This window comes from Trichomycterus rosablanca, chromosome 14, assembly GCF_030014385.1.
Source record: "Trichomycterus rosablanca isolate fTriRos1 chromosome 14, fTriRos1.hap1, whole genome shotgun sequence".
Classification (NCBI taxonomy): domain Eukaryota; kingdom Metazoa; phylum Chordata; class Actinopteri; order Siluriformes; family Trichomycteridae; genus Trichomycterus; species Trichomycterus rosablanca.
The window spans coordinates 32,522,223-32,594,311 of NC_086001.1; the positions used below are offsets into that span (position 1 = coordinate 32,522,223).

Here is a 72,089-nt window from a genome sequence, read left to right on the forward strand (position 1 = left end):
GCACCACTACTCAGGTGCGCCGCCATCCCCACCCCACCCGGGGATCAGCAGCTCTTACTCCAAACAAACAGGTAAAGTTTGAAATCAAACGGGAGGAATTGCGTTTGTTTATTAAATAATTGTTTTATTTATTATGTGCTTAAAAGAAGAAGTTCAAAGGATCTGAAAAAAAACAAAAAATAGATTTTAGAAAATTTTTGACAATCGCTCTCACACCACGCTCAAACAAGCACTCTACCCTGCGCCACACCGAAAAACTCCCAGCATGCAACACAAAGAGAGAGAGAGAGAGAGAGAGAGAGAGAGAACAGAACAGGATCAGATCAGTTTCACTTCTGACTTCTGCTGAACTAAAGGAGAAAGAGAGAGAGAGAGAGAGAGAGAGAGAGAGAGAGAGAGAGAGAGAGAGATGGAAAGGACAGCATACAGTTTTTTTCTTTTTATCACCTGGTCAGGGTCACGGTGGGTCCGTCTTTAATAGGTAAGACTGAATGTAATTCAGAAATACACGCTGGACAGAACGCTGATTTATTGGAGGAAATAATTTATCATTCAGTTTGATTTTAAATAAAACACAAACACATATTATTGTCATGCCTTATCCTGCAATTGTTTTCAATGCATTTTAATTTAAATCAATATTTGTTCATGCTACACTTCTGGAGAACTGGACATTTCAAAACTTTTAAGCCAAATTCTGGACTTTTATATAGTTTTGAAAGTTGATTAGCTCATTACATTATATCTTTTTTGTTAAGTTATACATGTAAATGTTACAGTAAAAGTCTAATATAGCCACATTTAGTAGTTTAGACCATTAGGTTTATAGTAGACGTACATAAAATTGACGTTATACACAGAATATTAAAAACAAAATGATGAAAAAGACAGATTACTGCAATAATTATTATTAAAGAAATTGTAAGTTGTAGCAATCAGCTATTGTGAAAATGAACATCCATGCACCTTCATATATTCAGTGAGTTTATTTATTTATTATTTAATGTTATAAGATTTTGAGGCTTGTTGATCCTGGTCATCCGTGTTCTACACTTCTCATACAGCTGTGTGGATCAACAAGGGCGGCACCTCAGTGGAGTTCCTCTAACCAGTCACACACAGATATCCACAATTCATCATTCTGGTAACAAAAAAAGGGATGGTGGAGAAAAACAGCTGCAATAATCATTAAAATTTGAGTACTACACTGAAACACAAATTCTTTCCAAGTGTATGTAAACTTTGAGATGGAACGTTTCCTGATTGGATGGCGCCACCATCGTCCCTCCTTGTCGAGCCGAAACTGCGTTCTAGCCTCCACTTCGAAATGCTCAGTCAAATCAGCCCCCATGTTGTTTGTGAAGATGTGCTTATACTAAACATTACTACGGTAAAAGCGTCTCGCTTATATATAAATATATCAGTTAAAAAATAAATACATAAATAAACTGTAATAAATTTCTTGCTACAAATTGTATTTGGAATACCATTTCAGGCTTTGAAAAAAAGGGTTGGTAATAACTGGACATTATGATTTAACTTTAAATTTAAAGTCAACTTAAATGTCATCTAAGCTCATTTCCATTTGAATTTAGATTGTTATTTAATGGAATAATCTTGATTACATAAATTGTTATTAATATTAAAAGGAATCTACTTGTTTTTACAATGAATTAAAAATATGACCGCTTACCTCTTGATGAGGTGACATGAAATGAAATAATGACATGAACTTTTCATGATATTCTGATTACCTGAAGTGCACTAGTGTACTGCACATCTTGTCTTATTTGTATCTTAATGTATGTTTCTAATATATATATATATATATATAATATATGTATATAATAAGACCTTTTCTCGTCCAGACAGCTATTAAGAAGGACTAGACATTTATGACTCGGGTAATGTTTGTAAATCCAATTTCCAACGACAGCAACACGAGTTCCTTAAGTTTTCCACAAACAGAATTTATTTTAACTTTCTTCTTACATTGACTTATCCGTTAATCCAAGTTTCTTATAAAAACTCACTATGTTCGCAATTGGCGTATAACAAACAAAACTACGATCATAAATCTGTTGCTCCACGTCCTCTTTCTTTCCGTATATTTGATAAATATCGTCGGTATATAGAGTCAGTACAATTCTGCCCCCCGCAGGCTCCACCGAAGAGGACTAATGAATACACTGATTACCAGGAAAAATCATCAATAGCTGAAATACCAAGTCACCTCAAATAAGTATTCTTTAACCAAACAGAAAATATTTATGACAATAAACATAGATCATTACAATTAGTGCAATATGGATCTTACAATATATATATAAAAAGGTTCACAGGTTTAGCCATAGTTGTTTGCGTTTGCGATAAGGTTCGTTTGGCCCCGGAAATGACGCGTGAGGAAAAACATTATTCTGGCAAAAGTTATAGAGGACCTGAAGAAGAGTAAAGCCCAATGTTCCCTTCCTTCTGGACCTGAAGATGTGGAGTGTGATTACTGTACAGAGAGAAAATCCAAAGCAGTAAAATCCTGTCTGATGTGTTTGGCCTCTTTCTGTGAAACTCACCTTCAGCCTCATTATCAAATTCCTGCTTATAAGAATCACAAGCTGGTGACAAGCTGGTGACAAACTAATAATGCGTTGGACAGTTCTTAATCCGATTTAAGTAGTTTCAGCTTCTCCTTAGATGTTTTCTCTGCTTAATGCATGCCAATAATTTGACCCTTCTGAAACAGATAAACATCTTTTCACATTCTGGTGGTTCTAGCCTATAATTTTGGATTGGAAGGGGCGGCAACAAATATCAGAACAACCAAAAGCCAATGCATACTGGAGCAGGTTGTACCCGGATTTAGATGTTAAAAGCATTTGGAAAAACACATACCAAAACTATAAAAACTTACAGCTGCAAAATTTAGATTTTTTACTAAAACACAATAAAATTTTTAACGAATTAAGATTATATAAAATAAACTTGTCAGAAACCCCAACATGCAAAATATGTTTTAAAGAGGATGAAGGTCTAAAGCATATGTTTTTTTATTGTGACGAACTAAAATGTTTCATTACAAAGTTAAAAATAATAACAACAAATTTTTTAGAGGACATAAAAGAGGAACAACCTGCATGGGAAACCCTAGTACTGTTTGGATATGAGACTAAATCAGATAAAAAATTTGTTTTAAACCTTATTTTGTCAGTGGCAAGATACTCAATATATGTACGTAAAATAATAACTAAACAAAGAGGAGCTGTTGTACCAATGTGTCAGATATTTAAGCAAAAACTTCAAAACACTTTTAAAGACTTATACTATTATTTTTATAATGAATCAAAATTAATTGATTTTGAAGAATTGGTATTGGTTAATCCCTTTATTATTTTCAATGGTAAAGAATGTAATGTGGTTTTACCGGATTGTCATGAAGAACACGATATACTGTAAAATATGAATATGTAAGGAAATGAATTTTTTTTAGAATTTTTTTTTTTTTCATGGTTATTGTAACAAAGCCCTTTTAAATGTATTAATATTTAATGTATTGAAATGTAATGATGAAAATGTAATAAAAAAAAAAAAAAAAAAAAAAAAAAAAAAGGTTGGGCTCAGTCAGTACCTAGATGGGAGACCGCCTGGGAATACTGAGTGCTGTAAGCTTTTCATTTTTTCTTAAGCCCCAAGAAAAAAAAAAAAAAAAACACCCGATCTCGGAAGCTAAGCAGGGTTGGGCCTGGTTAGTACTTGGATGGGAGACCGCCTGGGGGTACCAGGTGCTGTAAACTTTTATCCACACACACCCACCTTCACTCCAAACCTCCTGTTACACACTGACCCAGCGGCTTTTTCTTCATCAAAGCTACACAATGAGACAAAAATCAGCTGATACTTTCATTCTTACTACAGTAAAACACTTATTTTGTTCAACAGAAAATATGATGCTGATGTAATGACAAAACCTGCAACAAAGGTGAAGTTACAAAAGTTTAGAGTATTTTTAGTTTAGAGTATTTTTGGAATGTTACATGTTGAAATATGTGATGCATGTAACATGAGAGCAAGTTGGGGGTGTTAACGTGCGTGCTAGTTTAGAATTAGTTCACTTAAGGTGTGTTTTCAAGTTATATTGGGACGGTACCCGTCATGTGACTGTTATGTAAAGTACATAAGTATAACCTGTTCTGTTCGAGTGCGGATCTGTTCCGTGTCTGTGTTTGTAGTTTTGTTGATAATTGAAGTTGATGAACGCAGGTGAGTTTATACATTTCCACACTTCTGTACATTACTGTGTATTGTTACTTTATGTAGTTCAGATTGTTGATTTGATTTAAATACACTTGTTTTGAACATGACACTCACAAACTAAACCAGGGAGTCTGAGCTGCTCTAAATAACTTGCTGTGTTTACTGGTGTTTCTGTGTAGAAAAATGGCCGATTCAAAAAATTCAGTAACTCGGGGTGAGTTCAGCTGTTCAGTCTGTCTGGAAACACTGAAGGTTCCAGTAACTATTCTATGTGGACACACACACGCGAGACAGATTATTAATAACTGCTGGGATCAGGAGGATGATAAGGGAACATACAGCTGTCCACAGTGTAGACAAACTTTCACTCCAAGACCTGTTGTAAGGAAAAACATTATTCTGGCAAACGTTGTAGAGAACCTGAAGAAGAGAGAATTGCAGGGTTCCCTTCCTTTTGGACCTGACAATGTGGATTGTGATTACTGTAAAGAGAGAAATTCTAAAGCTGTTAAATCCTTTCTGGTGTGTTTGGCCTCTTTCTGTGAAAGTCACCTTCAGCCTCACTATGAATCTCCTGCTTTTAAAAATCCAAAAAGACGACTCCAAGATCAGATCTGCTCTCAACATAATAAACTGCTGGAGGTTTATTGTCATACTGATCAGCAGTGTATCTGCACTTTGTGTATGCTAGACAATCATAAAGGACATGATACAATATCAGCTGCAGCAGAAAGAACTGAGAAACAGGTAAAAATATTATGCAGTAACAACTCATTAGCATTTACACTGATGTTGTTTATGTGGTGCTCATACACAGTACAAGTAAATCCTGAATTATTTTACTTTGTTATTGTTTTACTCCAGAGAAAATTTAAGAAGCAAATCCAGAACAGAGAGAAAGAACTTTGTGAGCTGATAAACGCTGTGAAGTCTCACAAGGTAAGTTTTATAAACAAAAAGCTCTCAGGATAAGTCCGACTCTCCTCCATAAAACCAATCTCCATTAAAAATTAGATATTTTATATCTCAGGTAACTTTGTAAATGATGGAGCATTTTTGTTCATGAATTAAAAAAAATCTTCAAATTCTCCCTGGTTAGTTGGCGATAGATGCTGTACAACAATTTTGAGGTTGTGCTTATAATTATAAGGTTAATAACATCAGATTTGGATCAAGATGCTTAAACATAAAATACTGTATAAGATTTCTGGTAAAGACTTGAGAAGATCACTAAATTGAATTTCCCAGTCCTGTCCAGGTTGCTGTTTTCTGATACTCAAAAGAATTTCTGTAACAGTATGCTACCACCAGCACATTTTACAGTATATATGGTGTTTTAGGGTTTATTAGGTTTAATCCACACATATCATTTTGAATTAAGGACATACAGGATCAGGTGTGTTGTATCAAAAATATGTGAGGAAATAAAACATGCTGATAAATGAAGTAAAAACTAAAATGATGATGAACACTGAAGAAGTGCTGAAGTTTAAGGTATAAGGTAGAACACTGGAACTTTTTCTTATATTTGGGAAGTAGAGTATCAAATACTGCATCATGTGGACAAATCAAGCCATTTAGCACCATCACCAAGCTATGAGTGATGAAAGTCTTAGTCTGGCCAGTGGCTACATATGAATGTGAAGGATGTACAAATATCTGAGAGAGAAACATTTCCTCTTTCTGAATCTTTTAACAGTGTTCTGCACAGACAGCAGTGAAAAACATTGAGAGGATCTGTACTAAACTAATCAACTCAATTAACAGAAGATGCTGTGAGCTAAAAGATCTGATCAGAGATCGAGAGACAGCAGAAGTAAGTCGAGCTGAAAATATCCTGAAACAGGTGAAGCAGCAGATTGTAGAGCTGAAGAGGAAAGGTGCTGAACTGGAACAGCTTTCACACACAGCGGATCCCGTCCATTTCCTCCAGGTAACAGCACTAAACATAATTATATTATTGCTGCACCAGTCCAAGTAATAAATTACAGCGGTACCTTGTAACTTGACGTCCCCTAAACTCAAAATCTTTGAAACTTGATGCTTCATGTCTGTCGTCCATCATTTGTGATTCATCATCATCTTGTTGTTTCTCTGTGAACATTATCTGTCTGGATGTAGAATTTTCAGTCTCTCTCGGCTCCTGCTGGATCTGCAGAATCAGCCGCTATCACAATCAGTCCTTTCCTCTCATTTGATGATGTTACAAAGTCTGTATCTCAGCTGATAGAGAAAGTAGAAGAATTCTGGAAAGAGCAGTGTGAGAAGATACCAGATGAAGGTGAGTTCAAGCCCTCAGTGTAACATTGTCTCCAAAATGCTTTGGTACTCAAACATCAAACAAAACAATCAAATCCACCAACATGAACATTTTACATCTAACATCATCATTCATTTACTCATTAACCCAGTACTTGTCATGGTCACAGTGAGTCCAGGGCTGAATGAAATACACTCACACTTGGTCATTTACTCAGATTTAAGGTCACTTTAGACAAACACTTGAAGAACATGCCAAACATCTTACTGGCTATACATGTGACCGTTTCTGGTGTAACTATGTATTTACTGTGATTAGTGATTGTACTGTTATTCTTTCTGCAGTGAAGAAAGTCCGGATTACTTCACCTCCTGAACCTGAAATCAGAGAAGATTTTCTACAATGTAAGTTTCTCACAAGCACACAAACATACACAGTGCAGTAAAAAAGTATTTGCACCCCCCCCCCCCAGTTATCTGTATTTTTACATATTTGTCACACTTCAGAGGTCATGAAGTTAAAACAAGTAAAACAATCATTTAAACTGCTGTCTGTATATTTTTGATCCAGGAAATTTTCTCAATCATTTAGTCACAGAAACCACTGAAACACACACACACGCTAACATATACCAACACTCATTTACACAGACACACAAATACTCACACACATACTTACACACTCTTACACACATTCACACATTAACAGACACACACACAATTCAAAGAGCTTCATTGGTTTGTTTGTTGTTAGATTGTTTGTTGCTGGTGTGTGTCTGTGTACTGTATGTGAATGAGTCGTGTTTGTGAGATGTCTCTGTATGTACATGTAGTGTTTGTTGAGTGTTGATGTATGTTTGTGTAGTGTTCAGTTTAGTGTGTTTGAGTAGATTTTGTGTGTATGTGTAGTGTCTGTGTGTATTTGTGCAGTGTTTGTGTAATGTACTGGTGCTGGTCATGAAATTAGAATATCATGAAAAAGTTGATTTATTTCAGTAATTCCATTCAAAAAGTGAAACTTGTATATTATATTCATTCATTACACACAGACTGATATATTTCAAATGTTTATTTCTTTTAATGTTGATGATTATAACTGACAACTAATGAAAACCCCAAATTCAGTATCTCAGAAAATTAGAATATTACTTAAGACCAATACAAAAAAAGGATTTTTAGAAATGTTGGCCAACTGAAAAGTATGAACATGAAAAGTATGAGCATGTACAGCACTCAATACTTAGTTGGGGCTCCTTTTGCCTGGATTACTGCAGCAATGCGGCGTGGCATGGAGTCCATCAGTCTGTGGCACTGCTCAGGTGTTATGAGAGCCCAGTTTGCTCTGATAGTGGCCTTCAGCTCTTCTGAATTGCTGGGTCTGGCGTATCGCATCTTCCTCTTCACAATACCCCATAGATTTTCTATGGGGTTAAGGTCAGGCGAGTTTGCTGGCCAATTAAGAACAGGGATACCATGGTCCTTAAACCAGGTACTGGTAGCTTTGGCACTGTGTGCAGGTGCCAAGTCCTGTTGGAAAATGAAATCTGCATTTCCATAAAATTGGTCAGCAGCAGGAAGCATGAAGTGCTCTAAAACTTCCTGGTAGACGGCTGCGTTGACCTTGGACCTCAGAAAACACAGTGGACCAACACCAGCAGATGACATGGCACTCCAAACCATCACTGACTGTGGAAACTTTACGCTGGACCTCAAGCAACGTGGATTCTGTGCCTCTCCTCTCTTCCTCCAGACTCTGGGACCTTGATTTCCAAAGGTAATGCAAAATTTACTTTCATCAGAGAACATAACTTTGGACCACTCAGCAGTCCTTTTTGTCTTTAGCCCAGGCGAGACGCTTCTGACACTGTCTCTTGTTCAAGAGTGGCTTGACACAAGGAATGCGACAGCTGAAACCCTTGTCTGTGCGTGGTGGTTCTTGAAGCACTGACTCCAGCTGCAGTCCACTCTTTGTGAATCTCCCACACATTTTTGAATGGGTTTTGTTTCACAATCCTCTCCAGGGTGCAGTTATCCCTATTGCTTGTACACTTTTTTCTACCACATCTTTTCCTTCCCTTCGCCTCTCTATTAATGTGCTTGGACACAGAGCTCTGTGAACAGCCAGCCTCTTTAGCAATGACCTTTTGTGTCTTGCCCTCCTTGTGCAAGGTGTCAATGGTCGTCTTTTGAACAACTGTCAAGTCAGCAGTCTTCCCCATGATTGTGTAGCCTACAGAACTAGACTGAGAGACCATTTAAAGGCCTTTGCAGGTGTTTTGAGTTAATTAGCTGATTAGAGTGTGGCACCAGGTGTCTTCAATATTGTACCTTGTCACAATATTCTAATTTTCTGAGATACTGAATTTCGGGTTTTCATTAGTTGTCAGTTATAATCATCAACATTAAAAGAAATAAACATTTGAAATATATCAGTCTGTGCGTAATGTAGCGGAAACGTGATAGAAAGGATTATTACTGGATTAAAACTGGACGTTTATCTCGTTTCTCTGCATATTGAGATCTCCAGCGACAGTTTATCTTCAAAGACTGTTTATGACGTTCCCCTGTTGGAATGTCTCCAAGTTTACAACCCCACAGAGGGAACCCTAAAACCTTTCGGCATGGACATGTTAATCCCCCAAGGGACATTTATGATTGGTCAGAGCTCTAAAGTTGCCAAGGTAATTTGTGGGCTTCACCAGATCTGGACATTAAGTTGAGCTTTTGGTGCCGGCAAGACCAGCCAGATGCCACCATTAAACTCCAATTGTTTACATTTAAGGATGGTAAAGACTTGAAAAATGTGTATTCCATTCAGGGACAGGCATTGTAAAGGATAGAAACCTGGTTTTTAACCCCCACACTGGCTGCACCTAATCCACTTTTACGACCCCAGAGACAGTATGTGTCCTGACACACACCCACACACCTACTCTGGAATTCAGGGACTAGGACAATATGGAAAATGAACTAAAACAAGTTAATTCTAACCAAAGGACCTTTAACAATTACCTTGTGTAGTTTTGTTTATGTTTCTATTTACTCTTTATCCCCTAGAAGTGCTAAGGACTGCTATCATATATGAAGATGTGAACATCTGTTTTGTATCTGTTTTAATTTCCATATGTATTGCTCTCTGTATGTTGTACTTGTGTGATCCATGAATGACTGTTTAGATTTTCTTTTATAATCTTAGTTACTATTAAGAGTTGATTTGGAAGAACTTCCACAAAGATTTAACTCTTACAAAACTTAATTTGTGAACGAACTTAATCAACTCATGTATTGTTGTATCTTAGCGCCACCTGCTGGTTGTCAGTAGTTAAAAGTACATGGTGGGAGGAGACCTGTCGCCACATGACCTCAAAAGAGAAGTTTAAACTGATTGGCTGTGCCTTAGATAACTCCGCCCTTCGTCGAGTGGTTTAAAAAACCCAAGGTGGGCTTTCAGTTCAGAGTTTGGAGGTGGCAGAACTGCAGTTGAAGAGCAAGATGGAGTGAGTTCCAGTTTGTTCTAGAAGGCCACAAGGCCTTTGAACAAAAGGGAACACATGGTAGCAAGCCTGCTAACCATTAGCATTCGCAAGTTTGGGTTAAACAAAAGTTCGCGTTTGGACAAACAAAGTCCTTATTTGACTGCGTGTAGGAATCCAACTTTTTAAGGGAATAGCACAACACGTGGTGACCGGAGAATCCGGACCTGTTGAGAGACAAAGCGAGGAAAGGTGCATCAGTTGGCCAGAAAGAACACCCCCTGTACGCGTGTGTGTTTGAGATTCTTTGGTGAAGAGACGGACATCATTCTACATCAGAGACGGCCATCATTCTACGGACCAAAAAGCCCGAAATAGAGTCAACAAGGACCACAGCTAGGTGATCTAAAACCTGGGCCTCTCTCGCTTCTACCTCCTACTGCTGACGTCTCCAGGTAACACGGTTTATGTGCTCTTGTTAAAAGGTTGGTTTCACTGCAAATATTTTATTCGTTTCACTATTTTCGTATATTCTTTAATTAGATCTTAGAAGGGTTTCCTTCCATCATTCCATCGTAAATCTCAACCTGATTTCACATAATAGTCCATCTAACAATGTATGCATGAATCTTAGACCATTTAAGTAATAAGCATTGTATTCGTAGTGTTCTTGTTCGATTAATAAACCTTATAATTGTATGTAACTTGGCACGGTGTTTTTAATTACTTGATGCGAGAAATAGTCCCTTTTAAGTACTTACATTAGAGAAAAAAAGACTGATTCGTCCAAAACTGAGGTTTCCCAGGGATCAACCTTTAAATCCAAAATCGCTGGTGGTGCTCCGTTCTAAAGGCTATTAATTATATAATTAATTAATCGATTATTATTTTATCCCAAATAACAATATAGTAATGAATGAATATAATATACAAGTTTCACTTTTTGAATGGAATTACTGAAATAAATCAACTTTTTCATGATATTCTAATTTTATGACCAGTACCAGTATGTGTGTGTTTGTGTGTATGTGTAGGGTTTGTATGTGTTTGTGAAGCGTTTGTGTGTTTGTGTAATGTATGTGTGTGATTGTAGTGTCTGTGTGTACGTGTAGGGTTTGTGTACTGTTTGTGTAGTATTCATGTGTGCTTGAGTAGTGTCTGTGTGTTTGTGCAGTATTTGTGTAATGTATGTGTGTGTTTGTGTAGTGTTTGTAGTGTTTATGTATGTTTGTGTAGTGTTCATGTGTTTGTGTAGCACTCGTGTGTGTATGTGTAGTGTTTGTATGATTGTGTAGTGTCTGTGTATGTGTTGTGTCTTTATATGTCTCTGCAGTGTCTGTGTGTTTGGTGTTGAATAATGTTGTACTGTATTTGTGGTTGTGCTGTGTTTTTGTGTATTTGTGTTTTGTCACACTCACACTCTCACATGCACACAATTAAACACACACACACACTCTCTCTCTCTCTTCTATGTTAATTGGTTTATTTTGTGTTTCCTCTTCAGATTTTTGTCAGTTCACACTGGATCCAAACACAGTAAATAAAAACCTCCGTCTGTCTGAGGAGAACAAAGTGGTCACCTGGAGTAAAACATTACAGTCGTATCCTGATCATCCAGATAGATTTAATATTTGGCCTCAGGTTCTGTGTAGAGAGAGTGTGAGTGGACGCTGTTACTGGGAGGTTGAGTGGAGTGCGGATGAGTGGGTTGATATAGCAGTGTCATATAAAAGCATCAGCAGGAAGGGAGGTGGTGATGAGTGTGTGTTTGGATGGAATGTTCAGTCCTGGAGTTTGTTCTGTTCTCCATCCAGCTTTTCATTCTGGCACAATAACAAAAAGACTGTAATTCCCATAATGCTGAGTTCCTCTAGAATAGGAGTGTATGTGGATTATGAAGCAGGAACTCTGTCCTTCTACAGCATCTCTGATACAATGAAGCTCCTCCACAGAGTTCAGACCACGTTCACTCGGCTCCTCTACCCGGGGTTTTATCTTAATATAGGATCAATGAAACTGTCAGATTTAACAAATTAAATGTAAAATTTACATGAAAGTGTAACATTAAACTGTTTGAGTGATTTTAGAATCTGTGAGGCAGTGATACATTTATGAAGATTTTCTTTTTCAATTTATTAACCACCATTTATTCAGTGCTGTGAAAAAGTATTTACCCCCTTTCCTGATTTCTTCTTTTCTTAAATATTTATCATATAAATGGATTCAGATATTAAAACTAAATTAAATAAAAGACAAACTGAATATTTTAAAACATAAAAGAGAACATTTGTATGCATTACAAAATGGTAAATGTGATCATTTCCACCTTAAACTTCTTTCTTCCCAAGTCTATTTTAGGAAAAATCTTATTATAAAAATGAGCATTTTCCTTTTGAACCACAGGTTGGTCATTTCAGCAGTAGCGAGCGCTTATGAGCAGTAATAACTGAGAGACGTTTGGTGTTCCTAGGCTGTTTAGTACATTAAGAGACATTAGGTGTTTTAGAGTCTCCTGAAGAAGCTGATTCTCACCTGATTTCTCCTGAGCTGTAAAACACAAGTTTAAAAGTGAAACCAGCACATGGTGAGGAATAATACAGCAGAACTTAGATATGTGTGGATGGTTTCAGAGGGGATTTGATTCTGTCACAGAAATAGTTATTTGTATTGTGGTACGTTTGTTCAGCCTTCATCAGTTTATTTCTGTTTATTCAGCCTACAGCAGTTTAGACCCGCCCACTTATCCACCAATTTGCCTCCAGGATGAGCCTGTATAGAGAGAGAGATTAGATTTTTTTAAATTACATTTTATTACAATGTGCAAATTTACAAATTACTTTTTAACAAACAATTTTTGTACAGTAAACAAATATAACAGTAACATTCAAAATTAAAGTGCATAATGCTTTTCTACAACACCATGTTTTGGTCTTGCTCAAGGGCCCAACAGTGGCAACCTGGCTGATGCAGGGCTTGAACCAGCAACCTTCTGATTACTAGTCCTGTACCTTAACCACTGTGCTACCACTGCCCTCAGTTTATAAAAACGATAATGTATCAATATTTTACACTTAACCAGAACATAAAATAAAACTACTGCATCATGTCCAGGTTGTTTTTCTATCTTGTTCTTCCTGCTGCTATAAATGTTCATGTTGGCTTGATCTAGAATAAAATTCAGTGGAATCAGTAAAATCTGTATGATGTGGTAATATGTAGAGATGGGACGATCGATCGGCTATGAATCGGTATCGGCCGATTTTTAATCAAAATATGCTATCGGCGATCGGCGATATTTCCTAAAAGTAGCCGATTCGATCGTGTGATATATAAAGACAATGTTAAGTTAACAGCTCAGTGGATTGATCCAGACTTTGAGCTACGACGCGCCAACCATCACATCACCATTCATCAACCATCGTACAGAAACCACAGTGAAAGCTCTTCATGACCTAAAAAAAACATCATTAACGTTGTGCATCGTACATACGATGTAATTTTGCTGATTGTAATATTTACTTTAAAAAGATAATTCAACCCGGTCACATCTGAGTCGATTCTATCAGCACGTTATATAAACTCCTGGTTCACTTTGGTAAATCGTAAGTGGTTCTTACTTGTGATGTAGATGAGAACAGAAAACGTTACAGAGCCAATCAGAGGCAAAAGTTTATTCATTACCAAATTCGTTAGTTCAGGATCATCTGCTAAACTTTTAGGGTAATCAGAACTTGTAGCTCCACAGACGGAACGAGTCTGACTCGGTGACCGCTCTGTGGTAATAGCGGTTTAATTAAGCTTTTTAATGAAGCTTTTTAATGTAAGAAAGTCACACAAAATGTTCTGTAGTAGCTGGTGTTTATTTAAAACCACAGCATTTATTAATAACAGTAAAAACGGAGAGAGAAACTTACGCGTCACATTCGACTCCTGAATCAGAATCATTTAAAGCGACACTGTGAACAAAGCGTTTTTTTTTAAAGAAACACACACACGCTGTTGCTTTCGGTTTATCTTCACTGTGAGGCTCTTTTTAAGGTTTTTTTAGACTAAACTGGATAACATTAAACCTGTGTGTGTGTGTGTGTGGTCAGTTAGACTAATAAGATATGTCTCCTGTGGGTGAAAAAAATAATTGTTTGGTTACTTTATTATTTACTGCTGATTTTGCGCTAAAAATTGCATGTCAACGCCCCTCGAAATCGACTATCGTCCGATTGCCCTGAAAGGAGATCGGAGATCGCAATCGGTGCCAAAAACCCCGATCGTCCCATCTCTAGTAATATGAGATCTTCTAACCTTGTTGGAAAAAAAGTATTATTATTTTATATTACTTTTTTGCAATTCTCCAAAAGTACCACATGAGGGCGACATGTGCAGTACAGTATAAATGAGCCTCATAAAGTCAGTAGAAAAGTAAGTATTCTTCAAGTGTCTGGTGGGGTGATTTAAAAATAAATTAATTTGCTTATTTTATTAGAGATCTAAAATTGGTCTATAACACTTCCTTTAGTTTTTTAATGGAATTTTAAAATGTGCATAATTTTACCATGTTATGTCCTTATGTTGTCAAAATATAAACAAAAGTATTTATAACAAGTAGATAAGAAAATGGTTTTTAAAAATACAGAGATTTTATTGAAATTTGTGTTTTAATAACAGAGAAGGTCTGAATGTCCACATTTTTAGATCTACATATAGGTTGTATGCATAGGTTTCTATGCATCAGAATAATGCTTGTATATTAAACTGTAAAGAGATTATTTACCTTCTTCAACGCTTCACAACTGTATTACCGTAAAACAGGGTTTAGACGTGCAGTAAAAGTGACAATAATGTGACCGCGGTAGGACCCGGGTTGTTAGCTCTGGGTGGGATTTTTCATCTTTAGACCTAAATATACTACAAAATAACAAAAACACCACAGTCCTTCTAAATTTTGTATCTGGGACAGCAAAACTGGCAATATGGAAAACCAGAAAGAACAAAATGCTAGAACAAGGGTTTTAGCACTTAATTAAAAAAAAAACTGTGGGTGGATAGAATATGTAATCGTTTTTAAACAGATCATGGGCATTACAATTGCCCATCACCCAACGCTTACTTCAGAACACCTACATGACCATGTACATGTGGACAAAAACAACATCTGGATGTTAGCATACGATCTGGGAGGAGCCGTACAAAGCCCCGGGTTAATGACACCTTATCCTTAAGACATAAACCATAGGCCTAGGAGTACAGTGCAACCCAAGAGAGGCAGATCAAATAGAGCCACTCCCAGTAATGCAGGACACAGTAGAGCCACATCCAGCAACTCAGCGTCCACCAAACCCCAGCGTCCCACTGCAGCATCGACCAGATCCCAGCATCTCACTGCAGCACCGACCAGATCCGACCCAATGAAGTGCTGATGCATTTTTAAATAAATTATAAGATAAGATATACTTTATTTGTCACATATACAGGTGTACAGTACAATGAAATTCTTTCTTCGCATATCCCGGCTTGTTTTGGAAGCTGGGGTCAGCCATCGTACGGCACCCCTGGAGCAGATAGGGTTAAGGGCCTTGCTTAAGGACCAAACAGTGGCTGCATAGCAGAGCCTGGATTTGAACCGCCAATCTTCCGGTTGATAGCCCAAAGCTCTACCTACTAGGCTACCACTGTCCCAGTATGCTGTCATTTTAAATTCACCGGCTAATTCCATGAAATTGCGACTGAAAAGTAAATGATGTAAATACAAGTTAGTTCAGCGGTACCATGTGTTTGTTCAAACCAAGTACGAGTAAAAAAGAAAAGTGGATCTCGAGCATATAAAATTTAACCCCGAATGGACATACAAGTATTTTCTCATGTCTGGTGTGCTTGCGACCACATTAATCAGTTGGTGTCCACTGACCATTAAGACATTTCTTTTAACTACCTGATTTTATGTAACTGTATTTAGTGCTGGGCGATTTTCACGATTAATTCGGTTAATTCGCATGAACGTTTTCACCCGATGTTAGAAATGTGACAATCGCGATTGTTTACATACTTTATAATTTAATTAAAATACCAACATGTCACCAGACGCTCGCGGAATATAAATCAGGGAAAGTTTTATATCAAAAGGGCAAAAACAGTGTACAAAGTCAAGTAATGTCCAAAATCAGAGGATAAACAGACAGGCAGCAAACGGAAGACAACAAGGATTATACACGGTAATGGTTAGATTTAGAAATAAGGACGCAAACACGATCAGCAAAACTTCACAACGAGACACACAAACAGAAAAGTTTAAATAAGATGTGCATGGAACCGAACACAGCTGAACTGAATCAAAACTCCGGAGCCGATGGGCGCGATCAGGATTGGCTGACCCGGGACATGTGATAGTCACGTGAGAATCCGTGGGAGCATGGGAATTGTAGCACATATTGTTAGAAGCAGCCTGTGCCTCCTCCATCCACCCCCCAGTCACAAGAGGACAAAATCAAAGCTGAGCTGACTGCTTACTCAATGTCCTCCAGTTTAGATACTGATACAGACTCACTTATATGGTGGAAACAGTAAACAGGCTCGTGTTCCTTTTTGTGAACTTTTTGTGGTTTTGCACTTTTCTTATGCTGCTTGTTGTTTGTTGTTTGTGAGCTTTTTATATAAAGAATATAGCTAGTTAAGATGTCTATTTTGTTTAAATTATTGTTAATTATTATTATATTGTTATTGTTATAAAGTTTGAGTTCCTTGAAAGGATAATTAGGTGGTGCTGTTACTATTTTTGCATTTCTGCAGTCTTTTAAATTAAAATTTTTCAATTGCATTATACAAAAACAAAAAAATTCACAATCGTGAATCGTTAATACATTTGAAAATAATTGAGATTTTCTTTTCACCCAGCCCTAACTGTATTACAAATTCACGTGGACAGGTCTGTAAAAATTTAATTTGTGGCCCTCTGGTTTAAGTGTTTATGTGAAATCGGCCCTTGGTAAAAAGAAGTTGTGCACCCCTGGTATAAGGACAATTTATCACCATATTTGTCAGAAACTAAAAGATATTCAACACATATTTGGCTAAAATTAAATAAAAACATAATTGAATGTGAAAATGACTTGTACATATGTGCAGTTTACACCCCCCCTCTATAGAGTCTCTGTACTATCAGGATTGTTTCTTTGAGAATCTTCAGCAGGAAATCAGACATTTTCAGGCCCAGGGGAATGTCATGCTTGTTGGAGATTTAAATGCCAGAACAGGCAATGAGAACGATACCATCGATTCTACTGGTAACAAATATATATTTAAACAAACCTCCATCAACTTCAGCACTATCTTCTCCCAAAGAAACAGTCCTGACCACGTCCTGAACAGGAATGGTAAAGAGCTAGTGCACCTCTGTCGATCCTCAGGTCTGTATATTCTTAATGGTAGGATCCGAGGGGACTCTTTAGGGAGGTTTACATACTGTTCAGGTCTTGGAGCTAGTGTAGTCGACTATGCGATCACTGACATGGACCCCTCCACTATTAGTGCGTTCACTGTCAGACCACAACTCCCACTTTCTGATCACTGTCAAATCAATGTTTACCTTAAACGACTCAGTCAGCATCAAACCATGAAATATGAGCCCTGCAAAACATCCCAGTTAAACCGAACATTCAGATGGAATCATGACAAATTTAAATCTGCTGTTGGTTCCTCAAAAATCACTAATAATTTTTTAATCAGAGTCATTTGAATTAAACCAATCAGGGGTTAATAAAGCTGTTTCACAAATTAATGGAATATATTCCATTGATTACCAAATTTCACAGGAAGAATTGAATACCCAAATTAAAAAACTTAAATCCAGAAAAGCCTGTGAACCTGACAGCATCAGGACCGAGATGCTGAAGTGCAGCAGTCCTCAGCTGCAGCAGGCTCTGCTTGGGTTGTTCAATATCGTTCTCCAATCCGGCTGCTTTCCTGAGATCTGGAACAGGGGGCTTATTTCCCCAATCTATAAGAGTGGAGACAAATTCGACCCCAACAACTACCGAGGCATCTGTGTGAGCAGTAACCTGGGGAAGGTGTTCTGCTGTATCATTAACGCCCGGATACAGGCCTTCCTTACCGAGCACAGTGTCCTGAGTAATGGACAGATTGGCTTTTTACCAAATCATCGCACTACTGACCATATTTACACCCTACACACCCTAATCCACCAACATCTACACAAACAAAATCATGCTAAAGTTTTTGCATGTTTTATAGATTTTAGAAAAGCATTTGATTCAATCTGGCAAGAAGGATTATATTATAAAATTATCCAAAATGGTGTAGGGAGTAAAGTCTATGACATCATTAAATCAATGTATGTCAATAATAAATGTGGAGTAAAAATTGGCAATAAAATGACTGAGGTCTTCACTCAGGGGCGTGGTGTCAGGCAGGGTTGCAGCTTGTCTCCTACTCTATTTAATATCTATATCAATGATTTAGCGGTGTTATTGGAGCAATCTGCAAATCCCGGCCTGACACTAAATAAAACGGAAGTTAAATTTCTTCTCTATGCGGATGACCTGGTGCTGATGTCGCCCACAGAAAAGGGGCTTCAGCAGCATCTGGATCTGCTGGAGAAGTACTGTCAGACCTGGGCCCTGACAGTAAATCCTGATAAATATAAAATCATGATCTTCCAAAAGAAAGCCAGATCTCAGGAGAACAGGTACACTTTCAATCTAGGAGACACCGCCCTAGACCACACCCTTTCTTATGATTACCTGGGGCTCAAAATCAGCGCCTCAGGAGGCTTCGGTCTGGCAGTGGATGCACTGAAAGAGAAGGCCTGCAGAGCCCTCTATTCAATTAAAAACAAATTCATTAAGATTGACGTCCCAATTGGAATCTGGTTAAAGATCTTTGATAGTATAATCCTGCCCATTGCGCTATACGGTAGTGAAGTATGGAGTCCACTCAGTCATCATGACTACACTAGATGGGACAAGCATCCCGCTGAAGTCCTGCATGCAGAATTCTGCAGAATGATTTTACATGTACAAAGAAAAACCCCAACCAATGCATGCAGGGCTGAATTAGGCCGATACCAATTAGTCATTAATATTAAAAAAAGAGCCCTTAAATTCTGGATGCACCTAAAATCCAGTCCCACAACAAGCCTGCAGTTTCAGGCACTCCAATCCCAAGAGCTCTACCCTGAAAAGAGTCCCCTGTGTCAGCTGGTCCAGAGACTGCCCAACACTCTGACCCCTAACAACCCTAACTCTCTGACCAGCACTGCTTCCCAAACACCAATCAGGATCACCCAAATTATCAAACACCTCAAAAACACTTATCTGGAACATTGGAGAACCCAAACTCAATCCCAAAACAGACTGAACTGCTATCTGACCCTAAAACATGAATACAACCTGGCCACGTATCTCCTCACTGTCCGAGATACGAAGCAGAGACACATTCTCACCAAATACAGACTGAGTGACCACAGCCTGGCCATCGAGAGAGGCAGGTTAAAAAAGTCCTGGATCCCCAGAGAGGAGAGACTGTGTGGTCACTGCAGGACAGGTGAGGTAGAGACAGAGGTGCACTTCCTTCTAAACTGCCCAAAATACACAACAATTAGACACAAATATTTTGATCAGTTTGGAAGAGAGGTGAGCGGCTTCAGAACGCTGACAGACAGCGAGAAACTGGCCATTATATTAGGAGAGGGACCATCAGCCTCCACTGCAGCCAGATATGTACAGGAGTGTCACACACTCCGGGACAGTGAGTGAAACACCAGATCATCCCCCCACCCACCCCCCGCACACACACCACACACACACCACACACACAACACACACACACACACACATCACACACACACACAGTAATATTTTCTCTTTTTTTTGTGTGAATAATTGTCTAATTACATAATGAATATTTTATTACCATTTTTTTTCTATGTATATACTTGTTCTTTTTTTCAAATATTTATATATACTAATGTAAGCTTTGACAATACAAATATGTAAATTTGTCATGTCAATAAAGCAAATTGAATTGAGAGAGAGAGAGAGAGAGAGAGAGAGAGAGATAGATGATAGATAGAGAGAGAGAGATGATAGATAGAGAGAGAGAGAGAGATAGATGATTGATAGAGAGAGAGAGAGAGAGAGAGAGAGAGAGAGAGAGAGAGAGAGAGAGAGAGAGAGAGAGAGAGAGAGAGAGAGAGATAGATAGATGATGGATGGATAGATGATAGATAGATAGATAGATAGATAGATAGATAGATAGATAGATAGATAGATAGATAGATAGATAGATAGATAGATAGATAGATAGATAGATAGATAGATAGATAGATAGATAGATAGACCGAGAGAGAGATAGTAAAGTATATAGTGGAACTCCTGAAAGATGCCCCTCATGGTTTTACCACCATTCAGTCTCCATGTTACAGTTTTCCATCTACATTAACAATAAAAAGATTGAAAGTACAGATCTGTATTAACAAAACATCTTGTGTATTAGCCAAGTACATACAGAACGTAATAAATGCTCAACATATTCACTCAGTATGTAACTTTAAACTCAACTTTAACTTTAAACAACTGTTATTGTACATATTTGCACATAAGAATGAAATATCTTTTGTGTTGTTGTGATGGTTATTTAAAAATGATTGGCTTCTTTAGCTGGATGAAGGCAGGTATAAACCAGGTTAAATAAAACCTTAACACACAGCATTATTAGATCATGTACTCAAATGAAACGTGTATCTTTGTCTTTTTAAGAACAGGGGTCACTAGCCTATTTGAAGAACAATGAATCACCTAATATGTGTGTATACATACATATACTTTACAGCATAAAACAGACTTGTTGTACAGTTAGTCATTGTGTAACACTGTTAAACGTTGCTCATGTTTATGTATAAATAACTTTAGCGCCATCTTTTGATCATATTCCGCAATCACAATCACGCAATCACAATCACCTTTTCCTGTGAGGATGATCCCCAGCAGACTGACCGAGCACTGCAGGGGGTCAGATAAGCAATAAGCAGAGCTCCCATGCAGGGGCAGGGAAACATTCTATTTTATTTTGGTAGTTTAGTTTCTAACTGCAGTTTGAAATGTTGGAAGGGGTGTCCCTAGGTCCCCGTCCCTAGGTCCCCATATCCAGTCTGGTTTGGCTGACAGTAGATGAGGTGTGTACATTACTAGATGATGGTGACTGCAGTGTTGAGTAGCGAGGATAAATATCAACAGGATAGTGAGAGGAGTGACAGGGAGCCAAGTCATTTCCATTTCCATTTTTTTTTTCATTTTGTGGATTTGGCCCTTGTGCCTGCGTGGATTGAGTAGATCTGGGATTGTAAACACTTTGTTGGATTTGCATGTTTATGTTGGGAATGTTTGGTTTTCAGTGGGTCAGAAACAGTGATGCTGAGGTTGCAGCTCCACTTCAAATAATTTAATTTGAATAATTTAGATATAATTCATTTTTAAAATATTGAAATAAAAGAAAGGTTTGTGGATATACCGTAGTCGCAATCATCAGTAAAAAATAACTGCTTTATCACTAGGGATGGAGTACACCATTTTAAATTACTGACATTCTGCAGTATTTACCAGTCTCTAAACTAAATTACTGCACTGCATTAAACTGTTGAAATGAAACTAAAAAAATATTTTTCAAATATTCAAATAAATTTATGATTTATCAGGTGTAACCCTATGTAGAGAACGTTGTCTCTATTTTTATACATTGACATGTAGACTGTTTATTCGATTTTTTTCGAATGTTTTCTGTGGGTTTGGAGCAAGAATATAGATAGTACATTTAATATTACATGTTGATGTACAGTGTATCACAAAAGTGAGTACACCCCTCACATTTCTGCAGATATTTAAGTATATCTTTTCATGGGACAACACTGACAAAATGACACTTTGACACAATGAAAAGTAGTCTGTGTGCAGCTTATATAACAGTGTAAATTTATTCTTCCCTCAAAATAACTCAATATACAGCCATTAATGTCTAAACCATCGGCAACAAAAGTGAGTACACCCCTAAGAGACTACACCCCTAAATGTCCAAATTGAGCACTGCTTGTCATTTTCCCTCCAAAATGTCATGTGATTTGTTAGTGTTACTAGGTCTCAGGTGTGCATAGGGAGTAGGTGTGTTCAATTTAGTAGTACAGCTCTCACACTCTCTCATACTGGTCACTGAAAGTTCCAACATGGCACCTCATGGCAAAGAACTCTCTGAGGATCTTAAAAGACGAATTTTTGCGCTACATGAAGATGGCCAAGGCTACAAGAAGATTGCCAACACCCTGAAACTGAGCTGCAGCACAGTGGCCAAGATCATCCAGCATTTTAAAAGAGCAGGGTCCACTCAGAACAGACCTCGTGTTGGTCGTCCAAAGAAGCTGAGTGCACGTGCTCAGCGTCACATCCAGCTGCTGTCTTTGAAAGATAGGCGCAGGAGTGCTGTCAGCATTGCTGCAGAGATTGAAAAGGTGGGGGGTCAGCCTGTCAGTGCTCAGACCATACGCCGCACACTACATCAAATTGGTCTGCATGGCTGTCACCCCAGAAGGAAGCCTCTTCTGAAGTCTCTACACAAGAAAGCCCGCAAACAGTTTGCTGAAGACATGTCAACAAAGGACATGGATTACTGGAACCATGTCCTATGGTCTGATGAGACCAAGATTAATTTGTTTGGTTCAGATGGTCTCAAGCATGTGTGGCGGCAATCAGGTGAGGAGTACAAAGATAAGTGTGTCATGCCTACAGTCAAGCATGGTGGTGGGAATGCCATGGTCTGGGGCTGCATGAGTGCAGCAGGTGTTGGGGAGTTACATTTCATTGAGGGACACATGAACTCCAATATGTACTGTGAAATACTGAGCAGAGCATGATCCCCTCCCTCCGGAAACTGGGTCGCAGGGCAGTGTTCCAGCATGATAATGACCCCAAACACACCTCTAAGACGACCACTGCTTTATTGAAGAGGCTGAGGGTAAAGGTGATGGACTGGCCAAGCATGTTTCCAGACCTAAACCCAATAGAACATCTTTGGGGCATCCTCAAGCGGAAGGTGGAGGAATGCAAAATCTCGAATATCCGCCGGGTCCGTGATGTCGTCATGGAGGAGTGGAAAAGCATTCCAGTGGCAACCTGTGAAGCTCTGGTAAACTCCATGCCCAGGAGAGTTAAGGCAGTTCTGGGAAATAATGGTGGCCACACAAAATATTGACACTTCAGGAACTTTCACTAAGGGGTGTACTCACTTTTGTTGCCGGTGGTTTAGACATTAATGGCTGTATATTGAGTTATTTTGAGGGAAGAATAAATTTACACTGTTATATAAGCTGCACACAGACTACTTTTCATTGTGTCAAAGTGTCATTTTGTCAGTGTTGTCCCATGAAAAGATATACTTAAATATCTGCAAAAATGTGAGGGGTGTACTCACTTTTGTGATACACTGTATATAAAAATAAATAATGTCATTTTTCGAGACATTGATGCTTATTTAAAACAATGTTAATAAATAAATACAAACTTTTTTGTAGGGGGTAAAAAGTTTTTTAGTTTGACATTAATGCATCAAACTGTAGCAGACTTTAATAGGTTGATTTGTCTGAATAAATGCACAATAAATGTTTCCTACGTTTTTCTGTTAGTTTTAGAGATACGTCATTTCCATTTTTTTCCATTTTGTGGATTTGGCCCTTGTGAATGCATGGATTTTGAGTAGATCTTGTGTAAGAATTTGTAAAAGAAGTCGTATGTGTTTTGTGTTTGGTCCAGCACTAATATAGATCTGATCTGAATATTAAAATAACTTCACTGAGCAAACAAATGATGCTATTTTTCCCAACAACAGCACTAATGAAATACCAAGCTTGTAGTTTAATAAGTTCATATAAAACACTGAAATATAAAAATACAACAAACGCTGCACTTAAGCTTTAGTCAATTTTATTTAAGGATTAGTAATCAGAAGGTTGTTGGTTCAAGCCCCGTTGCTGCAAAGTTGCCACATTTTGGCCCCTGAGCAAGGACTTGAACACACATTTCTTTTGAATTAAACTTCTTTAACTGAAGTAATCAGAAGGTTGTTGGTTCAAGCCCCGGTGCTGCAAAGTTGCCACATTTTGGCCCCTGAGCAAGAACTTGAACACACATTTCTTTTGAATTAAACTTCTTTAACTGAAGTAATCAGAAGGTTGTTGGTTCAAGCCCCGGTGCTGCAAAGTTGCCACATTTTGGCCCCTGAGCAAGAACTTGAACACACATTTCTTTTGAATTGAACTTCTTTCTTTTCACTGACCGGTGACTTTGTTATCGGTAACAGCCAGTGTATCACTGGTACCGGTCAGTGCTTTCTGGATCTTCTGAGCCAGGCTGACTAAAGCTGGTCCTGCCCGGCCTACAAACTTGAAGAGTCGAGTGAACATATCAAATCTAATTATGAAACCAGCAGCAAATTCAGTACGAGTCCAGTACTCTGACGGTTCGTTGATTTCAGAACCGAAGAACTCAAAACTGTACTCGAAGGTGTACACTCTGTGGCAGCCTAAACAAGAGCAGAACCATTATTAGTATTATTATCATCACTTCCTATAGTCACTATATATCATATATACATTTTCTCTCCACACACACTTACTCTGACCCAGGATTTCCATCAGTGTCAGTGCCTGGCTCCCGTCCTCAGACACGGTTTGTACCGGTGCCTGTTCCACTATGCTCCCCTCCTCAGACCCGGTTTGTACCGGTGCCTGTTCCACCTTGCTCCCGTCCTCAGACCCGGTTTGTACCGGTATCTGTTCCACTATGCTCCCGTCCTCAGACCCGGTTTGTACCGGTATCTGTTCCACTATGCTCCCGTCCTCAGACACGGTTTGTACCGGTATCTGTTCTACTATGCTCCCGTCCTCAGACCCGGTTTGTACCGGTGTCTGTTCCACCTTGCTTCTCTCCTCAGACCCGGTTTGTACCGGTGCCTGTTCCACCTTGCTCCCGTCCTCAGACCCGGTTTGTACCGGTATCTGTTCCACTATGCTCCCGTCCTCAGACCCGGTTTGTACCGGTATCTGTTCCACTATGCTCCCGTCCTCAGACACGGTTTGTACCGGTATCTGTTCTACTATGCTCCCGTCCTCAGACCCGGTTTGTACCGGCGCCTGTTCCACCTTGCTCCCCTCCTCAGACCCGGTTTGTACCGGCGCCTGTTCCACCTTGCTCCCCTCCTCAGACCCGGTTTGTACCGGCGTCTGTTCCACCTTGCTCCCCTCCTCAGACCCGGTTTGCACCGGCGCCTGTTCCACCTTGCTCCCCTCCTCAGACCCGGTTTGCACCGGCGTCTGTTCCACCTTGCTCCCCTCCTCAGACCCGGTTTGTACCGGCGTCTGTTCCACCTTGCTCCCCTCCTCAGACCCGGTTTGTACCGGCGTCTGTTCCACCTTGCTCCCGTCCTCAGACCCGGTTTGTACCGGTGCCTGTTCCACCTTGCTCCCCTCCTCAGACCCGGTTTGTACCGGTGCCTGTTCCACCTTGCTCCCGTCCTCAGGAATGTGTTCCTCCGCCTCCGCCGCCTCTGCGACACCTCTGGTGCTCTTGCGCGCTTTACGCCATTTTTGGTAGAGTAAATAACAGCCGGCCGCAGCAGCAGCTGTAACGCCGACCGCGACACCCGCTGAGCGCAGTCCGCCCCCCGATATAAATCCCTGGAACGCCATGCTAAACACGGTGAATGTGAGAGAGTAACCGCCGCGTGTGTGTCCTGTATCTCTGTCAGTGAAGAGTGATGGAGGATCCCGCTCTCCCCGCTATTTATACCCGGTGTGGAGTGGAATCCTTACTACGTCATAAAGGTTTCATCCACCTGTAGGTACCACGTCACTCTACACGTCACTCTAATACCGGGATTCATAAACAAACACACAGTGCAGAGTGTGCGTGTGTGTGTGTGTGTGTGTGTGTGTGTGTGTTTGGGGGGGGGGGGGGGTACTGAGAGTAAACGTTACTGAGTTAGTTGTTTAACAGAAGGAGGAACATCATTTGTAACAGAAGTTGATAGATGAATGATGAATGATGAAGCAGACACACACACAGCTCACCAGCCATGCAGCATATCAGCAGCTCATGTGTGGATTTAAGCTCTACACACCGAACACCCTGTAACTGCTCTTATCAGTTCAATACAGCATCATTTCTGTGTATCCTCAGTAACAGGGTTAGGCTGGTAAAGTCGCACCTATCAAAAATATAACGGGTCTTACACCAGCATAGGAACAAACCAGCTACATCTCACAATCACATTTATGCTGTCCGTTTTACTTCAATAATTACTCAAACAATAATGAACATAAAAAAATCACAATATTTCATAATGCTTTGCTATCGTTGCAAAATGAAAGCCAACCGTAAACAGCAGAACCGCGACCCAGATCAGTCACACAGCAACAGAAAATCATAAGCACTTATGTGCTTACTTGATCTATATCCATGTGTTGTTCCATTAGGGATATAATCCACAAGACCATCCTGTATGTTTCCAGATTATATAAATCCATCCCCAACTGTTTTATCCTCCTAACTAATGTATGTAAACTATTGTAGATCATTTATTCTCTCGGCCAGTGTTGCCAACTCCTCAGTAAGGAAAGTAGCTATTGGCTGTCCTAAAAGTCGCTAAATGACGTCATCACCTAATTTGCATAAGGTCAATTTGCATGTAATTGACGCTGTAGAAGAGAGGAATAACATCGTGGGAGAGACAAAAAGTGGGTAAAAACACCCTAAATATGTTTAGAACTACAAATGAACATTCTTCTGTTGATTTGTGGTTTGTTTTTGTTTTTTAAGACAACATTGAGCTACTCTGGGCAGGGTTACCAGATTGCGACAGTAATTTTCAGCCAAAATGCATGAAAAAATGCCCAAAACACAGGATAAGCAGATGATGTTTAGCATTTCACAAATAATAAACCAGTTAAACCATCATGACGTACAAATTAATATCTTAAAATGTACAGATCAGTAATTATACATATAAAGAACAAATAATTTTTGCTTGCATGTCTTTAAAACAATTTCCAACAAAACCCGCTATTCTGGTGGAAAACAGCCCAATCTGGCAACTCTGACTGTGATACTGACCGCCCGTGAGTGCTTTGGGGGGGCGGGGGGGCTCACAGCAGCACCCGCTGCTCGGTGAGGACAGTAACTGCAGAACAATATGTGTTTTCACGTTCGAGTCTCCAAGTCTCCAGTAACACCAGAAAAAGTCGCTAGATTTGTCGCTAGTCGCTTTTTTGAAAAAAAGTCGCTAAAGGGGTCTGAAAAGTCGCTAAATATAGCGACAAAGTCGCTAAGTTGGCAACACTGCTCTCGGCTTTCCCGGTAAAAAGCTTAAATTGGTGATTCGTTCACTAAACTGTCATTTATACAACAACCAATAAAGAAAGAGATTGAAATTCCGCCCAGACTGTGAATTCTGAAGCTCTGATTGCTTTATACATCTGAATCTCTTCACCAAATGAACCGATTCATGGAGTTGTTTATGCACAACATCATAATGAAACAGAGTGAGTCGTTTCTGACTCGTTAACTCGTGATTCAGTTCGCAGCCACAAATGCGTAAATGCTCCGCAGGATCGAACAGCCTAACGGGCCGGTTTCATGTCCACTTCTTTACAGGTTGTAAAATCTACTAAAAAAAAGTACACAAAAAAACTCCTCAATTACAGTAACGCGAGTAAATGTCATTCCTTACTTTCCACCTCTGAGTTTGGGTCACAGTGTTACCCACTGATCCACCATGTGGCCCATACAGCTCAAATAATGGTGTCATTTTTAAACTCATTTATTAACAACATCAATAATAATAATAATAATAACACATTCTGAGTCTCTGGAGGATGAGTGTCTACATGTTTATGTAGTTTGGGTGTGATTTGTTAAATCATCTACTGTCACACTGCACCTGAAATAAACAGCTAACAATGCTACAAATCAGTAAATAATGTTCACAAGAACTTTTAAATAAAAAAGTTAAATGAGATGAAATCTGTAGAGCTGCTCTAAACATCTACCATTTCAGCCCCGCTGTCATGAAGTTCCCTCAGCTTCCTAATTCCTATTCATTCATGGAGACACTGGCACAAGATACAAACTGGTTTAACTAAATGTGAACTAGTTTAAAATGTTCAGTAACAATAATACCTCCAGTTACGTTCTATGTATATATTTTACCACCCTTAGAGGCATCCATGTTACAGTTTTCCATCTACATTAACAATACAAACATTAAAATTACAGATCTGTATTAACAAAACTTCTTGTGTTTTAGCCAACTTCTGTGCACTGATAAAAATAGATAATTCCATAGATAGTAAATACGCTATATGTGCATGCACAGTAGTGTAGGTTAGCTGTACGTTCATTAAATATACGTTTAATGAAATGTATTTAATAATACAGATAAATAAAGCTCATCATGTATAACACAGACTGGTGAGTATAGAAACATAATTGTGTACATCAGGTTTGGATCCTGATTTGAAACAGTGGTTAATAGAAGTGCTTCAAAATATTTATCATATTTTGTCTGATTATCTGATTTAATATTAAAGGCTTGATTATTCAGGACTAGTTAGATTTCTGTAGCAGGATTAGTTTATTTCTGTTGCGAGTGTTTTGTCTGTAGCTCAGTAGGCAGAGCTCTGGGCTGTCAATTCCCAGTTGTGTATAGCAGAAATTGTTGGACCCTTGAGCATGGCTTTAACTCTCAAAGCTCTGACCCCAGCTTCTAAACAGACTAGCTGGAACATGTTGAGTAGTTTACTCAAAATAAACGTACACTCATTTGTGTGCATGTGTGTACCTGTACTCTGTGCTGTTGTACTTTTGATGATCCACCTGACCAGGCAGCAGTTCAGTATTGGTGAGAATGAAAGGCGTGGCTTGATGATGCGGAGATCAGCGCTGCTTCCTACCTGTGCCAGTGTCTGCCCGTCAGTACCAGAGTGTAAAACAGCGCCTACACACTTCTGACCCACAGCCTGAGAGAAAGAGAGAGGGAGGAGATGATGATGGTGTCAATGAAGCGGAAAAGTCGGACTAGTTTAATTAGTTTAGGTTCCGTTTATAGATCTGGTAGATGGTGTTCGGGGCATTGATGGTGTTTGTGGGGTTGTTGGTGGTGCTGGTGGTGTTTATGACTCTCACTGTGGTTCAGTAGAGTTGGAAAAAAGGACAGAATCACAATTTCTGCTCTCTACCAGAAAATCCTGAGGTAAAGCGTTGCGTAATGTGATTTTATTGTGAACAGGATTTGAACCTAAACAGGGAGAAAGTTCAGTAGGATTCTTGTGGGACACAAAGAGGAAGGTTCACTTTATTTTCTGATATAAATATGTTACATTCATTATTATAATCTGAACACAATTATACATTTTTATCAGTGTTAAATCCACAATCCTCTGTTTCAAGGTGTGGCTCCTTAATTAAAAGTCCAGGCCGCTGTGAGCAGGGTTCAAACCTGCGCGGGGAGACCCCATTGGATTTCAAGCCCAACGCCTTAACCTCTCAGCCATCACAGCTGTATAAGGGATGATTCTTAGCTGTTTTCTGTACTGGGGTTTCCTAAATTCTGTTTTTTTTAACAATAATTTACATTATGAGACAGGATATAAACAGAATATAAAGAACATCAGACCAGCACGCTCACTTTAAAGTTAAATAATAATATAAGATTGTAATAAATGATAAAATTAGTTTAAAATCAGTTTTCTTACCTTCCGATCTTTTGCTCTTTCTGCTTTTTCTTGTTTGCATGTTTCCATGGTCTCCAGTCTGTGTGAAAGCCGCTGAGATGTTCCTCCAGTGTCGCAGTGCAGCTCAGTGATTTTGTGAAGCCGAGAGAGAGGAAAGGACAGAGCGAACCCGAGAGGGGACGAAGAGCCCGAACATCTCACGTGTCCTTCAGAGTAAGTCGTCCTATAGATCCGCTCACTACACAACAACTACGCAAACAATGAAGGTGCACAGAGACTGTTATAAAACTTTATTCATTCTTAAAATATCAATCTGTGTTTCTCTGGGATTTCAATCTTCCACCCAGTGACACTGAATTAGCAAAAAGCACAAACGTTTCATTTTACTTCAAACTGAGGTAAATAATAAACTCGCAACAGTGAAACGTGGTGGTGGTAGTGTGATGATGTGGATGCTTTGCAGCTTCAGGGCCTGAGTGATATTACAGAACCATAAATTCTGCTCTCTATCTGAAAATCCTGATATATATATATATAAAGTTAATAAAATTAACACACTGTGGTTTGTGGTTTCAGTTAATTAAATTGAACAGAACCACAGATTCTGCTCTCAACCAGAAAATCCTGAGGTAAATATTGTGATGTTACGTATAGGAGGATAACTAGTTTTACATTAATCATGATCTGATTGCAATCATACAACTTTATCAGTGTTTATCAGTATATACGTTAAGCTTTCATTAAAACTCATGATCGCTGTGAGCAGGATTTGAACCTGCGCAGGGAGACCCCATTGGATTTCAAGTACAACGCCTTAACCACTCGGCCATCACAGCTGTATGGAGGTTGTAGACCTGAAGGTGTCTGGTACTTCCTACATTAATCAATCAAATTTGGAGCATTTGTGGGTCCATCCATCCTTATACTGTAAGTTTCCCTGAAGCAGCAAAGCATCCCCACATCATCACACTACCACCACCACACTTCACTGTTAGTATGATAATCATATTGTTGTTGATGTTGTTGTTGAATTGGTTAAGTTTTTGTTAGAGAGCTCCTGTGTTCCTCAGGCTATGATGGCCGAGTGGTTAAAGCGTTGGACTTGATATCCAATGGAGTCTCCCCGTGCAGGTTTGAACCTTGCTCACAGCGCTGCTCTGTGCTTTTATTAAAACATAAATAAATACACACGTGAGCAAAGGCGGCTCGTTCATTAGGGCGATCGTGCGACGCACCACCAAAGTGCGAAAGGGAAGAAATGTTTCTATCACATTCAACCAGTGTTAAACTAGCTGTGACTGTTCTGGAGTCTGTTTTGTCTCTGAATATCGCAGTCCAATCAGTGTGGAGTTGTGTTCCGTACAGTACCGGCCCTTTCGGGGCGATCAGGCTCTAACTGAAAATCGCCCCAGATCGCTCTCATAGACTCTCATGTTAAAGCTCTTTTTTTTCGTATTGAGGGCGCTCTAATGCATTTTGAATGACTTCCGGAAGGGCTCGCACTTACGTGCCTGCGTCACACATAATCGTTCCTTATTTGGAAACTAAACGTGGTGTTCCATATTTTTATCAATGGGAGATAAACGCTGCAGATTAGACTGAGACAGCGCGATTATGTATGACACTGCTGCTACCGCGGGAATTAAAAGGGGTTCGGTTATTATTGTAAGTAGTGTTCACTTTTAGTCTTAGTAACGCCGTGTGCCTAAAATATGGTTTTGATTTATTATTATAAAGAATGAAAATAATAAATGTTAAACAGCCTAAATAAAACTGTGTATGACCCGTTATATTTTTTATAGCCTACGGTTAGGGTTGCACAGTTCTGAAAGTTTGCAACCCTAGTTGGAGCAGCTAGCACCTAAAATAAAATGCTATCTGATAAAGACTATTAAATTGTTAGTGTGAAGGCTTTACTTAAAATTATCATATTATTATTATTATTATTATTATTAGTTATTAGTTATTATTATCTCCACGTTCAAAGTTATTTGTGAGGGCAAACTGACAGATGACTTAAGATGTTAATTATTTAAGCATTAATTTACCCATTGGTCACCTTGGCCATCATCGCAACAATTGCCCCCCCCTATACAACTATAGTTATATTACATACAACTATATTCTGGTCACACTAACACATCAATGAAGATGCACACAGTCGCTGTGAGCAGGGTTCGAATCTGCGTGGGGAGACCCCATTGGACTTCAAGTTCAACGCCTTAACCACTCGGCCATCACAGCTGTACACATGTTCAGACACTTGGGGTTGATGGGGCAGCTGGAAATGCTGCCATGTGGTGTGATTGGAGATGTCTGTGGGGCCTCTGGGATATATGGAAAAGGTTTGGTGAATAGCACAGTGCTGGAGAATAGATTAGTGACTGTTAATCAAAGGAAATTAATAAAGGACCTGTGAATTATTTAATTCTAATTATTTAATACAGACTGATGTTAATCTCAGTTAAGCTTCATCCCTTATTGACACCTTGGGATCAAAAACTAGCTACAACAATGAAAACCTGAAACTAAGTCAGCTTATACCAGAAGCCTCCATTAATCAGGAGTAAGAAGCATAAACTAAAGGGAAACATTTGCAGTTGCTCTAAACAGGATTTGAACCTGAGCAGGGATAAAGTTCAGTAGGATGGTTGTGTATGGGAATATGTTACATCAATCATAACCTGTGCATTTTTGTACATTTCTATCAGCGCTGCACCCACACATGAGCAGGGTTCAAATCTGCGCGGGGAGACCCCAATGGATTTCAATTACAATGCCTTAACCTCTCGGCCATCACAGCTGTGAACGCATCATTTCCTTTCCGTTCTCTGAACTACAGATTATATTATAACATTGTTTCCCAACAAGAAACGTCGTTTCATCCTAACAGTGAAACGTGGTGGTGGTAGTGCGATGATGTGGAGATGCTTTGCCGCTTTAGTGCTGGAGTGGATGGAGGTTTCTCTACAGATGGACCAACAACTCTGGCAGCTGTGATGGCCGAGAGGTTAAGGCGTTGGACTTGACATCCAATGGGGTCTCCCCGCGCAGGTTCAAACCCTGCTCACAGCGAGTAGAAATGTTAATGACGGAGCTCCATCTTAAAGCAGAACGTTGTGGATTTAATACTGATGAAGTTGTGTGATTATAAACAGGTTGTGATTAATGAACCTGGCAGATATTTAATGATAACGTTCAGCCTTTTTCGCCCCAGATTTAAATCACGTTTACGGTGAAACTAAAGTAACACAAGCAGAGCTGGCGCTATGGGGGCGCTATGGGGGCGCTATGGGGGCGCTGGGGTGGGCATTTTCTCACTGCCCCCCTAAGCAACACAGTACAGAACCGGAGCTGCATGTCAGTGTGAAGATGGATTATGTAAAAATTTTGTTGCACTGAGAGAAAATGTTCCATAATGTTCTTCATGTTGTTTTGCCTAAAATATGGTTTTGATTTATTATTATAAAGAATGAAAATAATAAAGCCCAGGGTGTTCCTTATTTCCAGTACCCGGGGTGGCTAATTCAGGTTACACAGTTCGAAATGAATTTAAAATCAACCATTTTAATTATTTTGTTAAATTAACCCACATTAATTTTATGGTTGAATGGCTTTTGTATAAACGTCGAAATATCTAAATTCGACTAATGTTCTACTCCAGTAAACAGTTTGCTAAATTACCCACAATGCATTGTTGGTCTGTTAGCTACTAGTACCACAACTTTAGTAACAGAGGCGCAGTGTCGTTTCTTTTCATGAAAGTGTTTTGTAAGTATTTAAACACTTTTATAAAGTCAATATTTAAACATATATTTATCCTATTTGATTTATTTTCATGCGTTAGTGTTTCATTTATCAGTTCGCCACACACTTTTTACTGAATCAAACAACAGGGAGTCGATTTAAAAAGAGTCGATTCTTTGATTCTATCCCTCAAGAATCCCGCTGACGTTCTGTCGGTTTGTCCTTAATTATCGAAATGTATTCCTGTACTAAATATTTAAGTTTTATCGATCTATTCTTATTAAAACTATGTCTATATATTATTATAAACTATACAGTGGGTACGGAAAGTATTCAGACCCCTTTAAATTTTTCACTCTTTGTTTCATTGCAGCCAATTGGTAAGATCAAAAAAGTTCTTTTTTTTTGCTCATTAATGTACACTCTGCACCCCATCTTGACAGAAAAAAAACAGAAATGTAGATATTTTTGCCAATTTATTAAACAAGAAAAACTGAAATATCACATGGTCATAAGTATTCAGACCCTTTGCTATGACACTCATATTTAACTCACATGCTGTCCATTTCTTTCTGATCCTCCTTGAGATGGTTCTACTCCTTCATTGGAGTCCAGCTGTGTTTAATTAAACTGATTGGACTTGATTAGGAAAGGCACACACCTGTCTATATAAGACCACACAGCTCACAGTGCATGTCAGAGCACATGAGAATCATGAGGTCTAAGGAACTGCCAAGGAGCTCAGAGACAGAATTGTGGCAAGGCACAGATCTGGCCCAGGTTACAAAAGAATGTCTGCAGCACTCAAGGTTCCTAAGAGCACAGTGGCCTCCATAATCCTTAAATGGAAGAAGTTTGGGACGACCACAATTCTTCCTCGACCTGGCCGTCCAGCCAAACTAAGCAATCGTGGGAGAAGGTAAAGAAGAACCCCAAGATCACTGTGGCTGAGCTCCAGAGATGCAGTAGGGAGATGGGAGAAAGTTCCACAAAGTCAACTATCACTGCAGCCCTCCACCAGTCGGGGCTTTATGGCAGAGTGTGCCGACGGAAGCCTCTCCTCAGTACAAGACATATGAAAGCCCGCATACAGTTTGCAAAAAAACACATGAAGGGCTCCCAGACTATGAGAAAGAAGATTCTATGGTCTGATGAGACGAAGATTGAACTTTTTGGTGTTAATTCTAAGCGGTATGTGCTCATCACCTGCCAAATACATGTGCTCAGGCACTGCTCATCACCTGCCAAATACAATCCCAACAGTGAAACATGGTGGTGGCAGCATCATGCTATGGGGGTGTTTTTCAGCTGCAGGGACAGGACGACTGGTTGCAATTGAAGGAAAGATGAATGCGGCCAAGTACAGAGATATCCTGGAGGAAAACCTCTTCCAGAGTGCTCTGGACCTCAGACTGGGCCGAAGGTTCACCTTCTTGACTGGCCCAGCCAGAGCCCTGACCTAAACCCAATTGAGCATCTCTGGAGAGACTTGAAAATGGCTGTCCACCAAGACCCACACAGACACAGGAAAGAACCCACCTGTAAATCGAGCCCAGGACCTTATTGCTGTGAGGTGACAGTGTTGGCCAGTGATAGCTAAGTGGTTAAGGTACTGGACTAGTAAACAGAAGGTTGCCGGTTCAAGCCTCGCCACCACCAAGTTGCCCTTAATCCTCAATTGCTCATCGTGTTCCGCTCATTGTGTTAGTCGCTTTGGATAAAAGCGTCTGCTAAATGCTGACAATGTAAATGTTACCCACTGATCCACCATGTGGCCCATACATCTTGTGAATGGAAATTTTATATTTTATTAGTTATTTGTATTAAACTCATAAGTTTCTGCTTTCTTAGTTCAATTAGCAGAGGTAGAAGAGACTTTTGGAAGGTTTCTTAGGTCCAGAGATATGTTGACCTTGGCATGGGCTTCTTGCTTGCGTGGGAATGCATGGGTGTCGGGACTGTGTGTGCGGGGGTGCACACAGAGTTTTGATACAGGTGCATTCTTGTGGAAGTACGCCATGTTTCTAACAAACTGACTATTCTTGTAGGATGATAAACAAGTTTAGTGAGGAAGATTGGCCTTGAGCTGGGTTGCTGAGCAGAGTTAGCCTGAAGGGGCAGTAAGCGGGGTATAAATACTACGACAGGGCAGACCGTAGTCGCCCTTTCTCTCCTGTAAAGGCATGTGTGCGTTTGCATTGAGATTGGCCCTCAGCTGAGTAATGAATTGATTATTTGCTTTTATCATTATCCCGGTTGTCTGTGTCGATCTTTAGGGGTTATTTTGAATTCCCACAACAATCTCAAATAATGGTGTCATTTTTAAACTGACAACAACAATAATAATAATAATAATAATAATAATAATAACACATTCTGAGTCTCTGGAGGATAGCATTATTAGATCATGTACTCAAATGAAACGTGTATCTTTGTCTTTTTAAGAACAGGGGTCACTAGCCTATTTGAAGAACAATGGATCACCTAATATGTGTGTATACATACATATACATTACAGCATAAAACAGACTTGTTGTACAGTTAGTCATTGTGTAACACTGTTAAACGTTGCTCATGTTTATGTATAAATACCTTTAGCGCCATCTTTTGATCATATTCCGCAATCACAATCACGCAATCACAATCACCTTTTCCTGTGAGGATGATCCCCAGCAGACTGACCGAGCACTGCAGGGGGTCAGATAAGCAATAAGCAGAGCTCCCATGCAGGGGCAGGGGAACATTCTATTTTATTTTGGTAGTTTAGTTTCTAACTGCAGTTTGAAATGTTGGAAGGGGTGTCCCTATGTCCCCGTCCCTATGTCCCCGTCCCTAGGTCCCCATGTCTGGTTTGGCTGACAGTAGATGAGGAGTGTACTGGGTAGATGGTAGTCATCCAGCCAGCCTCCCGGCACTCAGCAGCCAGCTCTGAGTACTTGGCCTTCTTGCGTTCATGGGCAGCCTCCATCCCCTCCTCCGCTGGTATTGTGAGCTCGATAAGGAGCACGGCTTTTGCCTTGGTGGACCATACCACTATGTCAGGGCGGAGAGATGTAGCAATGATTTCGACCGGGAAATGGAGCTGCCTGTCCAGGTCAACTCTCATGTTCCACTCCTAATCGGGAGAAAAGGGCCTAGGTGTTTCTTTCGGCTTTATGCTTTTCCTCCCCCCACCTTCCATAACGAAGCTGATGTGGTTGTGGGTTCTTGCTGGTAGTAGCCCTTTGCTGCCCTGCCGACACCCCTCTAGTACTTCAGCTACACTGTAAAAACTAATCTGTTAAATTAACGGGAAAAAAACTGGCAGCTGTGGTTGCCAGAACTTTACCATAAAAATTATCGTGAAAATGTATACAACATTACGGTATGCTTTTTGGCAACCGTAAGTCTTACAGTTGCAAACTGTTGTTTGTTTATGGAAAAATACTATGTAAAATACAGAATTACTGCTAACCTGTTTACGGCAATTTGCTTTAAAATTAAAGTCATTTTGTAAAACTATTAATGGTAAATCTCTTTAAAATATACCAGCTACAAATAAACCTGTTTACAGTAATATACTCTAAAAGCAACAGACACATAAGTCCAATTACAGACTATCTCAGTGATAAACACAGTATAACTGTATTATGTGTTATGGTATATTACTGCAAAAGTCAACTTTACAGTAATTTACTGGCAGCTGTGGTTGCCAGAAATTCCATGTAAATATATCGGTATAATAACATATGACATTACGGTTAATTGGATTAAATTTTACAGTGAACAGTTTTGTATGGTAAATCAAAAATTAAATACCAAAAAAGGCACACTGGAAATCAAGGCACAGGTTAACACCAAACATTTATTAATCCGTAAATTGTTCATGCAGTACTCACAAAGCATTGTTGAAAAAAACAGGATGTATCCATTGGATGAACGGTGAAATGCATGAAAGAATTATCCACTTGCCGCTTCATCAAGAGCAACAGTCATTTAGTCCAGAATTAACAGAAGAGGATGCTCAGCTTGGGATATCTGACACAGATGAAATGTTTGAAAAATTGGAACTATTTATAGTCAGCTCTGAATGAGAACTAAAGAAACAAATGCCTTAACATAAAAACACTGTTCAGAATGCCAGTGGTTAACAGTTACAGCAAAGGCCATTGCTGCTTACAGCTAGTACTGTAACAATTCAGTCTTAACAGTCCAGCTAGATAAGTCCATTTTCAACATGTCTCTCTCCACTCATAATCAGAGAGATCTGCAATGAGAGTGAGGACTCTTGGGTTAACGGACAGCTGCTTCTTGTTTTTCTTTGTTTCTACTTTTGTTCCCTTCTCTGGATTGATGATGAAGAAACACCTTTGGAAACACAAGAATTCATAATCAACCATTGTGTTTACTCTAACAAAAATGGGTGCAATATGGCAAAAGTCCCAAATAACATCACAGTCAATTCACATTTTCATCACAGGGCAACCTCTCTCTGAAGTAGTGGGACAAAAATGTGCAGGCTTAGCAAAAACAAGTAAACGCCATACACAAAAAGAACCCAGAACCATTTAGCTGTGAGGCGGTTGCACAATCAAACTAAACTCCCCATAATACAACACTACAAGAAAAAAGGGTAATATACTTTTGCCCAAAGTAGCCTTTTAAAAAGATGCTAATCTATATGTGCAAAGTTATATATATTAGTTATATATATTAGAGATGGGACGATCGGGGTTTTTGGCACCGATTGCGATCTCCGATCTCCTTTCAGGGCAATCGGACGATAGTCGATTTCGATCGCGGGGGGGGGGGGGGGGGGGGGAGGGTTGGGTGGCGATGACGTAATTTTTAGCGCAAAATCAGCAGTAAATAATAAAGTAACCAAACAATTATTTTTTTCACCCACAGGAGACATATCTTATTAGTCTAACTGACCACACACACACACGCAGGTTTAATGTTATCCAGTTTAGTCTGAAAAAAACTTAAAAAGAGCCTCACAGTGAAAATAAACCGAAAGCAACAGCGTGTGTGTGTTTCTTTAAAAAAAACGCTTTGTTCACAGTGTCGCTTTAAATGATTCTGATTCAGGAGTCGAATGTGACGCGTAAGTTTTTCTCTCCGTTTTTACTGTTATTAATAAATGCTGTGGTTTTAAATAAACACCAGCTACTACAGAACATTTTGTGTGACTTTCTTACAATAAAAAGCTTAATTAAAAAGCTTAATTAAACCGCTATTACCACAGAGCGGTCACCGAGTCAGACTCGTTCCGTCTGTGGAGCTAAAAGTTCTGATTACCCTAAAAGTTTAGCAGATGATCCTGAACTAACGAATTTGGTAATGAATAAACTTTTGCCTCTGATTGGCTCTGTAACGTTTTCTGTTCTCATCTACATCACAAGTAAGAACCGCTTACGATTTACCAAAGTGAACCAGGAGTTTATATAACGTGCTGATAGAATCAACTCAGATGTGACCGGGTTGAATTATCTTTTTAAAGTAAATATTTCAATCAGCAAAATTACATCGTATGTATGATGCACAACGTTAATGATGTTATTTTAGGTCATGAAGAGCTTTCACTGTGGTTTCTGTACGATGGTTAATGAATGGTGATGTGATGGTTGGTGCTTCGTAGCTCAAAGTCTGGATCAATCCACTGAGCTGTTAACTTAACGTGATCTTTATACATCACACGATCGAATCGGCTACTTTTAGGAAATATCGCCGATCGCATATTTTGATTAAAAATCGGCCGATACCGATTCATAGCCGATCGATCGTCCCATCTCTAATATATATATATATATATATATATATATATATATATATATATATATATATATATATATATATATATATATATATATATATATATTAGGGCTGTCAAACGATTAAAATTTTTAATCACGATTAATCTCAGAATTTCATATAGTTAATCGCGATTAATCGCATTAAATAAAATCTGTGTAAATGTTATAGAAAACAAGGTTTTTTAAGTGAAATGTGAAAAGTGGACGTTTCTACATGAAGTGAGTGTGTTTTGACCCTTTGGGGCTTCCATAGTTCATGGACTAGCGCGCTTGACTCCGGTATTCAGTGCCGTAACAGATTAAGTTAATAAAGTGTTTTGCTCCCGACAACTTGTGAATATACCGTGTATTTATTTCTTTATTATGCAAGTGCATCCCTACTACGCTCAGTTATATTATTTTAACAAACCGCAAATGAACAACGGTGGCAAGTCCGACATTAAAACGTTGGTTCTACCAGTCAAGTCTCAACATGAACTAGAATTTGCGTTAACGGCACTATTTTTTTTAATCGCGTTAAATTGAGATCGCGTTAATGCGTTATTATCGCGTTAACTTCGACAGCCCTAATATATATATATATATATATATACATATATATATATATATATATATATTGTATATATATATATACTGTATATATATATATATTTATATATATATATACATATACATATTAGTTATTTTAGTTTAGTTAATATTAGTTTTCAAATCTATATCTATCTCAATATATAGCTGGATAGTGTTTTTATTCATAACTTCCTGCTTGTTAAAAATATAATACAAACACGTTTTATTATTTATCCGTGTGTCTATAGGGTGATTGGTTATAAAAGGTAATAACCAGGAACTATCAAGTGCACATAACATTTTTGGTCTGGTTCTGGGAGGTGCACCTGAGGATGCTACTCATTGCTCATCTGCTATACATTAACATTTTATTCTGGACTAGTTTAAGTAAAACAAACAATACATATTACCATAATGTTTTAATACTCAAGTTTTCATATTTTTTTACAATCTGGAACCTTTTTATTTCCACTGTTCTTGGTCATTAAAACTTGGTTAAACCAGCAATTGTAGCTATAAGACAGATTTATGTAGAATGAATAAATATGTAGAGTGAATTTGCACACCCTACTGTAACAGATCAATATATATATATTAGGGCTGTCGAAGTTAACGCGATAATAACGCATTAACGCGATTTCAATTTAACGCGATTAAAAATAATAGTGCCGTTAACGCAAATTCTAGTTAATGTTGAGACTTGACTGGTAGAACTACAACGCTCGGTTACATTATGTTAACATTATGTTAAAACAAACGTTTTAATGTCGGATTTGCCACCGTTTTTCATTTGCGGTTTGTTAACATAATGTAACCGAGCGTGTAGTGATGCACTTATAAAGAAATAAATACACGCTATATTCACAAGTTGTCGGGAGCAGAACACTTTTATTAACTTATTCTGTTAAGGTACCAAATACCGGAAAGCTGAGTCAAGCACGTTAGTCCATGCACTATGGAAGCCCCAAAGGGTCAAAACACACTCACTTCGTGTAGAAACGGCCATCAAACCATTGTCACAATACAACCACAGAAAAGTCTGTTACAATAACTACGCCTTATCCCACCTAAAGCACCGCTGATCTACAATGTTTGCTGATGGAGAAATTCTAAACTACAATCTGACATTTACTGCCTAGTATGTGAGTGAATAAAACTCCCTTACAGTTTTCTCTTGTCCCAGCAGTTTTTAACATCAGTACATTTAGCATAAAATGTGTTCACCATTTTAATTGTAACATTTCACATAAAAATCCTTGTTTTCTATAACATTTACACAGATTTTTTTTAAATGCGATTAATCGTGATTAACTATATGAAATTCTGAGATTAATCATGATAAAAAATTTTAATCGTTTGACAGCCCTAATATATATATATATATATATATATACAGTGTATCACAAAAGTGAGTACACCCCTCACATTTCTGCAAATATTTCATTATATCTTTTCATGGGACAACACTATAGACATGAAACTTGGATATAACTTAGAGTAGTCAGTGTACAACTTGTATAGCAGTGTAGATTTACTGTCTTCTGAAAATAACTCAACACACAGCCATTAATGTCTAAATAGCTGGCAACATAAGTGAGTACACCCCACAGTGAACATGTCCAAATTGTGCCCAAATGTGTCGTTGTCCCTCCCTGGTATCATGTGTCAAGGTCCCAGGTGTAAATGGGGAGCAGGGCTGTTAAATTTGGTGTTTTGGGTACAATTCTCTCATACTGGCCACTGGATATTCAACATGGCACCTCATGGCAAAGAACTCTCTGAGGATGTGAGAAATAGAATTGTTGCTCTCCACAAAGATGGCCTGGGCTATAAGAAGATTGCTAACACCCTGAAACTGAGCTACAGCATGGTGGCCAAGGTCATACAGCGGTTTTCCAGGACAGGTTCCACTCGGAACAGGCTTCGCCAGGGTCGACCAAAGAAGTTGAGTCCACGTGTTCGGCGTCATATCCAGAGGTTGGCTTTAAAAAATAGACACATGAGTGCTGCCAGCATTGCTGCAGAGGTTGAAGACGTGGGAGGTCAGCCTGTCAGTGCTCAGACCATACGCCGCACACTGCATCAACTTGGTCTGCATGGTCGTCATCCCAGAAGGAAGCTGACGCACAAGAAAGCTCGCAAACAGTTTGCTGAAGACAAGCAGTCCAAGAACATGGATTACTGGAATGCCCTGTGGTCTGACGAGACCAAGATAAACTTGTTTGGCTCAGATGGTGTCCAGCATGTGTGGCGGCGCCCTGGTGAGAAGTACCAAGACAACTGCATCTTGCCTACAGTCAAGCATGGTGGTGGTAGCATCATGGTCTTGGGCTGCATGAGTGTTGCTTGCACTGGGGAGCTGCAGTTCATTGAGGGAAACATGAATTCCAACATGTACTGTGACATTCTGAAACAGAGCATGATCCCCTCCCTTCGAAAACTGGGCCTCATGGCAGTTTTCCAACAGGATAACGACCCCAAACACAACCTCCAAGATGACAACTGCCTTGCTGAGGAAGCTGAAGGTAAAGGTGATGGACTAAACCCAATTGAGCACCTGTGGCGCATCCTCAAGTGGAAGGTGGAGGAGTTCAAGGTGTCTAACATCCACCAGCTCCGTGATGTCATCATGGAGGAGTGGAAGAGGATTCCAGTAGCAACCTGTGCAGCTCTGGTGAATTCCATGCCCAGGAGGGTTAAGGCAGTGCTGAATAATAATGGTGGTCACACAAAATATTGACACTTTGGGCACAATTTGGACATGTTCACTGTGGGGTGTACTCACTTATGTTGCCAGCCATTTAGACATTAATGGCTGTGTGTTGAGTTATTTTCAGAAGACAGTAAATCTACACTGCTATACAAGCTGTACACTGACTACTCTAAGTTATATCCAAGTTTTATTTCTATAGTGTTGTCCCATGAAAAGATATAATAAAATATTTGCAGAAATGTGAGGGGTGTACTCACTTTTGTGATACACTGTATATATGATTGTGTGTGTGTGTGTATATATATATACCTTACCCTTACCTCTGAAGAAATTCAAGAGTGGATCCCAGTTCCACAGGGTAGTGGATGTTTAGACAATAATAGCATCCAAACATTAAACAGATGGCAGAGACGAAGGTGGGGATTTGGTCATGCACAACCTTGCGGTCTACACTCAACATGAACTGCCTTGCAGCATAGCAGGAGGTGCCTGCAAAGATACAGGTTGAAAATCATTAACAACTCCCAATTACCATCCAAACGTCATATAATAAATTATAAGAAAAAAATTCTTTTTCATTTAGTGATATTTACGAGTGTTATATACTGTTCACAAAATATAGGGGATACTTAAAATCTCCCCTAATATTTGTGAGCAGATCCTCCAAATATAAACTTTCATATAGTGAAAACAAGTGCTTCATATGAACCATCTTTCTTCAGAAGTGGATTAACACCAGAAAACTTATAATATTAGCTCGAACACACTCAAACCTGCACAATATTAGTGTAATCAATTAGTCTAACGCATGTCTTTGGAATGTGGGAGTAAACTACAGCACCCAAAGTAAGCCTACACAAAGTCAGGGAAGACATGCAGACTCCACACAGAAAGGACCCAGGACGTCCCTCCTTCTTGTTGTAAGCTCATGCTGACCACTATCAAGCTGCCCTGATAAATTAAGATGCACAATAAGAAGAGCAATTGTGCATTCTTCAGTGTGTTTTTCCGCTTAAAATAGTGGTTTGCTGGTCCACATACACTTTATTGATTTTGAAAAAGAACGATTCAAACTTGTTAAATGCATGATAGTGCACTTCATGCAGTCACATTACATTAGCTTAGGACCCTTCAGTAAAAATGAGTATCAACTTACCGCATACAATAATGCAAGATGTCACTGGCAAAATGTCCATGTTTACTTCGCTTGCCAGACATGTTTCATCTACATAGTGAAAGAGGCTCTCTTCTTTTTCATCAAAATAGGAGAGAAGCAATAGCACCATATCTTTGACATCTTCTGAGCAGCCCTCCAACTGTCCTCTCAGAATCTTTAGCTTTGTGACAGCCTGCAAAACTCGTTTGTTCTTGTCTGCACAAATGGTTCTCATGAAGTCCAGAAGCCGTTTCCCCTTTTTTCCCACACTAGTGAGGAAGGTATCCTTTAATGGTACCCCAGGGAGCTCTTGGTAGTGAACTGTCATGCCAATCTCCTTAAACAAAAAAGGCCACTCCTCCATGAGAGACTGCAGGTCTGTTCCCTTGTTTACCTCTTTACGTTGGGAGTAGTAGGTGCACATCATCAGAGTTTGTACCTAGTCTGGGTTGAAGTTAGTCTGTTCAATAAGCACTTTCATTCTGTCTTTTTTCTCCTGTTGGCTTTTTGGTGTCTCACTCACTGGCATGAATTTCATGTCCCACATTATGCAGCCATATGTGTCTTGAACAGCAGCCCTTCGTTTAGTTGGGATTTAATCTGTGTCACAGTCATCTGCCTCCTGTTTGCGCTTAATCGTCTTCGGTATTGAAAACCGTCTCACATTATCAATTCGGGCTTGTAACTGTTTGACCAGTGAGTGATAACCTGGACCCACAATGTCGCCTTCTATGACGTCTTGCAGTGATTGTGGATACTTGGCAACCATTTTTTTGGCAACTTCCGTCGAGGCTTGTTTAGTCGGAGAAGCACAGACTTTCATCATCTCGGACACAACAATCCGAATCATTTCTCTCCGTAACTTTGGGCTTGGTCGTTTTCCCCTTTCCAAACACTGAATCAGTGCTTCAGGACACATCTCCCATGGAATATGGAAGGTGTCAACTCAATCTGCAGCAGCACATGGGTGTCTAGGCGAGGGAGAGGAAGAGAGTGAGGACTGGGTCGAGGAACCTGGAGAGCTTAATGCTGCCTGGCTGTGAACTTCAATGTCCTGTTCTGTACAAAATAATGAAATTAACAAAATGCATTTATTGATGTTTAAACTGTGGTTATAATTCAAAATAAATTCTAACATAAATTCTGTCAGAATGCACTTACTGGTTTGTTGCCAGGCAGCTACCAATTTCCTTGCTTGAATTGGTCTGAGAACTGAAAGCAGATCAGCTTCCTGAATGAAGTGAAAATCCTCAGTGGTCTCCACCCCCAATGACTGTAGTGTCTCCTCTAAAATACTTAGAATTGAGGCTGGGAGATCTGGCAACACTTTGGTAATGGCACTGCCTATGTTGCTTTGTTCTGAAGCCATTTCTGAATTTTCTGAAAGTGTAAACAAAGCTCAATTAATTTCAAAATAACAGGCCAGGATATTCATTACTGTGACAACACACTTTAGTGTTTTAGTGGAACTATTTGGTACCCATCCTTGATGTAAGATGACAATGGATAGAAATCAATCAAGTCACTGATGTTCAGACACAACATTTTTCCATTGTCGTTCTTAACTGAGTACATATGGTACTGAGGAATGAATTCTGCTCTACATAGTAACACCAGAAAATGAACATCGTCATTTTTGATCAGAATAAGCAGTAGCTCACCAAACTCCACAGAATCAGGGTTCCCTGTGACAAGAAATTGTCCTTTCTTGTATAATGTTCCCTTATAGAGCATTTCAGTCACGACCTTTGTGTTGGTCTCAGTAAAACCAAAGTGGCTCACTGCATCTTGAATGGCTTTACTGTATAGTACTGAGTAAAATGCAGAAGCACCTTTAGCTTGCATGACATCTTGACCTATTGATCCTGCTGAAAGATAAGCATGCAACATCTGATGTCTTTCAGACAGAGTAAGGCAGAGGTTTTTAAAATTCTTTAAAGTCCTTGCACATCTCTTGAAATAACTGTGCTTACCCTCAAAGCGCATTGTCCACAGTCTGATCAAGGGGCCAAATTTCAAAATCAGTGCTGGATAATGGCGTACATAATGATGTTTTGGCTTCAGGTTACTAGTAGGGAATAGACATTTTCTTGAATCTAAATATTCTTGAATAAGAATATCAAGATATGCAAGCTGAGGCACAGAGATTTTCTGAGCACAGATCATGTCCACAATGTCTTTCAACTGCAGAGTCAACTGCCATACATTATCTGTTGTATCTTCTATTCTGTCACCAATTATGAGAGGCAGCAACCTAAGAAAATTCCAATTCTGGATGGCATGTCCTGAGAGTTTAACAGCTTGAGAACTGACTTCACATGGCTTTGTAGAAGAATCAGAGCCACAGTATTTGAACTGCTTAATGCGACGATTTAAAGTCGAGTAAGTGAACCATCCCTTATTTTTTATAAAATATTTAAGATAGAGCGCAACATCATAAGCCAGAACACCCTCAAAAATGTCATGTCCTAGACAAGGTGGCAAACCTGGCTGACAGACATTGAAGTATTTTAAAGAATTGAATACTGACTTAAACTTTACTCCTTCAATATATGGTGTACCTTCAGTTTGGAGGCGATCAACAGCAGAACTGTAGCTCTCAATGGTGCTCAGATCTGGAAAATCAGATCGGGTTATTAGGCAATACCTACAAAAATGTTCTGATCGACTGAAATTTTCCGTGAAGCCACCAATGCAATGTGAGCCCAAATTATCTCCAGCAATGCAATACAGGGTTCCTTTGACTACTGTTTCATCTGATACTACAATCCCATTCTCCTCCAATTGCTTTAAGTCTGATAGTAATTCAGAAAAGACCTTAGCATGGCCAAACTCTTTGAAGTCTTTCTCCCTACACAGTAAAACAAGTGACATGTGGTTTGTGTCTGACCGTACATGAGGGGGCAAATTAGCAACAGATACATAAACAGCTAATATTTTATGTTTTGTCTTTGCAGAGCCTAAAGGATTAACAACTTCAAATGCATCCTGGTATAATACTGACTTAAGACATGATGCATTTTGACTAAAAAACTTACTGGATTTGAATATTTGACCATCGATAATGTCGCTTAGAACATCTGAGGGAGACTCTGTCATGTGTTCACCTGGCACACAATTCTGCCACAGATCAGATTTTAACAAACACTTTAAAGTCTCTCTCACAGGCACATAATATGCAAACCTATCTCTCCTGTTCTCATCTCTTCCCAGAAACATTTTTTTAGTCTCCACATAGTTGAACATTTTTTTAAAAGATTGTGTTCTTGAGAATGCTGTTCTCATTGCCCCTGTATGACATTCAGAGAACAAGTCAAATCCCCTGACAGAATCACAAACTTTGGTGATGTCACTATCTGATAATGATGTGTCATTTTTTTTTAGCAACGAAGCAAGTTTACCCAAAGTGTATGTCTGACCCAACTCATGTATGTTTTGCATTTCCTCAACTATGTTCTGTATGATTAAAGCAGGTAATAGAAACTGCCCCTGTAATTTCAAGTAAAATAAAAAGACATTTCTGAAAAAAAGATCAGTAAAATTTTCTGACATATCTAGATCACCTTCACACACTTGAGTGACAATGTCATCTGATTCAGTTAGAACCGATGATGACTGAGATACAGGTTCTCTGTATATGTCACTGACACTGCTGTCTGCAAAATCTCTGTGGTTTCGTGACATATGGGCAGTAAACGAAGATCTGACCTTGAAGACTTTTGTGCATCCTTTCACTGGACAAGTCACCACACGTCCTTCCACAATATGCTCCTTCAAGTGAGCTATTAAATCCTTAGTATCTAGACACTGACGTTCACACAACGACACTGCACATTTAAACGAGGTGGCTGGCATTCCATCAGTAACGGCAACAGGAACGCCTGCATTGTGCCTCCGGTAAAAATGAGCCTTAAAAGCTCCATATCTACAAAATGTCTGAAACACTTAAACAAACAACGTGGCTCATTTCTATGAAGTTTACAATGAAGCACATAACCCCTCAACGTCTTAACCGACTTACCACAGAAATCACAACTGAACATTTTCCTATAAATTTAACTGATCTGAACTCATACAATAACTCATAAGGGTACGACTGCAGGGAATAAAGTGTTAAATTAAGCGTTAGCTAGTTATAGCTAAGACAACTGTAAACCAGGCTACAGAATTAGCGTTAGCAAACTCGAGGTACAGTTAACGTTTTAGTAACGTTATCACCAGCTTAATTTAACCATATGCCAGCGAAACAAACGAAGAAAGTTTTATGTATTTACCAACAGGTACAATTTTGAGAAAAAGGTAGTTTGTACGCGAATAAGTGAAGTCTTCAGTTGTCGGGACAACGTGCCATCAATGTAGATTTCCACACAAGTGAAACACTCCGCGGTAAAGTGGCGCCAACCGCTAGACAAAATTAGGTCACAACGGTCGGCGTGTTTAAACGATAGTTGCCCGTTTCAAATCAGCAAGTTACTCGGCACTATGAAGTACTTAAAAAACGTAATAATTATTCGTATGGCTTATAGCAGTGATTCAAAGCTAGAAAAATAGACCCAGTTATCTTTTAATAACGTCTTTATTTATGATACACACAAAGAAGTATATGTTTCTTTTAAACTGTATATATTTCAGAGTCACATTATAAGCCAATTGTGTATTTATTTTTAAGGTTAATTGTTCTCTCAAATTGTAACTTTGATCATGTAAAAATAGAAAGTTGAATGAATATAAAATCCGAGTGTCTTTAGAATATGACAATACAAACCATTATTATACCATTTTAAATATAGGTTAACTCCTGTCAGCAATCTTCCAAATGGTCTGTGTATTCTTACACTATAGGCCTAATACTGAGTTGTCATTTAGCTCATCTTAGCAAACACAACACCCCAACAACCATTACACCCTTAGCAACACCTGGGCAACCATATAAATTGACAACATTGTTCCACAGCAATCATTTCCTTTAAGAAATGCATCTTTGTAGTTATATTTCAGTTTTTCATTGATTGCACTGATTATAAAGGTGTTCTGTGGTATTTGGCACCAGATATTAGCAACAAATCCTTATGTGGGTAATCTGTTGGAATAGACTGAACAAAATAGCCTTGGCCCCACAAGAACATGAGTGAGTTTCCAGTGCCCATGATCCTGTCTGGGTCACTGGTTGACTGGACCACTTTTAGGAGGTACTGACCACTATATATATGTATATATGTATATATATATATATCTTTTTTTTTTCCTGCTTCCATCACATCAACATTGAGAAGTGACTATTCACTAGCTGCCTAACATATTGCACCCATTGATGGTGTAATTGTAACAAGATATATATTATATTTTCCCTGAAATTAACATCATTTAAGAAAAATACTATATTTTCAACATCTCGTTTCTGGAAAAATTAAGGTATGTATTTGCTAAAAGGTTAAAGGTTTTACACTGTAAAAGTTTATGTACAAAATAGAAAATGATGTAGTTTAGACAGAATAATAGCATTAATTTGAAGGTATTTACTTGCTGTTGATATTACAGTATTTTTCATTAACTTTTAAAAATATTTGATATTTACACAGTTGTTTTCTGTGTTTTCTACATAATATGAAAGTACAATTGAAAATTTTGCACGATTTTGTATTTTACAGTAATTAAATTTATTTCTTATGGTGATATACTATATTAGAATTTATGGTCTTTTACTGCTACCGTTTTACAGTTTATTACTGTAAATTCTACTAAGATTTTTTACAGTGCATGATTTTAACCCTGTTTTACGGTACTGATCACATGGTCTATGCTAAAAAAAATTATGCGCATCTAAACCTTGTTTTTTGGTACCCTTAAACTTTATAATAAAGGCCTTTTATATTGTCACATTTCTAGAATGTATTTGTAACCTACATGTTGTGTACTATCATTATGAAGTGGAATTGTTCTGTGGAAACAAAATAATTCCTTTTAATAACAATAACAATCAAGATTATTCCATTTAATAACAATCTAAATTAAAACGGAAATGAGCTTAGATTATGTTTTAGTTCACTTTAAGATAAAGTACTTTAAAATAAAGGAAAATCATAATGTATAATAATCATAAATACAGGTAAATCTATAGGTGGGTGTTTCCTCTTATAGTTTTCTTATTGTTAAATGTTATTAAATGTAAATAACTTCTCTGCTGAGATAAATAGGTGTAGTTAGACTTCACCCATCATGCTTTGTGGCTCCATCTACTTCATTTGCACACGTTCCATAGATAATGAGCTAGTACTTCACACAAGAAGGTGTGAATGGTTGGCTGATGATTGACCAATGCAGAGTTTTGAACTGGTCTTGGGTCTTTGTCCTCAGCTCTATTGAAGGACTAAACTCTAGACTTGTAGCTGAGTCACTTGGTAAGAAGGATCTTCTGCACGTTCTTCATTAGAAACGACCTGCTGGAGACACCAGCTTTGTTAAAGTGGCTGCCAGGATTCTAACAGGAAGGTAAAGGGTTTTCTTGTTTGTTTCTTTTACATTTATGTTGCATTTGTTGTTCTTTTTATTTTATGATGTTATTTAATATTATCAGGTTAATATATTCAGACTGTTTAAAATAGCTTTATGCTCATAATTGTGGTGATTTATGAAGCCTTTTTTACTCCCAGCACACCAAAGATTTACACTTGTGAGCTAATTATTAGTCCTGTCATGAACTGGATTAGATTTGCTTGGTGCAGGACTGATGTTGAGAAAGTCAGATCTCTTATATCTTTATTTATATCAAGTTATTTATAGTTATTTACTTATTAGTATCTGCAGTATTTATAAGTATTTTTTTCTGATGTTCTTTGAATTCAGATTCTCACTTAGACGTGAAGTGAATTTCATGTTTTTATTACTAGGTGATGAGTTTAATAATATTGTGGTATTAATGTAGTAAAAGTAATTCTAATTAATCGACTTGTTTCTTTGTTTCTGTTGCTTTCCAAGGAAACAGTTTCTACAGTCTTATCAAAGCATAAACATGAAGAACTTTCATCACTGCTCAGAGTGTGGGAAGAGTTTTACTACACAGAGTCATCTCCAACGACACCAGCGCATTCATACAGGAGAGAAGCCATATCACTGCTCAGAGTGTGGGAAGAGTTTTATTAAGCAGAGTAATCTCAAACAACACCAGCGCATTCATACAGGAGAGAAGCCAAATCACTGCTCAGAGTGTGGGAAGAGTTTTACTACACAGAGTAATCTCAAACAACACCAGCGCGTTCATACAGGAGAGAAACCACATCACTGCTCAGAGTGTGGGAAGAGTTTTACTACACAGAGTAATTTTCAACGACACCAGCGTATTCACACAGGAGAGAAGCCATATCAGTGTTCAGAGTGTGTAAAGAGTTTCACTCAAAGTAGTGACCTTAAAGTACACCAGCGTGTTCACACACGAGATAAACCGTATAACTGCACTGAGTGTGGAAAAAGTTTTACTCAACGTAGTGACCTTAAAGTACACCAGCGTATTCACACAGGAGAGAATCTGTATCAGTGTTCAGAGTGTGGAAAAAGTTTTACTCAACGATGTAAACTTCAACAACACCAGCGTGTTCACACAGGAGAGAAGCTGTATCACTGCTCAGAGTGTGGAAAGAGTTTTGCTGAACATAGTACCCTTCAAAAACACCAGCGTATTCACACAGGACAGAAACCATATCACTGCTCAGAGTGTGGAAAGAGTTTTGCTCAACAGGGTACCCTTCAAAAGCACCAGCGTGTTCACACTGGAGAGAAGCCGTATCACTGCTCAGTGTGTGGAAAAAGTTTTACTCAACGAAGTAAACTCCAACAACACCAGCGTATTCACACAGGAGAGAAACCATATCACTGCTCAGAGAGTGGAAAGAGTTTTGCTCAACAGGGTACCCTTCAAAACCACCAGCATATTCACACAGGAGAGAAACCATATCACTGCTCAGAGTGTGGAAAGATTTTTGCTCATGAAAATAATCTCAAACGGCATCAGCGTATTCACATAGAGAAACTACATCACTGTTAAGAGTGTGGGAAGTATTTTATTGCACATTATGTTCTCCAACAACACCAGCGCATTCACACAGGAGAGAAGTAATATCACTGTTCACTGTCTGAAATGAACACCACACCAGCGCATTCACATAAGAGGATGACCCATAGTGCTGCTTATAGTGCGGATGAAGTTTTTCTGGAAGCAGCATTTTTAATAGACACCAGTACGGTCACACAGAAGTTACGTTTTTGTGACTGAAGTCGTCTTGAAAAACACCAGCGCATTCAGAGGAGAAAATAAAATGATACTCCACTACTGTGTGAATGGAGGGCTGTGGACTGAACAGTGTTGCATTGTTCTATCATCATGAGTCTTTGTTCTTTGTGTTTATCTATAGACCAAATTAGTGGTAGCTAAACTTCTTTGTTAAAAGAAATTCTCATATTTACGTTTAATTATCCCACCATCTTCTAGTGCATAAAACTCAGTTCATATAAATCCTAATACAGACTGCACTGACATGTTTTAAAATTACATTTAAAAATAAATAAATACTATTGTGGTAGTTCAGGTGTTTTCTTATCATGGAGGTGACCAACTGACCAAGACCAATTGAGGGGTCAGGAGACAAGTGTTTCTTTATTGATGAATAAATGTATTTGTTAAACTGTAAATTCCATCCGAGTCCTCTGTGTGATGAGAGTTTGGTTTTGAATCTGATGTCAGCAAATGTGTCCACGGTTGTTAAATGGGACTAAACTCACGGTCCATGTATTTGTATGTAAGCTTGAGCTGGACGTCTATAAGAAGCAGCAGGGTCGGGCCTGGTTAGTACTTGGATGGGAGACTGCCTGGGAATACCAGGTGCTGGAAGCTTTTATCCACACACACCCACCTTCACTCCAAACCTCCTGTTACACACTGACCCAGCGGCTTTTTCTTCATCAAAGCTACACAATCAGACAGAGATCAGCTCATACTTTCATTCTTACTACAGTAAAACACTCACCATCCCGCTCGTACTACAGGAAATTATGCTGTAAAAATTACAGAAAATGTAAATAGGTAACTTTGTTAAACTGAGCAAGTCATGTGACCCGTGTGTACTATCCAATGAAAGGTCAGTGTGTGTGTCTCTGTGGCACTCCCACAGTCCAAAGACATGCAAGTGAGGTGAATTGGAGACACTAAATTGTCCATGACTGTGTTTGATATAAACTTGTATAATTACAATGTTAATTAGCCTGAAGTAAATGTTAGCAATTCACGTGACCCGTGTGTACCGTCCAGTGAAACTGCTGTGCGTTTTTCTCTGTGGTGCAATCGGTTAACGCGTTTGGCTGGTTACTGAAAGGTTCGAGCCCACGCAGAGACGAGTGTCTTTTATTGCACAACCTGTCTGTTGATCAGACGGATATGAGACACAACAACAATGTGTAGTCCCACAGAATAGTGGTAATAAGTAACTGAAAACATCCAGTAAACAACAGTCCTACAAGCACAAATATCCTCCTGATAAGTTACCAGAGACCGGCTGTCCAAAGTTGAAGAACGTCCTTTTGGTTTCTGTAGATGTTAAATGAAGATACTAACCCAACGTGGGGCTCGAACCCACAACCCTGAGATTAAGAGTCTCATGCTCTACCGACTGAGCTAGCCGGGCTTAAGCAGCATGTCAGAACAGACAGCTCATTGGTCAGACCATCATAGAGATGTAGGTTTAATTCACTAACATCACGACCAGGGGGGTATTCCAGAAAGCAGGTTAAGTGATTAAACTGGGTAAATTAACTCAGAATTAAAGAAAACTCGGGGTTTTCCGTTCCAGAAACCGGGATTAAAGAGAACCTGTGTCAGTTACTATAGCAACTAACGCTCTGAAGCTAACCTGCTCGCTGGCAGGTTAACTTAAACCTAACCCGGAGTTACTCACACTTTCCTCATGTAAACCCGGCGTGTCCTTTACTCCAGGATCCAGTGGATACAAACGCGCTAAGTATTCGAAGAGATCTTAATCGGAAACGAGTCATTAAACTCAGATTAGTCATTTCCCGATTAATTTCTCTGCGAACCTTTCCGTTTTTATCAGTCAGTCAATTCGGGAGAGAGGGGACGGTTGCAACAAGGGGCAGTTGCAACATTATTAATCACAATATTAATAAAAAGGCTTGTTATAGCATTAATTATAACATTATGAATGGAATGTTATGGATTAATATAGAATACCTTAAACACACACACAGTTTAGTAAGCTAAAATCATTTGTGGTTCAAATTAATTGTAGTAATTAACCCCAAACATGATTGTTACTTAAAACAGGGCCTATATATGTATATATACAGTCACATTAATGAATGAAAACCCTATCTGTACACAAGAAAGTCTTTGCAAAATTATGTCAAAGAATGATTTTACTACATATCGATGAATGTTGCAACTGCCCTGTTATGGGTCTATTCAAGTATTATTTTTTACACATTTGCAATATTACACTTTGTGGATCAGCCCTCACTTCTTTGCAGACTTTATGCATTTTTGTATGTTGGTCCATCCAAAAGTATGCCTAGCATTGAAACTCTTGTTTGTCTGTAATAAACATCAAAGATGAATGCCACAGAATAGCAGGTTTGTCTTTAATAATAAAGATAAAAACTGAAAAGTAATAAAATATAGCTCTGCACCATCTTAAGGATTCCCAAGGGTTAGTGGCTGCATGGATGGAGCCCACATTCCCATTAAAGCACCAGCAGAAAATGAAAAGGATTAGGTGAACAGCAGACAGAATATCCCTCCACGTACAGGTAGTGACCGTTATCTTAAAAAATAAACAAATGTTTTAAATAAAACAGTGTAACATTTAATACACATTCTGCAACTTATTGTTCTCCATCAAGATCTTATGTGATGCTACCCACATTACAAATATTGAAGCCAAATGGTCAGGCTGCGTGCATGATCACTGAAAATAAAACAGTGCAACAAGTTCATTTCCTTGTCCTTATTCTTTAGTAAGAACACCGACACCCATCTTAAATTCAAGCAACTGAATTTCTAGCCTGGTCTGTTTTATATGCTCCACCTGAGGATCACACTTTGCAATTTGTTTCTCCAGATGGACCTTGTATAGTCCATCTTATTTACACCCAACTTGAAAGAAAGAGACAAAAATAGCATGTTATGATCAAACATAGCTTTTTGTGTTCTAAATATTTCAGATATTTGGTAAGACATTTTTACTGTTCTAAGCTGAGTTTTGGAGGTGGATGGTCCCTCATTTGATTCGGAACTGCCCATCACATTCTGTTAGAGGACAGTCACACACACATTATAATGGTAGATCAAATGAAATGCCATGCTCTATGTTCAACATATACTGTACCTCTATAGGCCTCCCAGTATCATCCCACTCTGAGGCAGAGGAGATGGTTTCTTTATCGTCCTTCAACAGTGGGTTTTTTTTTGTATTAAAGAACATTATTTATATTTATTAGGATCTATAGGAACATTTAGATCACTAACAATTGCAGGAGGCTCAAAACCACTCCACCAATCACTGGAGAGATGGCAATATAAAGTGTTCAGACTGTACCAATGCAGTTCTTAATATTCCACAGTTTATGCACTACAAACTAATGATTTACATGTAATGAACATGCCTTGAACATAGACAGTTTTTGTGTTTCATTTTTATCTGCTGCCATGTGCATCTGATTCCACTTGGATTACACCTAGATTGAGTAAATGAACGAAAAAAAAATGTTTAAAATCGAGGCAAATATTACAACTGACATATTAAACAATTTTACCCTATCCTTCTGCTAAATGTTTAATTATGGTTACGTTTTTTTTATTAATTGAAACTCTAACTTTTTTTTGCCATTTGCGACGTCCTTTTTTTACGGACGCTGCTGTATTACTTTTACATTTAAAACATTTTCATGATCTGCACATGCAAACATTAAAAATAACAGTTCTATTGGTGTAAAATACGACGGACTACTTTTTCTTTCATTCACATCCATGATGAATCTATTTATCGCCACACCATTTAGAATGCTTGTTTATAGGTAACCGTGAACGCGCTTCTGCTGGGTTCAATCTACTCAGACTTGAGTAATCTAACCCTGAACCGCTTTTCTGGAACCGAAAACTCCGGCTATGACACGATGAGATAAGTCAACTCAGAGTTCATGTTTAAGTTTGAAGTTTGTTAAACCTGCTTTCTGGAATACCCCCCTGGTCGTGATGTTAGTAAATTAAACCTACATCTCTCTGATGGTCTGACCGATGAGCTGTCTGTTCTGACATGCTGATTAAGCCTGGCTAGCTCAGTCGGTAGAGCATAGGTCGTAGGTTCGAGCCCCACGTTGGACGAGTATCTTCATTTAACATCTACGGAAACCAAAAGAACGTTCTTCCACTTTGTGACTTATCAGGTGGATGTTTGTGCTTGTAGGACTGTTGTTTACTGGATGTTTTCAGTTACTTATTTCCACTATTCTGTGGAGCTACACATTGTTGTTGTGTCTCATATACGGTTGATTAACAGGCAGGTTGTGCAATAAAAGGCACTCATCCCTGGGTGGGCTCGAACCACCAACCTTTCGGTTAACAGCTGAACGCACTAACCGATTGCACCACAGAGACGCACACAGCTATTCCTTGGACAGTACACACAGGTCACATGACTTGCTAATGTTTAAGTCAGGCTAATAAACAGTATAATACTGAGTGATGCCAGTTTAGCTGCATTTAGTGAGTTTTCAGACCCTCTAGCGACTTTTTCTGGTGATATTGCAGACTTTTGGAGACTTTGAGGTAAAAGCACATATCGTTCTGCAGTTACTGTCCTCACCGAGCAGCGGGTGATGCTGTTGTTCTGTTGATTTATTTTACCCAATACCATCGATTTGTCCTACCGAGCATGTGCACATCTGTTTTTGACTCGTTGAGGGGAACGCCTATAATTCTGTGCTACCTTTGCCTAATTTATTTCTGCTAGCGGTAAGTAATGTGTGGTTTTAGTTTTAATTCCTTTAAAAGTATAAAGTTTAAGTGTATGTAATGCCGTTATCATGTGACTTATTTTGTATTCTATTTCAGATCTATGCAAGGTTCTCAGATTAGCTATACGTGATTGTATACAGTTGAATAACAGTTGTTTATCTAATGCTATGTGTTAACGTTTTATTTAACCACGTTTATACATGCGTTCTAGGGAATGCATCTAGGGAAGCCAATTATTTTTATATAATCATCTGCGACCTTAACATCACGACAACACAAATTGTAATCGGTTATTTTTCAGTTTTGTGCTTTCTTAGCAGTTCAGCTGGTACAGTAAAGGTACGTGTCTAATAAAGTTCATTACTGAGTGAATATGTTCAGCATTTATTACATTCTCTTGCACTTGTATACGTAAAACAGTGTTGTTGCTTTTCCCTTGTCAGTTCAGTTCTAATTATTTGTTCCTTATTCCATGTTTTTGTAGCTATAGATAAGATCTGTGTGATCTATAGTTTTCTCACTGGGATCTTATCCAACAGGGTCTGATAAATCACGGAGGTAAAACCTTAGAAGATATTCCTTATAGAGGGTTAGAATATTATTTACTACATGCCTGAGATACATGTAAACATACTACATGTTTACTATATGGCTGAGATACAGATCAATGGATCTATCAAGATGTGCTACCTTTAGCTTATAATAATATATAGATCTATCCACATGTGCTAAGCCTTCGCAAATTAGGCGATGCTGTCATTTAGCAACTCATAGCGACTTTTAGGACAGCCAAAAGCTACTTTCCTTACTGAGGAGTTGGCAGCACTGGCAGTGACCCACAGTATCCTCAGTGCAGGACTATCAGCCAATCACAGTAATACCACAGAAACAACCGGGAAAGTAAAAACACAAGTTTAGTAATTAGTGTAAAATGAAGAAACTGTAAACATGAAACATGAGGAACAGCGGAGCCAAAATACAGAAAAGGTTTAGAGCTTTTGCTTCATCAGATAGTTTATCAGTTAAACATAAAGCGTAAAACCATAAACACTATTTATAAATAAATACATTTCTTTAGTCGCCCACTTGAGATTTTTGTTTACATATGCCTGAAATTTGACAACCTAACGACGGTCCTCTATAAGAAGCAGGTTGTTTACAACGTCTCTCGTTTACGGCCACACCACCCTGAGAACACCTGTTCTCGGAAGCTACAAGTAATGTGTCATTTTTTCTACACAACTACTGTGTCCTGCGGTCTGTAACATGTTTTGTGTCATTTCTGGCCCCTTCTTACACAGACGCGTGTAAAGTAACTCCAATAGTTATTCTACACATTCATGTGTGGAACTGTGAGAAAATACATTGTGTAAAAATATATATTTATTCAATTTTACTTACATTTGTTGGATAAAATAATGGCATTTCTGACTAGAAACATAGATTATTTACCATGGAAGATTAAAAATAAATTAATAAATAAAAAATATGCGTTAACCAATCACATTTCTATCATGTATATCTGTGTTTCATGGTTGATTCCCTCTTTTTGGACCATGCAAGGAAAGGAGCAGGACTGTGACCTGTTTTAACTTACAATAGACTCACAATTGACTTAGTTAGGTAAAAAAGGAGGCACTGAATTACATTAATATAATCCTGAGTTTGCTTTTCTGTTCCTAATCAGTAATAAATGTTCTGTTAAACCTGACTAGTCTTTCTTTTTATTGGTATTATTTATCGTTAGCTAACTGGCTAACCGTAAATTGGACTTTTAGTTTGGTCAAAATGGTGCCACACCAGAATGACTGTGGATGAGGTTACCATAGCAACCCTCTGTGTGTTCAGTGTTCTCAGGGTAATTTACTTAACTGACCTATTGGGACTGTGTGCTTACAGTGATTGAGTAACATTATTTCAGTTAAATCTCATTATGAGAAGCGAATTTTAATCATTTTAACATTTTTCTTTAGCTTAGTTTAGCTCAGTTCGTTTTACTGAATCGGTTCTTTTAAATCATCCGTTTAAACGAATCGAAAAACTGAATCGATTGATTCATTAGGATACCCCATGGCAGTCCGGCCTATTTTTGTGCATTTTTCGCCTGAAAGACATACCTAGTTTCTAAGGCTTCTCATTTAGAAAGTTTATAAGATAACACAAAAATTATACTTCAGTGTTATAGAAAACCCTTTAAAGTATCAGAAAAACACAGCCAAATGCCATAATTATATTTTACCATGCTCAAATAATTATAAAATAACCCAAAAATTTAGGCGCTTTTTACTTTTTTTTTTGAAAATCCAAAGTTTCAGTGAGTATAAGTAGGACTGCAGGTCTGTATATCACCTAAACAACACCAGAGAGTTGTGCTCAAGGGTGTTTTCTAACATCAAATTAAATTTTAGGCCTCTAACCCATTCTGATCTGGAGTTATTGAAGTTGGAACAATGTGAGACCCCGCTGCTCTCCAAATCTCTCCAAAGCTTTCCAACTCAAAATAAACAGATTATACTGCAGATTAAATGTGTAAAAAGCATTATTTATACTTTATAAAGTGATTATTTATAACATATGTATGTGTTTTGGGCTGTAAAAAGTTCTCACGGTCTGTCCCTGCAGCTATAATGCACCCCTCCCCCTCTCCCTGCTCTCCTGCCTGAAAGCAATACATTGTATCACAAGCTGCACGCAGGCAGAAAGAGTCGTTTCAAACCAAAGATTCGTTTCAATCGAATCAGAGGGCTTTCACAAGCATTTCTGCTAAAGAATCACTCACTGATTTGACTCAGTGATGAGAAATGTGTGTGCGTAAACACAAGCGCGAGTGTATCCATGGGTGACAGTGGGTGAAATACAGCTGTTTTGACCAATCCGAAAGGCTAAATTTAAAATGAAGGGCGGGATATTACCTGGTCCTCCAATCACAAGCAAAATATGCTAATATTTTTGCATTTCTCCAATGAAAATCATTTATTTCATGGTTCTATGAATAACTGTCTCAGCATTGGCTGTATAGACAGAAGGTGACACTAACCGTAACCAATGAGCAGAATCAGTAGGAGGGACGTTTTCTGAACGTATTAAGCGCTGTTTTGAATAGTTAGGCTCATAAACGCGCTTTTTAATGACTATTTAAAATCAATTAAATTTTGCCCAAAAACAAGATGGAGGCGAAAGTATGTAAACATTTACAAAAAAGTGGATTTTATCTGAATAAAACGACTAATGGATATAAATGTGGTCTCAGAGTGAAGATAACAGCACCAGGTATGCGCTCATTTAGCTCCTGTGCTATTGCTGGCTATAACTTTGTCACAGTGTTGTTGTTTACCGAGTGCTTTGATTTATGCATGATGACATGATGATGAGATGCTTTATCAGATATGAAACTTTTCCGTGATATTTTTGATGCTGATTTATTTGAAGTAAAACAGACAGCAGAAATGTGATGGTGAGATTGTGCTGGTTTGTTTGGTATAAAAGTTGTCGGTATTCATGTAAGTTCCGCCTTATATAATAATACAAAATATAAACACTGTACTTCTGGCAGAATTTATCAGACCTACAATTCTTTTGTGTTTTTAAAAGAACTTATAAACAAAATAAGCTCAATGTTTACGTTGCTAAAAACTAGAGATTTTAAGCTATCAGAAGGTAGCTTGTTTACCAGCAATGATATTTTGACGGTGTAACAGTATACAGAGAAACACAATAATATAAATTCCTAGCCCGTCGACGGGCTAAGGACCACCATAGGGGTACTGCATCAGAATTCAAAACTGATGGATCAGGGACTGGTATTTTGGGCTGAGGTGCGTCAACGTCTGGAGTCACGAGTCCTTTGTTCATTTCTCTATCTGCCTTGCTTATTACAACTTTCATATGTTGCAAAGCCACCTTAGTTCTAACTAGTTGGTCCTGCAGCTTTATCAGCTGTCTTCTGTAGGCTAAAGACTTCAGTAGCCCTCCTCGATCTATTTTCTCCTGCTGTGCCCCAACTTCTCCCTGCTGGTGTTCCAAGATTTGTAATCTCTGTGCAGCTGGAGGAACAGGCTCACTTGAAATTGGATACAATCCCCTAGTTACCCAACTATGAAATAATTTTTTATATTTCTCCCCTTCCTTGTCTCTACCTTTTGTTGGAGTGGTGTCTTTAATCCTATTAATAACTACCTGCTGCAATTGTCCTGCTGTTAGATCTCCCATTTTAGATTACACTACTGTTATATATTGTTATCAGGGCAGTTAAAGTCAAACACAAGTGTGATGGACTGTATAAAGTGTCAAGCTAAAAGGCAACACACACCAAGTTATTCACCTGAGGAGGAAATGGTCTTACTCAGAGGTGGGGAGTCGCAGATAATGTTAGTCACTCGTGACGTCACTTTAGCTCTGCCTCTTGAGGGTCGTCCAGGGCTTCCTGGGGATTCCTCCAATTCACTACTTACTGCAAAAAGGGAGCACATACATTATTTCTAAAGTTTATCATCAACATTTGCAATGGAAGCCTTAAACTTTTTGGATTACGTAGGCCCGTGTTTCCTAACTCTACAACCCCCACACTAGGGTTGGATGATATGGCTAAAATTTATATCACGATATGATTCCTAGTTTCGGTCGACACGACACAATTCCGACATCGGCACGAATAACACAAATCTCAGAAAAACTGCCAAAAACATCGACATTGAAAGGCCTCACTTGCAAACCTCCGAACCCTGCAACAGTCTACGAAATCTCACCCTTTACAACTACACAATATTTTAGAAACAGTAATATATTAGCTTTTACCCTTTACTTGTATTCAGCATTTGTATACAGAGAAAAACACGACATCATTCTCAAATAAACATAAGCTTTGACAATATATAATCTAATACATACATATGTCTTAATCAGAGGTGGAAAGAGTACCAAAAATTTGTATACAAGTAAAAGTACTATTACTTTAATGAATCTTTACTTAATTACAAGTAAAGTTACTACTCTAAAAATCTACTCAAGTAAAAAGTAGAAAGTAAACCATTTAAAACTCAGAGCAAACAGCAGGGGGGGGTCTCTTCGGTGTAATGCAAACAGGAGTGGATACAAATCTCACAACAGTTGTCCTTAACTCAAATGCAATAGAAGAAACGTTGTCCTTAACTCAAATGCAATAGAAGAAACATGTTGATGCAACAATTAAAACAGTTAGGGATGTGTAATGTGTCATTTCAAATGACATAAAACTCTTTCAAACTGTATAACCACTAGCGATGTGTCGTAAAATGATTCGAATCTATGAAACGGCTCTTCTAACCGAAACAAAGGAACCGACTCTTCCAGGAGTCATTATGTAAATATACGGCTCCCTAAAAGGAACCGAGACAAAAGACTCGACTCCCCGTCGCAAAATTCACTGCAACAGTTTTCCAGCCGCGATTTCTTTAGCGTTTTTATTTTGCTCAGTAACAGATGCTATTCAAAATTTAACTATTACTAATACAAAACATACTTAAGCAAAAGCAAAATTACAGTCTGTGAAATGTGCTTAAAACACTACTTTGTTACAGTAACCAGTGTAAACAAAGCCTTAACACTGAGCACTGGCTTCGTGTATGCGGCGTACGTCATCATGCACCGACGCATGCGCACCGATCGAATTTGCCCAAAAATCATATCACCGTTATTGAAACATTTTCCATCGCGATATACATCGACATCAAATCACTGTCCAGCACTACCCCACACATTAAACAAAGAAACAATATAACAATCTCTCAACAATACATGCACCAATACACCCAGCAAATCTCCTATCACGATTAACAAGCGCTGTGTTACTCACATAATTTTAATCTTATTCACTATAACTCTGATTAAGGAGATTTTCCTTAACTACTTGTGAAAATGTCTTACTCCTCTCAGTTGAGAGGGATAATACTTTTCACACATGGATGAATTCTACTCTAAGTGCTCTCCTTCCTAGTTTAAAATTAAAACCTATTGTTCGGATACAATTTACCAGGGCTTGCAAGTCAATGGATTCTTCCAGACGCTACCCACATTAAAACACATTTAATAAGGTACCATATCATGTACTTCGTCTTAACTCATAGTTATCTTAAGCTTATAAAATTAAATAAAATTATGAAATTATCTGCAACAACTTACACACCCCAGGCATGCGAAGACAAAATGGCTGATACGGCAAGCAGCGCAGCGCTCCCAGAGCCAAAATGGCGGACAGACAGAAAAGCACGCGCAGCGCTCCCAGAGCCAAAATGGTGCAGACGAACAAAAGGACACACGCTGCACTCCCAGAGTCAAAATGGCCGACAGACAGAGATAACACGCTGCGCATTCAGAGCCAAAATGGCCAACAGACAGAAATAACACGCTGCACATTCAGAGCCAAAATGGCCGACAGACAGAAAGCCACACGTGGGCAAGATGGCGGACAAACAAAAGGTTACGGACAAAGTAAACTGCTCACCCACGGTTTCACCCGTGGTTCGCAGACAAATACACACAGAAACACTGACAAACAAACTCCTGATGTACTATTTACGAACCGAATTTAGAATTTAGAATAATCAAATTATTCCAGCCCCGTTCCCAAAACAGACAGGCTAGTTAGAATTTAGAACGATCGAATTAGGCTAATTCCGTTACCGAAACAGACGAACTAGCCGAGTCCCGTTCCCAAAACAGCCAGACTCCTTTGAGATTAACAATCAAATTACCCGAATTCCGTTACCAAAACAGACGAATTCGTTAGAATTTATTACACTCGAATTAGGTTCGCTTCGTTACCAAAACAGACAAGCGTCCTTTCCCTTCAATTGTGTCCCGGGCCCAGCCGCTGCCGAACACATGGCGCCCTCAACAGTTATTCTGACCGGTCTGGTTTGAACTCAGCAATCAGGAAACATACTTTTTTTTTTTTGCTCCAGCATATATTCACAGTTTTAAACTATCTAACGATACTTTAGTAATTTAATCAGACGCTTACGGATTCCGAGATTCAATTTTACACTCAATACGCTAAATAATAAATGCAGCTAATATATACAGAGAACATCTGTTTACCTTGTGTAGACGCGTCTTGTATTGAGTACAAAAGATCCTCAGAATCTCCGGTCTTAGCTCAATCAGCTGAATCAATTTTGCTGCTATTTCAGGCCTCTTCGAGCCGTCCTCTGCTACCATCTGTTACGACGAATCTTTTTGTCGAGAGGCTCTGAAGAAGCAGTCGGAGAATCCAGAAAGTACTCTTCAAAAACACTTTATTAAGTGTAAGAAACGATCTGTGAATATAAGTCAGAGCTAAGCCGATCGGCGCTCCTTTCTCCTGCAATCTAGAAAAACAACAGCAAAAGAAAGAGAGCCTGCGTCTGAGCGCGCGGTTGTTTTAAACTCAACTAAGCCCTCCTCCTTCACTGCTGGTGGAGCCAATGAAATGTGCTAAAAAGCCCCGGCTCCGCCTCCCCCCCCCCCTCGGCAGGAGTCTGGAGGGACCCTACCAAGAGATCATGGTAGGCGCCATTTTGAACAAACAAGTGATCGTTCTATAACTAGCAGGTCCTATTGACCTGGACTTCAAACGTTGTGAGATCTTACTGCCCCTCATATTCCAGTCAGAAACATGTTTAATGTGCACACTGCTGCTACTGGCTTGTTTTTCTTTTCTACAATGTAAGTTCATACCTTCAGGTTCAAGTTATTTGAGATCTCTACATAGATTTCTTCCTCATGTGCAGTTCAGTTTGAGAAGCTCACAGCGGGAGAGCGAGTGAGTCTGCGCGTTCAAATGAATCAAATGAGTCGATTCATTAATCCGGTTCTTTAAGTCGAACGACTGGAATAGACTCGAAAGTGTTGATTCGCTAAGTTAACAGTACTCAGCAATGAGTCGACATTTTGTTATACAAAATACTTAAAAGAGTCGGATCACTATCGTTAGCTGTCATTTACAAATACAGACACAAACCATCTCATCTAATACAAAATAGAATAAATAATGTATAACAGTTTAATGATGCACCATACATACAGTGAAGCAAAATGCAAAACTAAACTTGTAAAAAGCTTCACTTAAATAATAATAAAATGTCAAAAATACGATGTCAGCGATTCGAGTTCAAATCTCGATGGGACCTTACTGCTTTTATTCGGGGCCCGGTGTGAGGTCCAAGATTGAGAAACATTCCCAGCTAACACAGAACGTTCCCGTAACGTTAGATTTTGGTTCCCCTATGGTTATTTTTAGGGAACCATCCCATAACGTTATGGTAACGTTCTATTTTCGTTAAAAAAATCAGCGCTGTTCCCGGAACGTTCCGGGAACTATGAAACCTAACGTTCTCTCATGGTTTTATGAAAACTAACAGAGAACGTTGTCTAAAAGTTGCCTTAAGGTTTTCTTTCTTATGTGTTTAAAGTAACGTTCCAGAAATGTTCCCGGAAGGTTTTCTTATGATCTTTAAAGTTTTTTAGTAGGAACAAAAAAGCAGCCTTTTGCTTGAGACGGTCCATGTAGATCAACCTTTACTTACAAGTACCAACTATAAAATTATGAAACCAAACGTTCTCTCATGGTTTTATGAGAACTAACAGAGAACGTTAGTTAAAGCTTGTATAAGGTTTTATTTCTTATGTGTATAAAGTATCGTTCCAGTAACGTTCCCGGAAGGTTTTTAAGTTAACCCAGCTAGCACAATCATCTGGCCCATGTTGAACAGCGTCACCATAGCAACAGTGCGACGCGAGCTGTGGAAAATGAGGACTCATTCGTTCGTGTGAGGTAAATAAACATTTAATCTTAACAACTTTTTACTTAGTAAAAAGTAAGCAGAAAGTCTATTAATGAGTTTTGGATTAAGATAGAGAGCAATTTGGAAATGGAAACTGTTAGGTCATGTTATCTAGTGAGTTTCAGGTTAACTGGTAGTCTGAACTGAAACACTTCAGGTAACGTTAGCTAAAAGGCTAACAGTTTCTAGCATTAGACAACAGCTGCTAAATAATTAAAGTTCATTGAATACTGTGGATAACGTTAACTTAAAAGCTACAATAAGCAACAAGAACAACAACAACAAAAATAGTAATACAATAATAAGCAACAGACGACCTACCATCTCTGACTACATCCACAAGGTGGACCAACGAAGTAGGTGTGTATAATTTAAGAGTGGACAGTGAGTGGACACGGTATTTAAAAACTCCAGCAGCGATGCTGTGTCTGATCCACTCATACCAGCACAACACACACTAACACACCACCACCACGTCAGTGTCACTGCAGTGCTGAGAATGATCCACCACCTAAATAATACCTGCTCTGTGGTGGTCATGTGGAGGTCCTGACCATTGAATAAGGTAAAAGGGGGCTAACAAAGTATGCAGAGGAACTGCTGGACGACAGTGGAACTGTAGAGCTACAAAGTGCACCTATAGATAGATAACTTTATTAATCCCATAGGGAAAGTCAGTAAATGGTTAGTAAACTATATGGTTAGTGGAGCTGATAGAAAAAGAGTATACATACAAAGAGGTGGTTTTAATGTTATGGCTGATCGTATATAATTTTATAACCCAAAGATTGTCCCTTGTATTTTTTGTAGATATTCAAGTGTCCACTACCATCACTGAGCCACATCTGCTTATTCACCTCTCATACATGAGTAAAAACTATGAACACTACTCTGCAGCATCTAACAGCCGGTGTAGATCATCAGCCAAGGTCACAAGATCCAGCAAGAGAGTTCTGGGTTTGATCCCCAGGTGGGGCGGTCTGGGTCCTTTGTGTTATTTGCATGTTCTCCCCATGTCCGCGTAGGTTTCATCCGGGTGCTCCGGTTTCCTCCCACAGTCCAAAGATATGCAAGTGAGGTGAATTGGAGACACTAAATTGTTCATGACTGTGTTTGATATAAACTTGTGAACTGATGACTCTTGTGTAATGAGTAACTACCGTTCCTGTCATGAATGTAACCAAAGTGTAAAACATGGTTAAAATCCTAATAAACAAACAAACAGTACTTCTTTATATTGTTTATATATATATATATATATATATATACGTATATATTAGGGCTGTCGAAGTTAACGCGATAATAACGCATTAACGCGACCTCAATTTAACGCGATTAAAAAAATTAGTGCCATTAACGCAAATTCTAGTTCATGTTGACACTTGACTGGTAGAACAAACGTTTTAATGTCGGACTTGCCACCGTTTTTCATTTGCGGTTTGTTAACATAATGTAACCGATCGTGGTAGTGATGCACTTGCATAATAAATAAATAAATACACGCTATATTCACAAGTTGTCGGGAGCAGAACACATTATTACACTTAATTAACTTCTTTTTCTGTACCGAATACCGGAAAGCTGAGTCGAGCACGTTAGTTCATGAACTATGGAAGCCCCAAAGGGTCAAAACACACTCACTTCGTGTAGAAACGTCCATCAAACCATCGTCACGATACAACCACAGACAAGTCTGATACAATAACTACGCCTTATCCCACCTAAAGCACCGCTGATCTACAATGTTTGCTGATGGAGAAATTCTAACCTACAATCTGACATTTACTGCCTAGTATGTGAGTGAATAAAACTCCCTTACAGTTTTCTCTTGTCCCAGCAGTTTTTAACATAAGTACATTTAGCATAAAATGTGTTCACCATTTTAATTGTAACATTTCACTTAAAAATCCTTGTTTTCTATAACATTTACACAGATTTTTTTTTAATGCGATTAATCGCGATTAACTATATGAAATTCTGAGATTAATCGCGATTAAAAATTGTAATCGTTTGACAGCCCTAGTATATATATAGTTTACTTTTATAATTACTATTCTTATATGCAATTATATGTTATTTTCTATATATAGTATTTATATCTTATTTATAATATTCTGATTATTATTATTATTATACTACTTGCTGCAATTATCTTAATAAAATACTTTCTGCTGCACAATCTGTAGTTAATCTGTAGCATAAATCTACTATTTTATCTATGAGGATGTGAAAGGAGAAGAAAACGGTAAATAAATAGTATCGTAGTGTTTCGGGGGCTATTCCGGCGCAGTTATGGGAGAGTCGGCGGAGATCTGGTATCCGGATTTGGGCCAGTGTATTTGGCCCGATTCTGGGCAGTCATTCAAAAAGAGTCAGAGCCGACACGGGCTGCCGGTGTTACCGGAGTGTTATTGCAAGGTTGTCTAAAGTTTTCAATAATTTAAAGGTTAGTACAAGGTTCCCTTAAGGTTTCAATAATTTTAAGGTTACGGGAACGTTAGGGGAACGTTCCCACAACTATAATGCACAACCAAACGGGAACGTTCTATTTCCGTAAAGAAAACTTTCCTGGGGAACCAAAGGGCAACCAAAATTATCCGTTCCCAGAACGTTCTGGGAACCAAAAACTAACGTTCCCGGAACGTTCTGGGAACCAAAAATTGTTAGCTGGGTCGGTTCCTGTAGTTCATTTCAAAGTCATTCAATAGAATCGGTTCGTTCGGGAACGACTCATCACTCATCACAGTAACTGTAATGTCATTACAAATATTTCACTGTAACGCGTTACATGACTTCGTTACAGATAAAAAGTAATCACGTGACTGTACCGCGTTCCCCCCAACACTGTAGCTGAGAGATACAGGGCTAATGGAGATGTTTTACTGCTAAGCTGCTGTTCAACTCCAGTCCAGTTGGTGGCGCTGGTGCGTCTTAAGTTGTTCTGCCAACCGCCATTAAACATCATAAGAAGAACAAGAAGCTGCTGTGTTTGTACTGTAGAGCCTCATCTGTAAGTAAAATATGTATTTAATTATAACCCTTATATTTCATTATAACCACATTCTAATTAATAATAAAACTAGAGTTCATAATAAAACATCACTGTGAGGATTTGAGGAGCTTTAACTAAACTTTATTGAGGAGCTTTATTTAAACACAAACTATTAGCTGCTCCGCTAACTGTTAGCATCACACATGATTCAGTACTGATGAACCGATTCATTTGAACCGATGAATCAGTGGATTGTAACGGATTCAGAGTTTATTCATTATTAAATCTCACATTTTGATATAAACGCGTCACATTTTCAGCTTGGTTTACAGTTTGTAATGTTTGATAGAAACAGCGAGTTCTTGTAGCTTTGTTTACAGGTTGGTTTACAGGTTTATAGTAAAAGTTATTATTATTATTATAAAACGGATAGTTCCGGTCCTAAAATCTGATTGGCTGAGCCGCGTTCGGCGCCGTTGTTAAAGCATATTTATTATTAAATTTAGGGCTTCTTTGATTTATTTTCTTTCTTTATTTTGTGAAAACTGTTGTATAATTAAGCAATAGAACACTTGAGGTCGTGTGTTATCACGAATAACATCACGGCTGTGATTCGGTCGCAGGCACGAGCCGAGAGTACAGTAGATCATCACAGCCGTGATGTTATTCGTGATAACACACGACCTCAAGTGTTCTATTGCTTAATTATACAACAGTTTTCACAAAATAAAGAAAGAAAATAAATCAAAGAAGCCCTAAATTTAATAATAAATATGCTTTAATATTGACAATACCTTCCGCCAAAAAGTAGTTCCACAACAGATATAAAGTTTAACACTACAAAGCAGACATTCCAAGTTGCAAAAACTCATTTCAGGGAGGTAAGAACAACAACAAGAAAAAGGTAAGAAACCTCCGAAGGGAAAAAAAGAAATAAAAAAACCTCTTGCACACACCAGAGGATATACGGTTGATAACAGAGCTCTTAGAAGCATTAAAGTTCCCTACATAGTGCGCTAGAATGTGTATCAAATCACGGATTTATGTTCGCTACACAGTGCACTAGATAGTGAATTAGACAATTGGTTATGTTCCCTATACAGTGCGATAGATTGTATATCAGATCACGGATTTAAAACGTGATCGGGAGCTGTGTCGCCTGCATGCACGTTTGTGTGTGAAGTATTATTGGAAAGAAATACAGGAGATAAACTGTTCAGTAGAGCTTTGTTTTATTGCATCCTTAAACTGAACCCACGCATACGGCATCAAGCATAACTCCGTATTCTGTGTTAACCCTTTAACGTCTTAAAGGCATATCACAACAGTGTGCATGCAGCTTGTCGTTACTGGCAACGATTATATTTAATATTTTACATTATATTTAATATGATTGTCTTGATTTTCCCCCTTGAAAAACTGCAGAAAATCCTCACAAATTTTAGAGGACTCGACAGGGTAACAAATAGGTGGATTCAGAACAGAGTTGATAGTAGTAAATAAAACTCTGTGTTTGTTACTGTGTCTAGATCTAATATTTGAAAAATAGCTTTTTCTAGCCAGCTTAGTAGCTTAATGAAAAGCAAACAGGCACTCAAGAGATACCTGAAGCCTGTCTTTCTTCCATTTCCGCTCTGCTTTCCGACACTCTTTTCTAAGGATGCGGATATTATCATTTACCCATGGCTGATTGGATTTACCCTTAGCTCACCTAGTTGTGAAGGGAGCCACAGAGTCAAGGATGGATGAACAGGTGGAGTTAAACATGGTGACCAATTCATCAGCAGTTAAATTAGATAAAGGAAGCACATTGCACCCTAGTGGGGACATCTTAAGAAAAGATTCTGAAAAAATGCTTGCTGTAGCAGAGTTTATAGGTCAATAACGACACCTTGTAGCTCTGGTGCCGGTGGCTTGCATTGGCAATGTGATATTAAAAAATACTGATTTCTGATCAGAAAACCCAACATCCTCAATTACAGTATTACTAATAAGAAAACCATAAGATAAAACAAAATCAAGAGTATGACCGAGACTATGAGTGGGGCCACTGATTGACTGTACAAGGTTAAAAGATTCTATTAGGTGCATAAATTCACTGATCATAGGTTTGTTTGGGCAACAGACATGAATATTAAAATCCCCCAGAATTAAAAGTCTGTCTGCAGTAGGTATAATCCAAGCCAAGAAGTTAGAAAATTCATTGATAAAATTACCAACCACTTTAGGTGGTGTATATATAAGAGCACAAATCAGAGGATTACTACAATCCAGTTTTATAAGCTGCACTTCAAAACTAGTAAAATGTTTGACTGAAAGAGCTTCACATTTAAAACGGTTATTAAAAACCACAGCCACACCCCCTCCCCATCCAGTGGCTCTAGGACAGCTTAAAAAGGAACAGTCCGGAGGGCACAGTTCCAGTAGAGGGCTAAATTCGTCAACACTGAGCCATGTTTCAGTTAAAAATATAAAATCCAACTGATGATTTAAGAAGAAATCTTTCAGGATAAAAGTTTTGTTCGTTCGATCTCACATTGGCCAGTGCCATTTTCATCGGGGTGTATACAGCGGCCGAGCTCGGTTCCGGGACGAGTTCTCATAGGTTTGCGAGTACCGCTTCCTCTCTTCTACGGCGAAGTGGGCTTACCCGGACAGGCCAGCTGAGTGCCGATTTGTCAGGCTAAACACACCTGAGATGAACAGGTTTGAAATCCAATGAATAGTCGCGGCCAAGATCAGGTGCAAAACTCGTGCGGCAGTGCGCACGGCTGACCAGAAGGATGGAATAGCGTTACCGTTTTGAAAATAAACAAGCTTTCTCCGGGAGCCCCTGTGAATATAACGAGGCCGGCGAAGGAGTCCAAGCTGTTTGATGACTGAAATACACGATGGAGTAGTGCAGTTGTTGAACTTCATCAGCTGGTCAGCAGAATAGTTCAACATTGTGCCGATCCCAGGAAAAACTCATCCACCGTTCGCCACCAGCCGCAGACGTCATGCGATGCACAGTAGAAAGAACAAAAGTATAAAAGAACAAATGAAAGTATCAAAAGTAACATAAAAAGAAATAGAGCCACAGGGTGTGTAAAAAGATGGAAAAAAAACCCAATAAAATACGGTAGCGGCAGCCAAATGCGCCAGCGTCCACCATCACAATGACAACCTAACAAGTGTGTATGTGTAGGGTTTGTGTCATTGTGTAGTATTTGTGTGTAGGGTTTGTCATTGTGTAGTGTTTGTGTGTAGGGTTTGTCATTGTGTAGTGTTTGTGTGTATGTGTAGGATTTATATGTGATTGTGTAAGTGTGTAGTGTTTGTATGTGATTGTGTAGTGTTTGTGTGTATGTGTGAGTTTGTGCAGTGTTTGTGTAATGTATGTGTGTGATTGTGTAGTGTTTGTGTGTATGTGTAGTGTTTGCATGTGATTGTGTAGTCTTTGTGTATGTGTAGGGTTTGTGTATGTGTAGGGTTTGTATGTGATTGTGTAGTGTTTGTGTGTATGTGTAGTGTCCAAATACTTATTTTCCACCATAATTTACAAAT

The 72,089-nt window shown here is 38.7% G+C and overlaps 1 protein-coding gene, 1 long non-coding RNA gene and 4 other non-coding genes across 6 annotated transcripts; 2 read left to right on the plus strand and 4 right to left on the minus strand.

Moving 5' to 3' along the window:
* The first annotated feature begins 4,431 nt into the window (after positions 1 to 4,431).
* On the plus strand, positions 4,432 to 12,017 carry LOC134326309 (tripartite motif-containing protein 16-like). The gene is made up of 7 exons (XM_063008460.1): positions 4,432 to 5,011; positions 5,066 to 5,070; positions 5,113 to 5,187; positions 5,948 to 6,181; positions 6,370 to 6,529; positions 6,853 to 6,912; positions 11,485 to 12,017. Exons 1-7 carry the CDS (start codon positions 4,432 to 4,434, stop codon positions 12,015 to 12,017), a joined length of 1,647 nt encoding a protein of 548 aa, XP_062864530.1.
* A 15,937-nt stretch (positions 12,018 to 27,954) lies between these two features.
* On the minus strand, positions 27,955 to 29,842 carry LOC134326064 (uncharacterized). Its single transcript, XR_010014476.1, has 4 exons — positions 29,779 to 29,842; positions 28,866 to 29,043; positions 28,075 to 28,137; positions 27,955 to 27,978 (listed from the first exon to the last, which is right to left on the minus strand). It is a non-coding gene; the product is annotated as an uncharacterized LOC134326064 (long non-coding RNA).
* trnas-uga (transfer RNA serine (anticodon UGA)) lies at positions 29,502 to 29,583 on the minus strand. Its single transcript has one exon. It is a non-coding gene; the product is annotated as a tRNA-Ser (tRNA).
* Positions 29,843 to 30,511: 669 nt separating the features above from the next.
* Positions 30,512 to 30,593, minus strand: trnas-uga (transfer RNA serine (anticodon UGA)). The gene has a single exon. It is a non-coding gene; the product is annotated as a tRNA-Ser (tRNA).
* Positions 30,594 to 31,919: 1,326 nt separating this feature from the next.
* trnas-uga (transfer RNA serine (anticodon UGA)) lies at positions 31,920 to 32,001 on the minus strand. Its single transcript has one exon. It is a non-coding gene; the product is annotated as a tRNA-Ser (tRNA).
* Positions 32,002 to 32,750: 749 nt separating this feature from the next.
* trnas-uga (transfer RNA serine (anticodon UGA)) lies at positions 32,751 to 32,832 on the plus strand. The gene has a single exon. It is a non-coding gene; the product is annotated as a tRNA-Ser (tRNA).
* Positions 32,833 to 72,089: the final 39,257 nt, after the last annotated feature.

Bases quoted from the DNA above. Each gene is read 5' to 3' on its own strand.
- LOC134326309 (XM_063008460.1), top strand. From the start codon at position 4,432: ATGGCCGATTCAAAAAATTCAGTAACTCGGGGTGAGTTCAGCTGTTCA. The intron at 6,182-6,369 runs GTAACAGCACTA...GTCTGGATGTAG, and splicing joins ATCCCGTCCATTTCCTCCAG to AATTTTCAGTCTCTCTCGGC. The intron at 6,530-6,852 runs GTGAGTTCAAGC...TTCTTTCTGCAG, and splicing joins TGAGAAGATACCAGATGAAG to TGAAGAAAGTCCGGATTACT.